General features: G+C 44.9%; 1 long non-coding RNA gene across 1 annotated transcript; it reads left to right on the top strand.

Moving 5' to 3' along the window:
• Positions 1-14,183: 14,183 nt before the first annotated feature.
• On the top strand, positions 14,184-34,745 carry LOC146349980 (uncharacterized). Its single transcript, XR_014789139.1, has 3 exons — positions 14,184-14,395; positions 27,107-27,161; positions 34,109-34,745. It is a non-coding gene; the product is annotated as an uncharacterized LOC146349980 (long non-coding RNA).
• The last annotated feature ends 37,344 nt before the right edge of the window (positions 34,746-72,089 follow it).

Genomic DNA, 72,089 nt, shown 5'->3' on the forward strand with positions numbered 1-72,089 from the left:
TCAGTCGTTAAGTCGTGTCTAACTCTTTGTGACCCCATGGACCATAGCACGCCAGGCTTTCCTGTCCTCCGCTCTCTCCCGGAGTGTGCTCAAGTTCATATTCATTGCATCGGTGATGCTATCTAGCCATCTCATCCTCTGCCATCCCCTTTTCCTTTTGCCTTCAATCTTTCCCAGCATCAGGGTCTTTTCCAGGGAGTTTTCTCTTCGCATTAGGTAGCCAAAATATTTGAGCTTCACCTTCAGTATGTGTCCTTCCAATGAGCAGTCAGGGTTGATTTCCTTTAGGATGGACTGATTTGACCTCCTTGCAGTCCAGCGGACTCGTAAGAGCCTTCTCCAGCACCTCAGTTCGAAAGCATCAATTCTTTGGCGCTCAGCCTTCCATATAGTCCAGCTCTCACAGTCATACATTACTACTGAGAAAACCATAGCTTTGATTATACGGACCTTAGTCGGCAAGGTGATGTCTCTGCTTCTTACTATGCTGTCTAGGTTTGCCATAGCTTTCCTCCCAAGGAGCAAGCGTCTTTTAATTTCATGGCTACAGTCACCGTCTGTGGTGATCTTGGAGGCCAAGAAAATAAAATCTGTCACTGCTGCCATTTCTTCCCCTTCTATATGCCAAAAAGTGATGGGGCCAGATGCCATGATCTTAGTTTTGTTAATGCTGAGTTTCAAACCAGCTTTTGCACTCTCCACTTTCACCCTCAACAAGAGGCTCTTTAGATCCTCTTCACTTTCTGCCATTAGGGTGGTATCATCTGCATATCTGAGGTTGTTGATAATTCCCCCGGCAATCTTAATTCTGACCTGTGATTCATCCAACCCGGTGTTTCTCATGATGTACTCTGCATATAAGTTAAATAAGCAGGGCAACAATATACAGCCTTGTCATACTCCTTTCCCAATTTTGAACCAATTGGTTGTTCCATGTCCAGTTCTTACTGTTGCTTCTTGACCCTCATAAAGGTTTCTCAGGAGACAGGTGTGGTGATCTGGTACTCCCATCTCTTTAAGAATTTGCCAGAGTTTGTTGTGATCCACACAGTCAAAGGCTTTAGCGTAGTCAATGAAGCAGAAATAGATCCAGCAAATGCTAGTGATTTGATCTCTAGTTCCTCTGCCTCTTCGAAACCCAGCTTGTACTTCCGGTGGTTCTCGGTTCACATACTGCTGAAGCCTAGCTTGTAGGATTTTGAGCATAACCTTGCTGGCATGTGAAATGAGTGCAATTGTATGGTAGTTTGAACACACTTTGGCACTGCCCTTCTTTGGAACCTTTTCCAGTCTTGTGGCCACTGTTGAGTGTTCCAAATTTGTTGGCATATTGAGTGCAGCACTTTAACAGCATCATCTTTTAGGATTTTAAATAGCTCAGCTGGAAGACTGTCATCTCCGCTAGCTTTGTAGTTAGTAATGCTTCCTAAGGCCCACTTCACTTCACTCTTTAGGATGTCCAGCTCAAGTTCAGTGACCGCACTATCATGGCTATCAGGCACATTCAGATCTTTCCTTTATAGTTCTTCTGTGTATTCTTTCCGCCTCTTCTTAATCTCATCTGCTTCTGTTAGGTCCCTGCCTTCTTTGTACTTTATCATGCCTGTCTTTGCACAAAACGTTCCCTTGAGATCTCCAATTTTCTTGAAAAGATCTCTCTTTTCCATAGTTTTCCTCGATTTCTTTGCATTGTTCATTTAAGAAGGCCTTCTTGTCTCTCCTTGCTATTCTCTGGAAATCTGCATTCAGTTGGATATATGTTCCCCTTTCTCCCTTGCTTTTCGCTTCCCTTCTTTCCTCAGCTACTTGTAAAGCCTCATCAGACAGCCACTTGGCTTTCTTGCATTTCTTTTTCTTTGGGATGGATTGAGTTGCTGTCTCCTGAACAATGTTACGGACCTCTGTCCATAGTTCCTCAGGCACTCTGTCTATCAAGTCTAATCCCTTAAATCTATTCCTCACCTCCACTGTATATTCATAAGATATATGATTTAGGTCATACCTGAATGGTTTAGTGGTTTTCCCTACATTCTTCAATTTAAGCCGAAATTTTGCAAGAAGCAGCTCATGATCTGAGCCACAGTCAGCTCCAGGTCTTGTTTTGACTGACTGTATAGAGCTTCTCCATCTTTGGCTGCAAAGGACATAATCAATCTGATTTCGATATTGACCATCTGGTGATGTCCATGTGTAGAGTCACCTCTTGTGCTGTTGGAAAAGAGTGTTTGCTATGAACAGCGTGTTCTCTTCGCAAAACTTTATTAGCCTTTGTCCTGCTTCATTTTGTACACCAAGGCCATGCTTGCCTGTTATCCCGGTTATTTCTTTACTTTCTGCTTTAGCATTCCAATCCCCTATGATGAAGAGGACATCTTTTTTTGGTGTTAGTTTTAGAAGGTGTTGTAGGTCTTCATAGAACTGATCAACCTCAGCTTCTTCGGCCTCAGTGGTTGGGGCATAGACTTGAATTACTGTGATGTTGAATGGTTTGCCTTGGATTCGTGCTGAGATCATTCTATCGTTTTTGAGATTGTACCCCAGTACTGCTTTTCCCACCCTTTTGTTGACTATGAGTGCTACTCCATTTCTTCTAAGGGATTCTTGCCCACAGTAGTAGATATAATGGTCACCTGAATTATATTTGCCCACGCTTGTCCATTTTAGTTCGCTGATTCCCAAGATGTCAATTTTCAATCTTGCCATCTCATGTTTGACCACTTCCAGCTTACCTTGATTCATTGATGTTACATTCCAGTTCCTAAACAATATTGTTCTTTACAGCATCGGACTTTCTTTTCACCACCAGACACATCCACAGCTGAGTGTCCTTTCGGCTTTGGCCCAGCCACTTCACTCTTTCTGGCGCTACTTGGAAATTCCCTCTGCTCTTCCCCAGTAGTATATTGGACACCTTCCGACCTGAGGGGCTCATCTTCCGGCGTCATATCTTTTAGACTTGTGATACGTTCCATGGGGTTTTCTTGGCAAGAATACTGGAGTGGGTTGCCATTTCCTTCTCCAGTGGACCACATTTTGTCGGAACTCTCCGCCACGACCTGTCCGTCTTGAGAGGCCCTGCACAGCATAGGTTATGGTTTCACTGAGTTACACAAGCCCCTTCGCCACAACAAGGCAGTGATCCATGAAGGGGTGGCATTGATTAGTAACTCTTTATATCGTTGCAGCTATATTGGTCTGGTAGAGAAAAGCTGGGTGCTAGCAAGAATCAGCCAACCACAAACAATAAAACACAGCATGAATGGATCCCTCTATTCCTCCAGTTCTTTTAGCACCAATGTCCATCATATGCAGTCAGGTTAATGCAGCGTAAATATAGACAACATGTAGGGATATTGTTGGGAAGATTCCGGAAGACTGACTAGTTTGTGTTTTTAAATTTGAACATGGTTATTTCTTTATTAAGCCAAAAAAAAAAATCTTCCTGAGCCCTAATAAAATTGTTCCTGTTTGTTCAGGTGAAAGCAATGTCTTTCATTCCTTTTGTTTAAATCTGGCTCTTTTTCTGGGTGTTGTCACTGAGGTTGTCTGGAAATGAGGTACATGGTGACTTGTGCTATAGCAACCTCCTTTATCTGAGATATTCCCAGGAAAAATCTGTTGGCAGATCACTTTGCTGCACATGACGCAGACAGGTTTGTTCTAGGCACAGCTGATGAATACCGTATGCCACCACCTTTCAATAGCCTGGCTAATCCCAGACAGATTTTCAATAAGGATGACCTGGTTTCTGGATCCTGTCAGAGAAAATAACACTGCTGTCATCCGTATGATGCATACTTTAGGTAGGTCGAAGTCAGAAAGCAACTGAAATTCCCAGGGCATAGCACATCCTTGGTTCACATCTTGGGGCTGAGCTTCCTCTTTGATTTAAATATTTGATAACAAGTAACTCAGTGAGGGTGTCGTGTTTTCTATTTCTGTGATGCACTACAGCAAAAACAGTCACAATACAGTGGTAGCGATGTAATGCAGAGGTGTAGAACCTCAGGCCTGGGGACCAAATCCAGCCCAACTGGGGTCCCAATCTGGCCCTCCAGTGTTCCCCAGAATGCCACACCCACTTCCACTGGCCCCACCCATTCCCCTGACCACTCATCATTTGGTGATTTCCTGGCTTTTGTGCAGTTTTTTCCCCATTCTAAAAGGTTGAAATGCCTCTCCTAAGACTTAGTTACTGGCAGAAAAAGCTGGGGCCAGGGGAAGGGACATGGCCACCTAGAGAACTCCAGAAGGTCAGGTTGGGAGCCCCCCCCAATTGAATGTGGCCTACATGCCTGAGGTTCATCACCTCTGGCCTACATTTACATCCATGACCGGGGAAGTTGTCAAGTCAGGCATCCGTCCAAGCTATCTAAAGTTTACACATAACATTCATAAGCAAGTTTACTCAGTTATTCACTGAGAAATGGTCAACATTAAACCAACAGCAAATCAGGTAGTTCAAGTCTCAGAAGTATGTATCAGTTCTGAATTCTGAGTTCAGTGCTATTATCACTGGAGCAACAAAATTGATAATTGGGCTGTGTTTTGCTTTATCCTTGTTGTCTCAGTGCTGTTGTTTTCTTTAAACTGTCCCTATGCTACTTCCAGACTGCTGAAGCTCAGCTTTTTCCTTTTATTTTGCAGAACAAGGATAGTTATGATATTTTTTATTATAAATTATATAATTTATTATGTTTTTGCTGGCAGGAAAATCCCGGATATGTTTTATTGCAGCCAGTCTCCTTCGGCTGTTTAAAATATCTTTGAGTTATTATTGTTTGTTATTAATATTACAGCATTGGCTAATGGCTTTATCTTGCAGCAGTCATCATGTGCAGGATGCCCCCAGATACAAGCAGTCCCTGCCCCTAAGCTGTTTACAGTTTAAATGACTTGAAATACAAAACCAAATGATAATGGGCTAAGACACTATTGGGACAAGAAATGGATGAGAAGGAGTGGGCTCAATGACAAAAAGATAGGAGGGAGGAAAAAGACAAAAGAGCAATCCTATGGTCCCAGGGAAGGTGTTTATATATATAGAAGCATATTTAGAAATAATGAGTATAATTTAAATAGAAATGCAATGTATTTCATCATCACTGAGAAGACTAACCAGGTGACCTTCTGATGGTTTTGACTTTAAACCAGACTTGGACTGGACAGTCCATCAAATAGAGGACACCTTCAAACAGAGGACTGTCCTTTGACAGCTTTCTAAAAGAGAGGACTGTCCTCTGTAAAGTAGGACATATGTCCACTCTGCCCTTGCATTATTATGTTATCTTTCTGAGACACAACTGGCCACAGTGTTACAAAAACTTTGTATATGAATTTTCATAGGTTTACTTGTAAAAAGGGTGCCTTACCTTTCACTTTTCGACCATCAAAGTCAGCATAAGGTCAGATTTACATTTACTGCTGATTCGTGTCATGTAAAATACATTGTCAGCTGCAGGCCAATACACATGAAATAAAACAGGCTAAGGTTGTGGAATCTTACCTTTGGTTTAGATCCTTCCTCCAAATATTTTACTATCTCTGTCCTATTGTGGAAGAAGGCATAAAAAGCAAATACACTGAAAAAAAGAAGAAAAAAAGAAATCTGCCATTGCTTGTTCTCTGCACTTAAGTGCCGCGTGCAATCTGTGAATAAAATTCCTAACTAGAAAAGCAAGGAGACTGTAGAGGGATTCAATCTGTTTCATTTTAGGCATACAAATTAAAACAAGAGCCACTAAATCGAAAAAGGGTCATGGGTGACAGATGAATGTAGAACATTTGGATTTGGTTAAAACTTCCCCCCAGCACAAGGTAGCATGAATCCATTTAAAACTACGTCAGAAGAATTAATACTTGCTTCTGCAGAAACATCTAGGGCTTCTTCACAGAGGGATATTACAAAACCCATTATTTCTTTGTTCCCCCCTTCTTTACTTTGAACAGAAATTTCACTCTTGGGTTCAAGACACTGGCAGAGCAATCCTATGGTCCCTGAGAGAGCATCCAAGGGACCGTAGAATATAGTGGACCCCTCCCCCCCACTCCTGAGGCCAATGACACTCCTATGACCTTGGGAAGGGGAATACGTGATTGGATCATTCCCTTCTCCTACCCACTGACTTGCTTTTATGCCAAAGCAAGCATGATATAAAATAAGGAGATTTGGGCCCTACCACCATGTTTGTCATGATTTTTCAGACCTTCTTAAAAATTCCTGTGGATGCCACAGGGCCCTCCCTACTTTTCTGTGGAGTCTGCTCCATTTTCATTTGATTCAAAGATGCTAAGGGCAAAAAGGAAAGCCACTCCATGTTCCGGAGGAGGGGTGTTTTTGTTTTAAAAAATCAAGAGTATTATTAGGAGGCACACAGCTATCAATCCAGAGGGTGACCATAGATGGCCAACTTATCACATGGTTAATACGGGGAAACCTCACAAGACCTCTACCCTTTAGAATCTGTGGCAGGAAAACCACACTATCATCAGTAGAGACAGATGAGCAAATCCTTGGTGGAACATCTTCCCACTCGTTGAGCTGGTAACCTGTATTGGGCCAGAATAATGGTCCCAAATGGGGTGATTTAAGGCACTATGGATGGCTCTCTTTTGCCTTCTCCTTGTGTTCTAACGTTGCAAGAAACTGCAGAAGTGGCTGACATTTAGTATCTCATAAACCTGTATGGCACAGACTAGATTAGTTCTGTCCCTGTAGCTGTGCAACCCTTGTGAGGATAATAATAGTAGCTCTGAGCACTTAAGTACAGCACTATACAAATATTGTTAAATATTTGTTGTGTTGGCACATACATTTTCCTCCTCCTCCTCCTCCTCCTCTTCTTCTTCTTGGTGGCAGCAATTACCCACAATTAAGATCCTCCTCTTTGAGGCAATGGCACAGTGCAAATTGTCCACGTAATTGTACACAGACAGTGCCCAACCCCCCTGGGAGAAAGCAGCAGTGTGACCATATATTCACTGACAGCAGGCAGGAGAAGAAGAAAAATGAGGCAGGAGGAGAGAGCATGCCATTACATAGTTTAGCTGATCTATTCGTTTTATTAGCTGATGACTCCAACTAACGGTGACCAATTTCAGATCTGGACATTGAGGTATGACATTTTGGAAGTCTGGAATGGTATGCACTGAGAGAGCATCAACATACAGTATGTGATCTTGATACTGCAGAGGAACAAAGCCCCTTGTCATACTTAAGCCACTGGAGGTGACTAATTACAGATGCCAATATTTCCTAGAAACCCCCAGCACATAGCCTTAGAATGCTTACTCTGAATGACCAGAGCATTGCTGTCTCTCTATTCTTCACAGGGAGTCAAAGAACGTCTTTTGGGAGAAAGTGTCACAGTCTCACTGTGAAATAATTAAGGAGAAAATCCCCTGAGTGCTCAGTTTGGATTATATTTCTGGTATTTGAAGTTTTGAGGTCTGTGTGCTTTTTTCTGGCATACACTATCATGCTGGCTAATAGGAACAGTACCCACTCCTCTCCTTCATCTGCCATATCACACACAGTTGTGCACAAAGTTAGCAGGCTCCTACATGGTTTCCAGTTTCCACTCATTCCTCTTTGCCCTTCATGGATGTGATAAATGGTGCACAAAATTGCAACCAGACAGCAGAGGGCACAAGTTTCACACACCACCATTTGTTATCAATTTACTTACCACGCAATAATGATCGTGTGACAATTAATTTTACACATTTTAATTATACTGCATTTCTTTAAAGATAATTCTGACATCAGTTTTCTAGAGATTTCACCTGGAAGGAAGGAAAAGAAGGAAGGAAGGAAGGAAGGAAGGAAGGAAGGAAGGAAACCAGTTTGGGAATATTTTTTTTCAGTCACAAAGACTCAGCAAACAGAAACAATTGTCTTTGAGCATGTCTGTATTAATGCTCCTTGTGACCTTCTTTCCACTTTCAAAAATAGAATTATTAAATTTAATTGGTTTGATCCAGACTTCATCATGCTCCAGACCCAGTGAAATGAAAGAGACTTAAATGAGTCATTAATAAATTATCCCATTGGTTTCAGTGTGTCTACTCTAAGCATGACAAAGCCTGGATTCAACCCAATACCTATATATTACATCAATTGAACCCATGCTATGTAATGGTAAGGAAATCTGCCTGTTGAATGGTCTAGAAAAGATGTGGCATTTGCACTTTATTTCACCCGATGTAATTTTCCCTTTTGGGGGCATATTAGACAAATAAATTTTATGGAGTACAATGGCAGTAACATATGCTTACTTACAAGTTGGGCCATAGCTACACGCAGTTTCTGTATCCTTTAAATATTTTTATAATACCCATAAATTGGTTGCAAACTTAATTTATAAAATAGGGCTTAATGAATTAAGGCTGCAGTCCTTACACACTTACCTGGGAGTAAGTCCCACTGAAGTCAATGAAGCTTACTTCTGAGTAGACATGCATAGGATCACCTTGCAAGATGAGCATAGAATAACACAAAGCTGGAGACAGCTCTCCTGGCACAGGGAAAGTCACTTTTAGCGAACATTCGCATGGCACCCCCAGGTCCTATACTTTGTCTTTTTCAGCTGGGAAAAAAAATCTCTAAATGTCTCAGATTTGTCCTTCACTATCTAGATGCTAGACTTCATGTGGTTCCTGTACAATGTGTACATAATGCTTTCTTTTCTCAGAATGATGACCTGCTTTTTAGTCTAAGCTGGCGTGGGGGGTGGGGAACTTGATGTACACAGAAGGAGGTACCCTGCCAGATGCTGTAAAAGGGGAAAGCAAGGCAAATCTGAGTGGAGGGGAAGCAGCAGGACAATGGCCATTTGGGATATTTGTTCAGGCTACCAGAAGGAGATCATGAAAATATTGAATTTTCATGTGGAGAAATCTAGTCAGGGAGAAGACTCAGCCAGGATATTAACTATTCACAGTGTGATCGGGGACCTTGTGTGATAAACAGCTGACATGGGCAGACATAGCCTTAGAGGAGAACTTCTGCTTCCATGATTTGCCAGGGTCTCCTTGAACACAGTATTGCTGCAACCAACCCAGCATGCTCCATGACCAGATATTCAAACATGTCCAAAGGGAATGGGAAACTGGCTGGCTGGTATAGTCTGTTCTGTGTCCTTGGGCTCCTTCACACGGAGCTTTTTTCCTGTTATTGAGATTTTTCCTTCACAGAAGTTTGCAGGCTCTTTACATGACACTGTGACCCACCAGGGCGTCTCCTGCACTAAAAGCCCTTTGTTCCGATTTTAAATAGATTGCAGATAATGAGTTATCAAATTACCCCGTTGTGTTCTGCTTCAGTTTCCTCCAGGAAAAGAGTGAAAGCGTCAAGAAGAGGAGCGAGATCAATGAAAGATGATGTAAGACTCAGCTATGGGGAGAAGGAGGGGGAAGGGGAGCGGGGAAAGGAAGCACGTGTAAAGGGAGTCAGTGGTGATCCTGCATTTAAAACAGAAGCGGAAAGCCCCGTTTTAAATGCAGAATTTTAGGCTGGTGTAGAAATGCCCCTTGTGGGGCTATTATGGCCAACTTCTGCCTGCACTGTAAATATTCCTGCAGCGTGCTTTAAAGACATTTAAAGCCCACACCTCTGGAATCAGCTTCTATCAGGGGTTCATCAGGCCCCTTTTTTGCAGGTCTTCAGGAAGGCTCTGAAGACCAACCTGTTTTCTCTGGCTTTCCCATAATCTGTGGGCTGGAGGTCTCATTGGTGCAATGTGATTTTAATAGTTTTTTAAAATAGTTTTTTGTTGTATATTTATTGGCTATATGTATATTTTTGTATGGCTTTTATCTTTTATGCTGCCTCGAGAGGGTTTTACCCTTAAATGTAGCCTAAAGATTATTAAAATTTTACATACTTTAAAAAAATGTAAAATAAAGCAGTGTAAAAGTTCAATGTGAATACAACCATGTTAGCTTTTTCTTTGGGATGTCCATCACCAGGAAATCTGCCCCTTTGGGGGATTGCTGGAGTTCCCTGGCATGCCTGACTCTGCTTGCATTTCTGAGCCGAACTGTGGGTTTTCCCTGACTTTTTGCACATATATTTTTGTCTGGGCTGTAAATTGCACAACAAATTATGGCCACAACTTGCATAATTTGCACAAATTACGGCTGAAATTTGTGCAAATTAAAAAACACCAACATTCCACTAGCTGGTCCGACTTGCTGCAGACCAAGTCTGGCCAGCTAGTGGGAGACAAACCAAAGTCCAGGGCACCGAGCTGATGAAGCTTATCGAGCTCTACCCCACAACCAGATTCCTCCGAGATCCCTAATTTTTCCTACTCTGAGCCAGTGTCCTTGCATGTTATGCTCCTTTCTGCTAGGGATGTCCGGCATGGGGAAGTCTGGCCCTCTGGGGTCTCAACAGATTTACCAGCCCCCCCCCCCCCGGCTCATCTTGTGTTCGCGAGCTGAGCTGCAGGCTCCCTGCTGGAACTCCCAGCCTGGGCGTTGGCTGTGCAGCTCCTCCCTGCCGGGTCTTGGCAGGGAGAACCAATGACTTGAGCACAACAGCCAGTGGTGGGCAATGGCCTGCCACCGCCCGCTGTGCACGGGTCTGTCTTTCTCCCTGCCTGGCCTCGGAAAGAAGGAGAGAGTTGCGCACAACAGACCGGTGGCACTGGCTACTGTGCACAAGTCTCTGGTTCTCCTTGCCAGGGCCCAGCAGAGAGAACTAGAGACCTGCATGCAGTGGTTGTTGGCAGCAGGAAGGGCAATGCCACGGCTCCTTCCCTCTCTGCCGCCACTGCTGCTATTGCCCACTGGCCACTCTGCACAACTCTCTGGAGCAAGGGAGCTGGGGTGGGGGGTGGGGAATTCTCTGGAGGAAGGGAGTTGTGCAGAGCAGTTGGCAATGGCAACGGTGGAAGTCCGTTGACACAGGTCAAGCTGGGCCAGGAAGACACAAGTCAAGCTGGGCCAGCTTGCGGACAAGTGAGCCAGAGTCTGGGGGGCTGAGCCACCAAAAGCTCGGCAGACTGGACCCTCTGGACAGATTCCTCCAACATCCCCGCTTTCAACATTTATCATTCTATGCCAGCCTTCCCCAAACTCTTGTCCTCCAGATGTTTTGGACCAACTCCCATCAGCCCCAGCAAGCATGGCAAATGGTTATAAATGCTGGGAGATTTAGTCCAAAACATCTTGAGGGTACCAGGTTGGGAAGGCTGTTCTATGCCACCCCATAGTCCATTTTATGTGGTCATGGATTACAATAATGTATTATATCTAGGGCTGTGTTAATACTAGTGGGGACAGGGCCAGCCCTTCCATGAGGAGGGGTGAATTCCCCACCTCATGCGGCAGATCCCAAAGGGTGGTGGATTCTGCCCCTGGGAGAACTATTCACCCTGCCCAGCCCGCCAGAAAGCCAGCACAGCTCTCTGGAGCACCACCCACCCAATGCCTCGCTTTAAGGACCCCTCTGAGTGCAGCATAGGGTGGGCAGATTCTCTGAAAGCCCTGCTGGCTGCTCAGAAGAGAGAGCATCCAGCATGGCTCTCCAGAGAGCCTGGCCCAAAGGCCTCGCTGTGAGGGGTCCTTCCTTAGAGCGAGGCATTGGCAGAGAGGTGGCCCTCCAGATCGCCTGTGCTGCTGTGGCACAGGCAGTCTCCAGGGACACCTCCCCACCAATGCCTCTCTCTAAAGAAGGACCCCTTAAGCGAGGCATTGAGGGAGGAGAGAGGCCTGCTGCTGCCACCATTGGAAGGAGGTTAGCGACCACCGCCCAGGAAGGTAGGAGGAGGAAGAGGGGCGGGCCCAGCTGGGCTGTCACAGCCAGGGGGAGGAGAGAAGAGAGGGCAGCAGTGGAGAGGGGGGAAAGGAAGGGGTGGATGGCTGTTGTCTCTGCCTCCATTACTGCGCACTGCCACCATCACCGCTGGCATTGGGGGGGGGAGGGGGCAAGTGGTTGCCACCACTGTCTCCATGGCCTGGCAGGGAGAGGGAATCACTGGCGGTGGGGGAAAGGAGAAGGAGGAGGGCAGGTGGCAGCTGCAGCCATCATCACCATTGTCAGAGTGGGAGCAAAAGAGTGGCCGCTGCTACCACCATCACTGTTGCCGATGCGATGAGGGTGGTGGTGGTGGGGACAGAGAAGGCAGCAGTGGGGTGGGAAGGAGAGGAGGCAGAGCAGGGTGGTGGCAGCCTCCATCATCATCATTGTTGTGGGGAGAGAGGAAGAGAGGGTGGGCAGGGAGCAACTGCTGCTGCCACCATGACTCCGGGGGTGGGGGAGGGAAGAGAAGGCAGCGGTGCAGCCTCCCACCTCAGGGGGTGGGGAGGTGTTGTGCCAGCCCTGAGCGGAGAGCATGGGTGTGTAGATATGCAGTGGAACTATATCAGACAGAGGAACAGTTGCAAATGGAAGTATTTCATCCATACCTCAGTTTGGTCTTTTAGTATTACAACTTGGACAAGTGGCAGAAATTGCAAGGCCTATATATCCATCTAAAAATGGGTGGGTTAGTTGGTTGGTTGATGGATGGATGGATAGTAGGAGACTAGAGGACAACCTCCTGTTGTTCCGAAGCTCTTTGCATCTCTGCATCCTCCCTCCCCTTTTCTCTTAGGGCACATCTAGACTATGAACCCAGCTTCCATGAGGGTACCTTGGGAGCTACAAATCTGTAATGGGAAGATAGGAGATGCCAACACTCACAGAACTACAAATACCATGGGATTCATTTGCCAGATACTCACGGACAAACATACCCATGAAGTGATAGCACGGGATCTCTGAAGTTGCCATGGGTAGCAGAATGATTTCTGCCTTCTCCCCAATGCTATGAACTCGTATTTATTGCAATACGCCTGAAGTTAGATGCTTTAAAAATGTGCCATTTTTAGGTAGTCTGAAACTATCCTTCACTTTATAACTGACACATCTATGAACAAAAATTTGCAGTCACATTCAGCATGCAAACCATTCCCGCCTCATCCCTTTTGAATAGCACAGGAAGATGTTGGATATTTGGAGTGGCTTTCGTCTTTGGATCTTTGAATGAAAGCAAAATGAGACAGACTCCACCGGAAAGTTGGGTAGGTCCTGTAGTGTCCACAGGAACTTTCGGGAGGTCTGAAAAGTCATGACAACCATGGTCGTAGGGCCCATATCTGCATATCATGCCTGGATTGGCGTAAAACATGGTCTGAAGATCCAGATCTTTCCTCTGGTTTGTAACAGCAAGTGGGACTTGCAACTAAGAGAGCAATCCTATAGTCCCTGGGTGAGCGTCCCAGGGACCATAGGATTGTTTGGATTCCCCCTTCCGAGGTCGGAGACAGTGCTCTGACCTCAGAAGGGGGAATTGGAGATCTGTCTCCTCCCCTGCCCCCTTCACAGCCAGCATGGGAAAGGACTATGCTGGTTGGCCTCCAAGGCCGGAACATTGACCTCAGAGAGGGGAAAAAGGGAGCATTCTGGTGGGCAGGGAGGGGAGGAGACCAGAGAAGCTAGGATAAAATTTATCCTGAGCTTCTTCCAGCCTTCTTTCCTCTCCCTCCAAAGTGCCCTTGCTAGATGGGCTAAAAAGCCTATCTAGTGACTTCTGCAGGGCGTGAGGGCAGGAAGGTGAAGATCGCCTCTGCTGCTCCTCCTGTGCTATGTTGGATGATCAGACACTTCCAAGTTCGGGAGCTTCCAGTTACAGAGGGCAGGTGCAATCAATAGGATTGCATCCTAAATGCTGTAGTGTATCCACACTTCCTAACAGGAGTGCCCCTGTTATGGGTTCCACCCTGCCATGCCCTGCTTCAGCCAGCCATTCCATTTCTCTTCCTTCCTCTCCAGTTTTCTATTCCCCACCCCCACCCCCCAACCAAAAGGCAACTTTCTGTGGCAACTCAACATGCTCAGTTCTCATTAGGCTGTTTGGGGGAGGGAAGGAGGTAGTTGCCCTGTTACATTTTTCTTTGAAAGATTTAAAAAAAATACTTCTGCAAACCTCGATGTTCCATTGAGCATGCTGATGCCTCCCTCTTGTTTCTCAGTGGCCGTGTTTGACTACAACCCTGCCTGCACTCACTACCTTAATTCATTATTAGAAGGAGTTATCGAAGTTTTAGCCTAGTGGTAGGCAACAATTTTTGTGCTGTGGAGGACAGGAAGGCCTGGCATGCTATGGTCCATGGGGTCACGAAGAGTCGGACACGACTTAACGACTGAACAACAACAACACTTGGAAATCTCAGAAACTGGCCTGAGCACCACCACAAAATGTTCCCATGGGAGGTGTGGCAAAGGACAAGGAACGTACCCAAAGGAATGAGTGCAAGACAGAGGTGGGGTCTGAGCCCTAACACACTAAACAACTCTGTGAACCTGCAGTTTTCACCACCTATTTCACACCAATCCCAGCTGCCGGTAAGAAAATGTGTTAATTTAAAAAAATAAGCGGGAGGGTTAGGGCACCTTGGTGGGCACCAAGATAGATTTCCAGGGGCGCATTGGTGCCCATTGCACCATACACATTGCCTACCCCTGCCATAGCCCCTTCACCTACCCAATTGTGCCTAGGTTGAAATGCTGTTTGATCCTTCCTTCTTTTGAGACAATTCACAAATATTTTGAAGCATTCTCTAGGTTTTGCTTTATACTTCTTTTCTGGTAATCTATTCCATATGACCCCCAAAACAGGTAATTATTCCATAGCATGGTAATCAGGTAAGTTATTCCATAAATAAGGCATCTTAAGAGAAGCACCATTTCTTATAAAATATTTGTATGGTGTTATTATTCTCTAGGTAACTTATTTATTCGCAGATTATTATTCTTATTTATTTTGCATGTCGAGATCCTATCGGTTAAAATTTTGTTAGCTCATTTGAACAATATGACTTGACTTTAAAATATTTCAGGACAAATGTTTTTGCATCTGAGGCCAAATAGTCAGGAAAAAGAAATACCTAGTATATGTAAGTTGAAAATTAAAAAAGAAAATAGGGGGAAAAAAGAAAAGAAAAGAAGAGGAAACTGATCATGTTGATAACTACAGACACAGTAAATGCCAAATCCCCACTTTGGCTGCAATTCATCAGTTCCTAACAAATGCTTCTTTATAAGTACTTGTAATAGGAACCGGCTAGCCCTCCAGCCATGTGAACAGAGAATGTTCTCCTCGTGATCCCTTCCTGTACTGCTGTGGACGCAAAGGCTGACATCGAGCATGCCAAGGTTAGGAAAAGGGCTGCTTCCCCTCGGCAGAGCACAGTTTCAAAGGCTTTGGAGGGGAGAGTCTGGCTCTTTGCCAAGATCCAGGATCAGCTAAAGGGCAGCAGGCGCCCCCTCCCACAAGAAGTTGCTTTGACAGGTGTGCCAGGCAGCAGACAGCTTTTGCTCTCTCAGTCTCTTGCACTAAACTGGGAAGACTGATAAGGCGAACTGTTGGCAATTGAGGTGAACTTGAAGGGGCGGATTGTTAGCAACCGCAATTTTCATCCCATAGGAAATGTCGACATTGATTTCTGAATTAGGTTTTCATTCTGAACGGTATTATGTGTGTGTTAAAAAATTACAAAGCATCAACATTTTGCAGTATCAGAATATCGCTTTTCCCAGCCACTGAATCTCCACACTGTGTGGAATCTATGGTCCTTATCCAGCTGTGTGTGTTCACTGCAGCCAGGGCTGTACACAAGTAACCCTGTTGAATAAGCTGCAGCTGAACAGATCATCTTTTTGAAGGACAGAGGGAACGAGAAGGCCTGAATCCAGGCATGGTCTCAGTGGCAGGGCTGGGCATCTGATAGGACTCAAACCCTAGCAGGAGGTTCACCAATGCAAAAGGAGCCCCCTGTTTCTCCTCCTTCTTGCCATAGTGCTGCCCACAGAGCTCACCCATCCTCTTCCTCTGAGCGCAGTCTCCACCATTGCCTAGAGGGGAAAGGTAATGAGTGTGCAAGTGGGCAGGCTGTGGCAGGTTGTTCCTCATGTACCTTCTTCCTGCTACTGCTCCCTCCTTCATTGTGGGCAGGCAGAAGGTGCTGGTGGCTGCAACAGTGAGGAGGAGCAGAAACAGCAGCCCTGTGGTAGAGCCCACCCCGCATATTTTGAGAGGGCCCATGGAGGGAATCTTACCAGAGCATCTCTCCCCACAAAACATGTCCTGGAGCTGGCACTGAAATGGCTCTACCTCCTTCTGCTCCCCTGTGAAGTGGATCAGTTACAGCAGCCTTCCCCAACCTGGTGTCCTCCAGATGAGTTGGACTACAACTCCCAGAATCCCTGGCAAGGGGATGCTGGGAGTTGTAGTCCAATATATCTACAGCAGAGTCAACCCCACCCTTAGGCAGTGTGAAGCAGTCACCTCAGGCAGCAGATGCTGGGAGGTGGCAGCAAGGTGCTGGAGGAAAGAACGGTGTGCCATGTGCTGCCTACGGGTGGAGTGGAGGATGCTGTCGCATCATTAGTGTTGAAGTCAGATTCAACTACATGTCCAACTACATGACTGAAAGAACTGGGCATGTTTAGCCTTGAGAAGAGAAGACTGAGGGGAGATATGATAGCGCTGTTCAAGTACTTGAAAGGTCTCAGAGAGGAAGGCCAGGACCTCTTCTCGATCATCCCAGAGTGCAGGACATGGAATAATGGGCTCAAGTGACAGGAAGCCAGATTCCGGCTGAACATCAGGAAAAACTTCCTGACTGTTAGAGCAATACGACAATGGAACCAATTACCTAGAGAGGTAGTGGGCTCTCCCACACTGGTGGCGTTCAAGACGAGGCCGGACAGCCATCTGTCAGGGATGCTCTGACTTGGATTCCTGCATTGAGCAGGGGGTTGGACTCGATGGCCTTGTAGGCCCCTTCCAACCCTACTATTCTATATTTCTATGATGATTCTATGTCCAGTTTGCTTTTATACATGGAAAGGGAGTGGGCGCCATTTTGCTCTTTGCCTCAGGAAGCAAAATGTCTTGGGGGAGGGCACCATGTTGGGGGAAGGCTGAATTACAGCTTCTTCTTTTTGCAGAGCCACACACACATGGTCTCAGCTGCTGGACTGGGCTGGGGAATCAAGTGCACAACACATACTTCACAAGCCATTAATTCCCTATCTAGCTGGGAATATAAAAGCAGGTACCTCTCTGTTTGTGTCTGCTCCTTGGTTGGATTAGGGCAAATGTGCAATGATCACTGGAGAGAACAGAAGTGGGAGATGGACGGGGGGGGGGGGAGAAGAAATATCCCCTCCTCAACTTGGGGTATGTGTCTGGGGTTAGGCAGGTAGTTGAGCTGCTGCATGTGTATCTGCCATTCTTCAGTGTTGTTGCTGCTGGTGGTGGTGGTGGTACTGTTGTTGTTCTTGATGACAATGCTTTTTAAAATTAGCTAGGCAGGCTGTGAGTCAGAGTGGAGGAAGGATGGACGGGGAAGGGGTGAAATACTTTCCCTCGGAGCAGTATTTTAGCTCAAAATCCTGCTTCCCAAGCTGCCTTTCACCCCTGGGAGAACAATTCAAGGCTCTCACGTCTTTCTTTCTACATGTGAAAATGCATCTTGGGGGATTGCTGGGGGGGGGGGGGAGATGATGATTTTATGATGAAAAACTGCCCAAGCAAAAGTGTTAAGCAGTGCACTCCGGCACAGCCCACCCTTTAAACTCATAGCCTGCCCAGGCTGGTTTTGCCATGGAGGAAAACTAGAGAGAAAAGTAAAACCATGTACGTTCAGCCTCAAACTAAGCAACCTCAAGTAGCAAGGCTGGGTAAGACTTCTGCACTGGAAAATGGAGTGCTGGCCTGGAGAGAACATGCCTTCCATGCCGAAGATCCCAGACTTGATCCTTAGCATCTGCAGGTAGGACTAGAAAAACTCCTGCCCAAAACCCTGCAGAGCCATGGCTGCCAGTCTGTGTCAACAGTACTGGCCCAATGGGCTGACTCAGTATAAGGCAGCTTCCTATGTTCCTATGGATCTCTGTTTCAGTTTCTACATTTTTTGAACTTTTTGGAGCACAAGTGTGTTCAGCCCTGTTTCATTATCAGTTTGCAAATTTCTTGGCAAAAACTCTGCACAAAAATTCATATGCGTTTTTGCATGCATGTCTCCCCAGATATGTCCATTTTTGTTTGCATTTTTTAAATTGGAGAATTTCATCACAACATCTGGAAAAGTGCAAAAACTGAACGATAATTGCGTTCCTGTCCATGTATTACCTTGGGAATGCATTCATGGGAATTGCTCATAAAAATGAGAAATGCATACAAAATGCATGCATTAGGAGAACTGTGTACAGAAATATATGCCATTTTGTACTCATTTCTTCTCCTGTATGCATTTCAGTGTGCAATTTCCACTAAGGGCTCACTCCTATGGAACTGCTGCCCACTAGATGGAAGCTTCCAATCTCAGAGCCTTCCGAGTATCCTATACCCTACTCTGCTGCTGCCATCAGGGTGGAAGGAGTGGCAGAGGCAATTTTTGCCTTTCTTTCTCCTATTTTTTCTTCTAGATGGGCTCTGAGCCATTCTAGAGAGGTCACAGTGCTGCGGGCAGGTCCAGGGCTAGAGAGGCCACAGGATATAGTGGATCCCTGCCTCTTCTCTCTCCTCCCTTCCCTGCCAAACAGAACTCCCCCTTTTTGACCTCTATGAGGTCATTTGAGGTCACGGTCCCAAGCTCAGGAGGTGGCTGCCACAGTTCTTTCATGGTGGCTGCAAGGGGGCTGGTGAGGATCAGAATGCAGAGTCCCCCTCCTGAAGTTGTAGGAGTGTCTGTGTCTTCGGGATCCTCTGTAAAGTATGTATTTTTATATGCATTTTTTTATCAGAGAAATAAATTACAACATTCAGAGAAGTACAGAAACTGAAGGATGATTGCATTCCAGTTCACCTCTTAGTTTGGAAAGTGTGAATTAGGTCAGTTTGTATTAAACTGCAAACCAAACACTTCCCCCGCCCCCCCGTCCCTAGGGCTGCTCCGTCCTCTGTATAAGACTACAGAGGATGTAGCAGCCCTAGGGACAGGGGAGAAGAGGTGGCACTTCCGCTGTATAAGAAGAAAAGACAGAATCATGGGGTATGTGCCAAGTCACCTTTATTTTAAAAACACAACATTGGATATTAGATCTCTTCTTGATGTATTGCCTTCTTGATATAAGACCCAGCAGCTATTTAAAGTTAGGGTAGCATCATGTGTGGCAGCCAGTTAGAGATATACTGGATGACAGCTCTGGCTGCCTGGGAAGCTTCCAGCCAAGCAGTGAGTTGTCTGACCATTTTGGGGGAAAGGATGCTAGACCACATGGGTTGTTCTTCTGATCCAGCAGAACAATATTTTTTTCCTCTGAGGGCATCTGCTGAACTGCTGATCTCCAAATTTTGAGTCCCTCCTGGGAGGCCTAGTGGCCATGAGAAAAGAAAGATACCGAAGAAAGACAACTTGGACTGGTTTAAAGTTTTTACCTAATGAACTAGTTATTGTTTTAATTGTGGTATGCTTGGTTGGCTGGGGGCCTTTCTTGTCTGACTTGTGATTTGCTGTGTGCTTGGGAGATACATTAGTTAACCCTGAGGAGAGATGGGCTCATCATTATCACCATCTCATCACTTTATTTGTATGCTGTTTTTCCAAGGCAAAACCTTGGCTTACGGCAACATCAGAAAAAATAAATAATAAAATACACAAACACTTTCCAACAGTTCACTAACAATGACAAATCATAACAAAATTCAGTACTCATACAGATAGGCTAAACATCTCACATTACTAATGTGATTTTATTTTAGTTTTATTATGTGCTGGCTTTATTATCATTGTTTTATATTTATTGTGAATTTTATGCTTTTAACCTATCTGAACATCGTACAAAGAACTTTCGTTATTGAGTGGTTTAAACAAACAAATAAACCATCAGCGCTTACTCAGTGGCAGAGCTCCTGCTTTGCATGCGGAAGGTCACAGGTTCAATACCCAGCATCTCCAAGTAGGGCAAGGAAGATTCCTGCCTGAAACCCTGGAGAGCTACTGCCAGCCCATGTCGACCAGGGGTAGAGGATCCTTGTGGGCCCATAGGCACATCTGGACATTTGAGAAACTGTCCTGAGTGCCACTACAAAATGGCTGCCATGGGAGGCATGGCTAGTCACAAAGGCTCATCACTGTGTAGCCCAGAGGCATTAATAGGAAATGAAGATGGCAGCTACAGGAGGCCCGCACTTTGCCTTGAAGTGATTCCAAGTGCAGGTAAGAAAATGTGTTATTTTTTTAAATGGGAGGGGTGGGGTACCTTGGCAGGTGGCAAGAAAGGTGTCTGGGGGTGCATTGGTGCCCAGGGGTGCCATGTTGCCTACCCTTGATGTAGATGGACCAATTGCCTAACTCAGCATAAGGCAGGTTCCTATGTTGTTTGTCAGAGAACTGCAGTGTGGTAACTTTTGAAGTGGCTAGCATGTAGTAATTGTGATCTTGCCCTTAAAAGGCAAACCAACCAATAGCCAAACACCAGTTGGTCTGACATTAAGCTGAGAGATGTTGGTGAGTGAGTGGGAGAAAGTACCCACCAGGGATTTTGGAAAGGGATGCGTGGTAGGAACAGAGAAATATGATTCTGGTACCCATAGCCACAAACATTCTTCCTGCACCCCCCCCCCCCCCAGCACCACTTGGTAGCTAGCAGAAAACTAATCTTTCTCTCTCATACACACACACACACACACTCCCATTTATCTATTTGCTAATAAACCACTTCCATTCTTTTTTGAATGCTGGATATGATTAGAATGAAATGAAAAATCTGGAGCAGCTATGTCATCAGGCAGAAATAATTAGATAGATGAAATCCTTGCAGAAATCATCCATCTTTTGGAAAGAAGTGACATTTTGAAAAATTTACAAATTTTCATTAAGATATTATGGGTCTGAATCCTAGGTGAACATTATTGCGTTTGTAGCATTCTCTGGACATGCAAGTATAATTAAAGGGTTTTGTAGCATCATATTGATATTGGGGCTGGACACTTGCAGATCTCTATAATTTCTCTGTCAATGGTCCTTTAAGGGAAAGGAAAAACAGTATAGCAATTTGAAACAAAATGGCAGCAGGTGTATAAATTGTGTCTTATATATATTTTAAAATTCCAGGCTATTAAAAAAAGAAATGAAGCTGAGGTCCCTCCCAATGCATAAAGCTTTCATGCAAACATTATAAAGTGTAGTGCTTTGCTGAATATTACAAAGCCATCTATTATTAACTCAGCATGAAAGATGAGGGTTATATGGCAGAAAAATGATTTCATTTGATCACAGGCCGTGCCTCGAAAAATAGGATGCTCACTTCCACCAACCCTGAAACATGTATTGACAAATTCCAGAGATGGGATCAATACCTTTAACGGGCCAGCCAACTTGGGTCCATGTATACAGCCCCCCCCCCCCATCACATATAGTGATTGTGAATGCACTTTGTCCTAATATGCACATGTTTTTAATTGACAAACTTGCTCACAACATTTAAAAGGTGAGGATACTGCATTTGGATTTGTGTAGAGGTTTGGGGAGTGTGAATTAGGTAAGTTTGTATCAAACTGAATGAAATTCACACCATCCTTAATTGCTGCAAGGGAAGTCATAGTTTTCCATTAAAAAACCCCCACCTCTTTGTAGAAGGCTCCATATGCATTCATGTCATAAAGTTAGTAATCACATTCCCTTTTAAAACCCCTTTTAAAGTATCCCCAAACTACTGGGGCTTGGATGGGATGACTACTTTATCATGATAGATGTCACAGACACTATTTCAAAAGTACCTGAGAGCATCATGGGAAACCATGCAGACATCCATCACAAGAGCACTCGTTGTGTTTCTTGGGGTGGGAGGTACCTCTTGAGGTGATATGAAATCATCCCCAAACCTGGCTTGCCAGGGATAGTAGTGCAGCAGAGCACTTCTATGTTTCTGAAAACGGGTTATCTGTCTCAGCCTGTATGCAAAGACTTGGGCAAGTTGCCTCAGGGAGTTCTTGAGTGTTGCTTCATAAATAGGGGGTTCATCACACAGAGCTTTTATCCTGCTATTGAGATGGAAGTTTGCGGGCTCTTTAGATGATGCCGTTACCCTCCAGGGTTTCTCCCGCAGTTTGCCCCAGCCTATCCCACGTTTTCCACAAATGCAAAAAATGTAGTATTTTTCCCAGCCCACGGAACAGGAGCACCATGTCCTCCATGTGAAATTCTCCCATAGCGGAAGAAACCGCTCTGTATGCGTGCTGTGAGCATTTGTTTTCAGTGGTTGGGGTGCGGCTAGGATGACGAAGGCACTGAGGATGGGAGCGGGGAGGAGACCCAAGCAGATTCGACAGGCACAAGGGCAAGAATCACCTGCTGATTGCATCTCCTGCCTCTGCGTTTCTCAGGCAGAGGGAGAAGAGGGTAAAATGCCTCCCTGCAACCAAGGGAGACACGTCTGATTCCCCCACCCTACCAAGCTCAGAAGCAATGCCCTCTGTTGTTTCAGAGCACCCTATTAAGTTCAATGGGGCTTACTCCCAAGTAAGTGTGCCGAGGGTTGCAGACTTACAGGGTGATCTTATGTCTACTCAGAACTAAGTCCCACTGAGTTCAATGCGGCTTACTCCCAAGTAAGTGTGCCCAGGATTGCAGACTTATAGCATGGTATTATTTCTACTCAGAAGTAAGTCTGAGGTTTCCTGGGGGCCATGAGAAAACAGTACAGCAGAAGTTAAGCTACGAAAACAAGACCCCCCCCCCTCCTTAGTTTGCACACATACCAGGGAGGGAGGGAGGCACTCCCTCAGTTTAAATCACGTGGCTGCTGTGTAAAGAAGCCCTTCCTAATCCCGCAAAGAAACCAAAAGCAGGAAGCTCCAGAAAGGATGTGTTTTTTTGCTGGGGTTTTGCTTAATGTAGAAACACCTTAGGGATGGGAGAAAATTTTGCTTGGTTCATTTTTTTTTATAAGAACTTATCAACATTTGCAAATTTCTTCATAAATGGGATGGAGAGAATGGGGTTAGAAAAAGAATGTGGGAGAAAGCAAAACAGGCAGATTCATCCATCCTTATAATCCTGTTCATAACCTTCAGTCTCTTCAAAAATCCCACCTTCTAAATTAGCCAGCTCTCAACTTCTTATTACTTTTTAATCAAGCCCCATCTTTACTATATCATCACTGAAATGGCTAAGAAAGAACCAACAAATCACTCTATTCTGACCACTTTAATAGTAGTGAATTACATAATTCCATTCAGATCTATGATTGGTAAGTAATTAGATGTTTTCAGGATGAATAATGTAAATGCATTGATTTAAATCTCAACAAGCTTGATCAAAAATATTCCCCTAGTTAAAATGATATTGGGTATTTTAAAGCCAAAAGCAGGCAAAGTATTTGGATGTTGAGCTGCAGTTGATTGCATATGACGCAGTGCAAAATGAGAGCCAAACTGAAGAATACAAGCCAGATGCTGTTTACATGTCTCATGCGTTTGGAAATCTTTTGCTGAAAAGTTCTCTGTTTCCAGCAATCCAAATCTGGGATGAAGATTTCCTAATTTGGGTTTGCCGCAAACTCCAACCACTGAAAAAAAGATCTTCAGCATGACAATGGGATTACAAGGTTTTCAGCTTCCAGTTCCTACAGAGATTTCAAGAAGAATTGGATGCCATTGTCAAGTATCTATTTGTACTGCAAGTGGAGAAGTGCCTTCAGTGTGCGCGCACGTGTGTGCAGTCATCCTTTGTGTGCACACGACTGCCCTATTTTCACCTGCAAAATTTTAGAGGCCATGGAAAGGTTTTATCAACGTTTCACAGCTGTAAACAGAAGCTATTGTGCACTTATAACTCTTCTATACTTACAACAAGAATTACTGTCGGAGTGTGCTTATGTACATGCACACACTGGGTTGGATTTCATGCTTAGAGTAGACCCATTCAAGGCAACTTAATTCCCATATATTTCAATGCATCTATTCTAGTGTGACTAAGTCTGGATCCCAAGGGGGGAAAACGGAAATCAAATGCAAGAACAAAAACAAGGAATCATCAATCAAGTTGAGTTGCGTAATACCACAGATAAATTAATAAATAAATGAAATCATGGCATTTACAAACACTTTATAAATTCATATAACAAATGTTATAACCACAATGTTAAAAACAAGCAATGTTTTGCATCTCTAGTGTAGATAAATATGAAATCCCTTGCATATGACAAATAGCACGCATGTTTTGACCATCAATTGCTCTTCTTCAGTGGTCCAGTAATGTCACACAAACATAATTTCTCACATAAGCATATGGAAAATAATAACCTACCTCTCAGCCCAATCTGCAAAATACAGTGAAACAACAGCAATGTAACAGTGGTGTTATCTGTAAATAAACAAATTGATTTTAAAAAATTACATTCAACTGGGGGTTGTAGCTAATAGTCTCTGTCTGCTAGCAAAATCGAATCCATCACCCCCTGCAGGCTCCCATGTTCCCCCAGAATATGCTTCAAAGTGCTGAGGGGCCCTCTGGAGCATATTTGGGGGTGGTGGGGGGAGGGGAAAGTAAAGTCCCACTGTGGAAGACTGCTTGCATGATGTTGGATGTAGCCCTTGATTGGTAATTCCTAAGTATGGATCCAACCCATTATAACTTGCTGAAGGCTGTATACTGTATTCCTTGTGGGGGATGTTCAGATTTCTGTCATTCTAACTGGACTCTTCTTCTTACCTGCACATAAAGGAGAAGGTCAAGCACTTTAACCCCATGGTCCAAATCTGGGGGGAAAGGATATATTTACAGATTTCTATTTTAGAGGAAATGGTGTTGATGCAGCAAATTTAGCCCTTAAAAATGCAAATCTTTGGGCTATAAACCTAATACTCTGCCCAAGGAAGATCTTTAATTATGATATTTTATTTATGATTCATTGCACTTTTGCTTGTTTATATGCCTTCAGTGTTAAGGTTTAACATTAACTGAGTGAAAGTCATAGTATCCTCAGCTGTATTCATGTGGTTTTCATTAACTACATTAGAATCTAAGGAAGACCCTTGTTAACCCAAAATAAAGAATGTTTGTTAGTGTTAATTAAGAGCTAACCATAAAATTACACAATGATAATTGAAGCCATCCCGTCCACAAATGCATTTTTTTTAATGAATCATAGGGTTTGGCCTTGGCTTATGGACTGGATTGTAGTCTATAAATACAGTTCTGTTCTTCTCTGCATTTGTATATGAGAGATGTTATCAGCTCATTAGTGCTAGGTCCAACAACTATTTTCTGCACCAAGACACAGCCTTGGTACTTCTGAAATGATAAAGAGTGCCTCTGAGCATGTTCATAGTACATTACCATTGCCATTTAATACTACATGTATTATTATTATTATTATTTGTAAAATACTTTAAAAACTACCTATATTTCTCCACCCACTTTGCAGGGCAAGCAACAGTCTGAGGGGCATGTTTGATCAGGAAAACAGCTTGGGAAAAGCACTAAACACCCATTCCCTTGTGTCACCTGCTCTGATCAAACTGACAGACCCTCATGGCCACATTTAATTAAAAAAAGGAAAAAAAAGAACACTGTCCGGGTCAGTGCTTACACAGGATGTATTTGACTTGCTGTGATAGCACACCTCATTTCTCCTGGAATGACCAGCCTGAAGATAAGCAAACACATGGTGGCAGCACAGGCCTGCACAGAATGGGGAGCATGTTTGTGGGATGGATATCACCTCCAGGCCTCAGGTGGCCAACCCATGACTTAAAGCCTAATATCCAGTTTAACTTATGGTGAATCAAGCTGTTGGTGGCTGAAGTGTGAGAGGTCTAAGCAGCAATGCCTGGAAGTTGATTCCACCATTTTGGTTTGGCTTAACCTCAGCTGCAGCAGTATGTACATAAGAGCCATGCTGGATCAGACCAAGGGTCCATCTAGTCCAGCATTCTATTCACACAGTGGACAACCACTGGAAACCCACAAGCAGGCCACCAATGCAACTGCACCTTCCTGCCCATGTTCTCCAGCAACTGGTGTAGACAGGCATACTTCCTCTGACACTGGAGGAAGCATATAGGTATCAGGAGTAGCAGCCGTTGATAGCCTTCTCCTCCATGAATTTGTGTAACTCCCTTTTAAAGCCATCCAGGTTGGTGGCCATCAATTCACTACATCCTGTGGTAGCGAATTCCACAGTTTGGCTATGCACTGTGTGAAGAAGTACATCCTTTTATCTGTCCAGAATCTCCCACCAATCAACTTCATGGGATGACACCGGGCTCTAGTATTAGGAGATGGGGAGAAAAATGTCTCCCTAGCTACTTTCTCCACACCATGCACGTACACCAGGCAGGCCTAAAATTATGAGTCTAGTCCAGCCTTTCCCAAACCTGTTGTCCCCCAGATATTTTGGAGTACCTTTCCAGCATTCCTTGCAATTGGCCATGCTGCCTGGGGCAGATGGGAGTTGAAGTCCAAAACATCTAGAGACACCAGGCTGAGAAAAGGTGGACTGTTCTAGGTCTGAAGGTTGTGTTTGCTGTGCACTGAATCCAAGCTTCTGAAGGAGCTGGCTGCGGTGTTTGGATTGCAAAACCGGCTTCAAACAACAGTCTTGTTTACTCTGTGGTATGTTATGGTATGGTATGGTATGGTATGGTATGGTATGGTATACAGTTTGGAAGCTCCAAACTGAAGCAATATATCTTCTCTAGTAAAGAAGGGAATGGTGTGTTTCCCTTCCCCCTTCTTGCATCTAGATACTGACAGCAGGATGAGAAATAAAGAATCTGCATAGTTAAGACTTGCTGGTTCCATTTTGAGAATTCAATCTTTTGGACTGATTGTTGAGTTATGGGCCATAATTATGATTTCTATTCTTTCCTGCTTTCCAGCTGATGAAGACCTGTCAGGTCAAAACATGTTTGGGTTTGGATATCTTGTATCAATATAGCCTTTTTGGAAACCAGTGTTGTCACTATGTTTGTATGTAAAATGTTGGACTGTTAATTTATTGCTCTTTTATAATTTTATATGGTGTATCAGTTATTTTTTTAAAAAATGCCTTTTAAACTTTGTATGTTATATTAGTTATATTCTCCCTCCTTTCTTATAGTTCTTTATCGTGACATCGGATTTGGACTGGACAGCCCTTCAAAGAGAGCATGCCTGTAAATAGAAGACAGTTTTCTGACAGCCTTTGCAATAGAGGATGGTCCTCTGTACAGTATGACACATGGCCACTCTAGTTCCCAACCTCCTCCATTTCACTGGGGAAAAAAAACCCTGGGAGAATCAATCACTGATCTCCTGCTAGGGATGTATAGATTTTGTTAAATCCATTCTGTCTGTGTTTCACAGATTGTCAGGCGTCTTTCATTCTGGTGTCTGCTCATTGATGGAATTGGATTTTTCTTAATTTCCTGAACTTGTGTTCTCATTGGAAAGTGTGCACATGCACAAATGTGCACTTCCAAAAATGCGAGAATCCCTCTAACTCCCCCCAAAATGAGCACTTGTATGCTTTAGCCGGGGGGGGGGGGGGGATGCAAAGTTTTGGTCAGTGTTTTTTTCCCCTCTTTTTCTTCTCTTCACATTTTTGTATGGCTAAATTTGCCTACAATTCCTGAAAGTAAAAAAATGGTACGCAAGTCCGCAGAATCTATGCAACTCCAATAAGGCCGGTCTGCTGCAGATGCGTTTGAATCTGTTGCAGATTTCTCTGACATCCCCGTCTCCTGCATAACATGTCAACTAGCCCTAAGATCCTTTTGCTTGGTTGTGGTTTGTTTTTAGATCCATCTCATTTCCCACTGAACACACACACACACACACACACACACTCCTCCTGAAGAGGAGGGAAAGTTCAAAATATCACAGGGAAGTAGCTTTGGGTGAGATCTGTCAGCCCAGTTTGCTCTTGTGGTACGAATTGCTTTTCCTTGGCAGCGCTTTCAGTCCAGTGACAAGGCATTCTTGGGCAAGGACTGCAGGCCAATCAAATCAGGTGTGCTCTGGAAAGCCTAATGAACAACTGCAATACTTTCAGTTGCCGTTGTTGATTTCATGTTGGTTATTTGGAGGACAGTGAATTAGGCTTCCCTATCTTTCCTGGCACTTTTCAGTATCTGAGTCAGCTTGGCAAACATAGCCTGTCTTTGAGGGGAATCATCTTGAGAAAAGGAATTCTATTGCCCTGATTGACTTTATCATTTATTTTCACAGTCCTCTGTTTTTCTGTTGCTTCACTTCCTTGAGTTTTTCCTTCTCATCTTTTACACACACACACACACACACACACACACACATGTTCCTTATCCTTTAACGCCTCTCACCTATTTTTCTTCTTTCTCACTCTCTTCCCCTCCTCCTCCTCCTCCTCCTCCTCTCTGTGCCGTATCCTTATTGGATGTTAGCAATCACTCTGGCCTACATAAACTTATTTCAAACTCTGCTGAAGTAGATATCATTCCTGTCCGCTGAAGTAGATATCATTCCTGTCCACTGGAATTCCTCAGCCATGATGTCTTATGTCACCCAGGTCCTCTTTTTCCCCTCCACTTTGCCTTGCATTATGAGCCTTTATTTCTCATGATGCATGATATGAACAAAATATGATCGCTTCTTTTCCTTTACACAATTCTGAATTTCTTTGATCTTTCCCATTCTCTGCATTATGGTGTCATTTGTTACATAATGTGTCCAAGATATTCTAAGCATGTGATGGTAGCACCATAGCTCAAATGCTTCCAGGCATTTGCAGGCAGCTTCTGTGAGAGTCCAGGCCTCCACTCTGTACGTGAGAGCCAAGAAAATGTAGCACCTTAGCACGAGAGTTCAAATGTGAAGGTTTAGGGTCATAGAATCATAGAATAGTAGGGTTGGAAGGGGCCTACAAGGCCATCGAGTCCAACCCCCTGCTCAATGCAGGAATCCAAGTCAGAGCATCCCTGACAAATGGCTGTCCAGCCTCGTCTTAAAGGCCTCCAGTGTGGGAGAGCCCACCACCTCCCCAGGTAATTGGTTCCATTGCCGTATTGCTCTGACACTCAGGAAGTTTTTCCTGATGTTCAGCCGGAATCTGGCTTCCTGTAACTTGAGCCCATTATTCCGTGTCCTGCACTCTGGGATGATCAAGAAGAGATCCTGGCCTTCTTCTCTGTGACAACCTTTCAAGTACTTGAAGAGTGCTATCATATCTCCCCTCAGTCTTCTCTTCTCAAGGCTAAACATGCCCAGTTCTTTCAGTCTCTCTTCATAGGGCTTTGTTTCCAGTCCCCTGATCATCTTTGTTGCCCTCCTTTGAACCCTCTCCAGCTTGTCTGCATCCTTCTTAAAGTGTGGTGCCCAGAACTGGACACAGTACTCCAGATGAGGCCTAACCAGTGCTGAGTAGAGGGGAACTAGTACTTCCCGGGATTTGGAAGCGATGCTTCTATTAATGCAGCCCAAAATAGCATTTGCCTTTTTTGCAGCCACATCACATTGTTGGCTCATATTCAGCTTGTGATTGACGACAATTCCAAGATCCTTCTCGCTCGTAGTGTGGTTGAGCCACGTATCCCCCATCTTGTAACTGTGCATTTGGTTTCTTTTTCCTAGGTGCAGAACTTGGCATTTGTCCCTATTAAATGCCATTCTGTTGTTTTCTGCCCAGCACTCCAGTCTATCCAGATCACTTTGAATTTTGTTTCTGTCTTCCAAAGTATTAGCTATCCCTCCCAATTTTGTGTCATCTGCAAATTTGATTAGCATTCCCTGCACCTCCTCCTCCAAGTCATTAATAAAAATGTTGAAGAGCACTGGGCCCAGGACTGAGCCCTGCGGTACCCCACTCGTTACCTCTCCCCAGCTTGAGAAGGTCCCATTGATAAGCACTCTTTGAGTCCGATTCTGTAGCCAACTGTGGATCCACATGATCGTTGTTTCATCTAGCCCACTTCGAGCAAGTTTGCTCATCAGGATATCATGGGGCACTTTGTCGAAAGCTTTGCTGAAGTCGAGGTATATGATGTCTACAGCATTCCCACGGTCTACAAGGGAGGTGACTTGATCAAAAAATGAGATCAGATTTGTCTGGCAGGACTTGTTTTTGACAAATCCATGTTGGCTTCGAGTAATCACGGCATTGTTGTCAAGGTGCTTCCAGATGGATTGCTTTATGATCTGCTCCAGAATTTTCCCAGGGATTGATGTCAGACTGACTGGTCTGTAGTTCCCAGGTTCCTCCTTTTTACCCTTTTTGAAGATAGGGACAACGTTAGCCCTCCTCCAGTCATCTGGCACTTCCCCGGTCCTCCATGATTTCTCAAAGAGAATAGACAGTGGTTCTGAGAGTTCTTCTGCCAGTTCCTTTATGACTCTAGGATGCAGTTCATCTGGCCCTGGAGATTTGAACTCATTCAAAGTAATGAGGTGTTCCTTGACCATATGCCTGTCGATCTCAAGCTGCAATCCTGCCCCTTCAGCTTGTACTTCGCCTTTGCCAGGGGGGTCATAGACCCTCTTTTGGGAGAAGACTGAGCCAAAGTAGGAATTGAGCACTTCTGCCTTTTCTTTGTCATCTGTTATCATTTTGCCATCCTTATTTAATAGCTGAACAACCATTTCTTTCCTCTGCCTTTTACTATGCACGTAGCTGAAGAAAGCCTTTTTGTTGTTTTTAGCATCCCTCGCTAACCTCACCTCGTTCTCCGCTTTAGCCTTCCTGACGCCATCCCTGCAATTCTGTGCTACCTGCCTGTACTCTTCCTTTGTTACTTGGCCTTCTTTCCACTTCTTATATGTGTCCTTTTTTGTTTTCAGGTCATCCCTAAGCTTTTTGTGAAGCCACATTGGCTTCTTCTGTTGTCTTCCACCTTTTCTTCTTGTTGGAATTGTTTGTGATTGTGCCTTGAGAATTTCCTTTTTTAAAAGTTCCCACCCATCTTGGACTCCTTTTCTCGCTAGCATTGTTTGCCATGGGACCTTACTGATCATTGTTCTGAGTTTATTAAAATCAGCTTTCCTAAAATCCAGGGTACGCGTTTGAGTACACTCGGCTTTTGCTTCCCTTAGAACCAAGAACTCAAGTACAACATGGTCGCTTTCCCCCAGAGTTCCTGTAACTGCTACTTTATCCACTAAGTCATCTCTGTTGGTTAGGATCAAGTCAAGGATAGCCGATCCTCTAGTTCCTTCCTCTACTTTCTGTAGGAGGAAGTTATCCGCCACACAAGTCAGGAATTTCCTGGAGGGGCCATGTTTTGCAGAATTTGTCTCCCAACAAATATCGGGGAAATTGAAGTCCCCCATTACTACTACATCATGCTTCCTTAAAACATTGGCTATTTGCTTTTCAAAAGTTTCATCCTTGTCTTCTCCTTGATTGGGTGGCCGGTAGTAGACTCCGACCACCAGGTTCCTTTTATTCTTTGCTCCATTTATTTCAACCCAGATGCTCTCGATGGGGCTACCAAGCTCCTCCTCCTGTATTTCTGTGCAGAGATATGTATTTTTCACATACAGTGCAACCCCGCCTCCCTTTCTGTTCCTCCTGTTCTTTTTGAACAAGTTATATCCTTCAACTGCTGTATTCCAGTCATGAGAGTCATCCCACCAAGTCTCAGTTATACCTATCAAGTCATAATTTCCCTCCTGTATTAAGAGTTCAAGTTCATTCTGTTTGTTTCCCATACTCTGGGCATTAGTATATAGACATCGAAGACCATGTGCTTCATAGTCTGGCTTTCTTCCTACATGTGTCTGAAGACTATTATTGGGCGCTATCAGCGCTGTTCTCTCCATTGCAGTGCATGCGCCTACGTCCATTGTTACCCCCAACATTACATCTCCCTTCCCCGTAGGATTCAGTTTAAAGCCCTCCTGATGAAGTTCTTCATGCTGTGGCCAAACACATTCTTCCCAGCCTTTGTGAGGTGCAACCCATCCCTAGCCAACAGCCCATCTTCCAGGAAGTATAGCCCGTGGTCCCAGAATCCAAATCTCTCTCGTCGGCACCACCTTCGTAGCCAGTCATTCACCCGGAGTATTTTTCGTTCCCTTTCTATCCCTCTTCTAACTACTGGAAGGATGGATGAGAAAACTATCTGGGCCCCAAAGTTCTTGAGTTTCCTTCCCAAAGCTTCAAAGTCTGACGTGATCTCTTCGTAGCTCCGCTTGGCGGTATCATTTGTTCCCACATGGATGAGAAGAAAGGGATACCTGTCAGTGGGCTTTATGAGTGCAGGCAACCTTTCAGTCACGTCTCTAATCTGTCCTCCCGGGAGACAACATACCTGGCGAGTCCACGGGTCTTCGCGACATACTTGGGTCTCGATCCCACGCAGCAAGGAGTCTCCCACTACTACCACTCTTCTCTTCTTCTTCTTGTAGGCCTGGGTTTCATCGCCTCTGTTTGACTGACCTTTAGCCTCTTGCTCACTCTCATGCAGGTTCCCCTGTGATTCTTCCTCTGCAGGCTGTCCTCCAGTCTCATCTGCAAGTGCCTGGAATCGGTTCCACAGCTCCACCGCTTCCACTGGTGCAGAGTGGCGTCTAGTTCTTCTTCTCCTAACTGTCACCGTTTTCCAAGGAGTATCCTCTACTCCATTTTTCTTCTCCTCAGCATTTCCCACTTCTGCCTCATCTTGCTGTTGCTCTTCAAGCTTCTGGTCTGCCCTTTGCTGCTGTAGTTCCCCCATTCTGTCCAAGAACTCTTCGTGTTCTCTTATTCCCCGGAGGGTTGACAGTCGCCGCTCCAGTCCACTTACTTTTTCCTCCAGCAGCGTGATCAACTTGCACTTGTTGCAGGTGTAGGCCATGTTGTTCTCAGGCAAGAAAACAAACATTGCACACACCTTGCAGGTCACCACCACTGGAGAGTCTTGTCCTTCCATAGCCCCTTTTCCCTTTTTGTGTCTAGCTTTGTGATTGTTCTAGACTAGCCTGTGCCTGCTCCTCTACTCAGTAGAGGTTAAAAGCAGAGTCCCACTGGTGTGGAAGTGTGTGTTACAAGACAAATAAATGGGAAAAAGTTAGTTAAAAAAAAATGTTAGGGGCCTCCCCCTTGACCTCCCCTGCCGAACTCCCCTGGCCAACTGCTGTTTGCTCCCCCTGTTCGCTCGCTCTCTGGGAGCTTGCCTGCTTCTGTAGTCCCTGGACCAGCTGGAGCAGCTTGCTCTGCTCTGCTCTGCTCAGCTGGGAGGCGGGAAACAGACTGAAGCTTCCCGCCCAGTCAGCTGCTGGGAGTACTCAGGCCACACCCCTCCAATTCAGTTGGAGCTCTCAGAAGCTCCTGGTGAGCTCACAGCCAGTCAGAAGGATAAAGGGCAGCGCCCTGGGCTTCCTGCAACCCACTTACCTCTTAGCCTCTGTCTCCTTTGTCTCCTTTGTCTCTTCAACCACTGCAACTCCCCTGGCCAACTCCTGTTTGCTCCCCCTGTTCGCTCGCTCTGTTCGCTCGCTCTCTGGGAGCTTGCCTGCTTCTGTAGTCCCTGGACCAGCTGGAGCAGCTTGCTCTGCTCTGCTCTGCTCAGCTGGGAGGCGGGAAACAGACTGAAGCTTCCCGCCCAGTCAGCTGCTGGGAGTACTCAGGCCACACCCCTCCAATTCAGTTGGAGCTCTCAGAAGCTCCTGGTGAGCTCACAGCCAGTCAGAAGGATAAAGGGCAGCGCCCTGGGCTTCCTGCAACCCACTTACCTCTTAGCCTCTGTCTCCTTTGTCTCCATTGTCTCTTCAACCACTGCAACTCCCCTGGCCAACTCCTGTTTGCTCCCCCTGTTCGCTCGCTCTGTTCGCTCGCTCTCTGGGAGCTTGCCTGCTTCTGTAGTCCCTGGACCAGCTGGAGCAGCTTGCTCTGCTCTGCTCTGCTCAGCTGGGAGGCGGGAAACTCAAACTCTTTGTCAAGCTACAAAGTCTTTTCTAAGGCGCTTAAAGGCACGTCTTGCTTTCTCAATGGCAATTCTGATTTCATGAGTATGGTCCCAATTCTCATTTAGGGTAACTCCCAAATTGGTTATAATGTCTACTCTTTGTAACGGTTTTCCATTTAATATAAACTGAGCATATATGTTAGAATCATCACTTTCGTTTTGGTTTGATTAAGTTTCATACCATATATTTCGCTTCTCTTTTCCAGTGCCCAGCAATGAGGAAGTTGTCCTGGATAACCTCTTAGGCGTATAGGATACTACCTCAGAGCAATGCACACCTGAGGTATGCAACTGATTATGCTCCTGAAATGTTGACATTACACCACCACCACCACCCCGGCCAAAATCTGGACTTCCAGCATGAAGTGAGTTCCGGGAGGATTTGGATTTTTCTGTAATGCAGTTGTTTTAGTGGAACAGAAACTGCACCTTGAAATCATTTGTTGTTGTTCTATTCTCTTGGGCTCATGGACCTTTCCAGATGGTTTTGTTAAGGAAAAAACGCCCATTTGTCAGGCACAGTCGAGATACGTTCCCCCAGAATTGTGCTTCTCTAGTCCAGAGTTCCTTTGTGTCCATCGGAATGTGCTCTGTATCGCCCTGCATGCGCTGTACCTTGAATCTGGGGGAAAATCCTCTCCTTTTTCCAGATCATATAGCTACTCCTTTTGCATGGTCTGTGTGGAATGTGGTTTTATGAATGTCATCATGGGTAACAATTGGATATTGGATATGATGCGATAGGTGATGAGAGAAACAGCTCTGCCTCCACATGCCCTTGCCATTTGTGAGTTTTAAAAGTCTTATTTTTCATATATTTTAAAGTCCAAGTGTTGTACTACTCAAGAGCAGGAGTACATTATTATTATTATTATTATTATTATTATTATCAGCAGCAGCAACAGCAGCAGCGGCAATAGTATGCCCTAAGATTAGGAAAAGTTTTGCTTTTATTTTATTGAATTCTGTAATGGTTGTGCTGTCCCATGTCAGTCTCTTGTCCCCCTGTTTGCCTCTAATCCCAGATGTCCCTCTGTCTTGCCCATAATTCCCTGGCTGTGCTCTGCCCTCTTCCTATACCCCCATTTCCTGGTCATGTCCCTTAACTCCTCCACCCTGGCTGAACTTGACTGCTTCTTCCTGCCCTCCCACTAGGGCAGGGGTGGGAAAGTTCCAGGGGTTGTGGGGACGCACCCCTGCCTCCCCTGCTGCACAACCAAAATTTGGTGGCATGGTGAGAAAAGATAGCCTCATTTTAAAAGATGAAAGTGGTGGTTTGCTGCTGAAATTCAGCAATTGAGTGGCAGAAAAAGGGGCCTATTTTGTTTTAAAATAGCCCCTTTTGCCACTACCCCTGGGCCACCAGATTTCAGTGGCAAGCCACTGCTTTTGCCCATTAAAACGAGGCTTCTTTTTCCTCATTGCCCTGCCACCAAATTTTGTTGCCAAATTTGGTGGCAGGGGGTAGTGGGGGACTGCAAAAAGGCCAGAGGGCTGCATGCTGCATATTGCCCATGCCTGCACTACAGGAAGGAAGAAAGGAAGGAAGGAAGGGTACAGCTGTGCTCCGAAGCTTGTACCACATGTTATGGGGCAGAAGCCCTGCACACTGTGTTTACATGAAGCTGGACCTGCAGGTAATCTGAGTCACTGTTTTCAACATGCACATAGTACAAACTTTTTTCATGTGTATATTTTTGTCCAACATACCCAAGTTTAAGGAAGATAATTTTATATGCCTTAATAATTAGGAATGAATTTATGGTGAATTCATAGCACAAAGACAGTGAGCTTGCCTCCAGTGACATCAGCACATAGACAAATCTGATTTGCTACATAGTGTGATGATGTCATCCCATTCTCTATATGATCCCTGATTGCTTGGAATCACTTCTGTAATTAATCAAGGAAGACGAAGATGCAGGAACAAGATTTTTCTTTTAAAATAATGGCTCCAGAGCAGCAACACAGAAGGAAAAACATGGCAGCAAAGAGGTTGAAAACTCCTTGTTTTCGAAAAGAAGGTGATCCTTGTCACAATTTGGGGACGGACAATGTAGTGTAATTCATGGGATGGCCCTTGCCTCCTCCCCCCATGGGGAGGATATGGTGCTGGGCAGTGGTATAGCAGAGCCAGGGCTCACAGGGTTGAAGCACCAGGACATTCTGATTAGCAGGGATGATGCCATCCCCCCAGGCTTCTCTGCTCCCTCTGAGCTTAGCTGCAATTAGGGATGCCCAGGTTTTGTGAAATCTGTCCCGTGTATATTTCATGGATTGTGTGGTGCTGTTTGTTCTGGCATCCGTTCACTGCCGGGTCTGATTTTTGTTTTTCCATTATGCGGAAAAATAAGCAAATGATTCTGTAAGAGGGTTTGCAACACTTAACATAATTTACGTTAGTACGTAACGTTTAGCAGATCATCCCCCATTCCATTTAACTTTTCCCCACATATATTTTCCAGGATGATGTATGTCTCAGCAGAAACTTGCATATTTTCCTACGAATAAATTTGCATAAATTTCGGGAAAGTTAAAAAAAAAAGAAGATCTGAAAGTCCACAGACTCCGTGCGGCCGGTCCGCAGTGGATTCTGCAAGTTGGATTCTTAGAAATCAGGACTCATTTTAGTCCATCTCAAATTTCTCCAGCATCCCTAGCTACAATCATTACAGTAGCTGTGAGGAAATGTCATGATGAGTGCCTGCCCTTCAAAATTTCCCACTACAGCACTGGTGCTGGATGGATTCTCCTCAAATGCCTTGCCCCTGTACACCCTTCCACCACCACCTTGGCTCCAAAGAAAGAGAGAGAAGGGGGGGGTAGGATTCCTATTGAAATAAGGCCTCTCTGACACAGCCTCCTTCCCCATGACAGTGGAAGCTAGTTCCTTTCTCTGTTCTTTTGTAAATAGGAGGAAATATAGAGGCCTGAACTAGACTTGAATTAACACCTCCCCCCCCCCCATTTGCTAGGTGTAGACTGAAGGAGGCAAGCGTGGCCCATTTGTCTTACTATGTATGCTGCTACACTGGTGTGTGTGTGTGGTGTGTGTGTGTGAAAGTATCCAACTTGCAGAAGCCCTCCTGTTTTTAAACGAATGGCCATGCTGTGAACAGATTGCCTGCATAAGCCCTTAGCCTGAATCCTCTTCCCACAGCTGTTCTGCAGGGAAATGCAATCCTGTCATTGCTGAGTGGTGTCAGACCAGTTTAAAATGATAAGGCAGGCAGTGGTGAATCAGGCGTTCCATTGTGAATGCAAACACTACCGCCAGCATCATACTGTCAGCCTGACAGGCAAGGGAGAGGAAAGGAGACAGCTCTTCTGAGAAGTTTCCGTCTTTCTCAGTGAGGAAAAAATGGATGTAAACAAGGAGAATCAGAGTTAATTCAAGCAACTGGATGAACCACTGGCACACACAGAGCTGTGCTCTTTGCAGTCTCAGCTTGCAGCAATAACAGATTGTTGAAGGAGGATAACATTCTGGGCTACTGCGGGAGAAGGAGACAATCCCAGTCTGTATAGACCAGCCTTCCCCAACCTGGCCAATGGCCATGCTTGCTGGGATTTATGGGAGGTGCACACATCTGGAGGGCACCAGGTTGGGGAAGCTATAGAGCAGAGTTGGGCAGAAAGCAGATCTCCAGATGTTTTGGGCTTCAACTTCCAGCATTCTTGACCATTAGCCACGCTGGCAGGAGTTTCTGGGAGTTGAAGTCCAAATATCTGGAGATCTAACTTCTGCCCATCCCTGATGTAGGGGTTTGATTTTCTCAAACTCTGCCACCAGGATTTCCACCCCTCCTCCAGCTTCTCTTGATTTAACAGCAAAGATTTATAGTTTATTCACATGACACACTGCCAAGAGTTATTTAAAATGGTTTGTATTTACCATGTTAGGAGCCCACTGAAAAGGAAGTGCTGAGTTTCGTTCCAAGTCAAGTAAACACTTTGTCCTTATGTGAACTGTGGACACTCTGGTTGACTGACTGGCACATGCAAGCAGGGAACCACAAGATACCTCTGCCCCACAACTGTAATTGCACAGTAATTACTCTGGCTACCCAGACACTTCCCACAAAACGGCTCTTCTCCTTGGCTTTTGCTTTGAAGTGCATCTCCTTCTTTGCTTTTGCATTCAAACCATATATTTGCAAGCATGGCAGAGGCCACTGGATTATTCAAAACTGAAATCTCCCTGCTTTTGTTTCTGTTTTTCAAAAATGGGCGTGTATGAAATTATGAAGGAACATACACTAACCCTGCAAAGTGGTCCTGCATGCAGCTCTCCTACTTCCTTAGAAGCTGTGGCCACCCTCCTTCTCTCTCTTACTTCTGTGAGTTTAAACTGGGAAGAGAGTCCACTGCCAGCTGACCTTCAATGTGCCACTGTGCAAGGCTCGGCCCACTTCCTTCTTGCCTCCCCTCAGATCAGGGGCTCCCAAACTTTTTGGGTCAGTGGGCACATTTGGAGTTTTGAGAGAATGTTGTGGGCGTCTCACAAAATGGCCACCAGAGGGGCAGCTAGCCCATTCATAAAATGGCTGCTATGGTGGGCTGCAAGTGATCCACATTCCTCAAGCTAGTTCCAATTTGAGTTCTGTACCTTGGGGCTTTTGAGGAAGAGACACCTATGCCAGTTCAGCTGAACTGTAGATCACAGTAAACATCTCACATTTCAAAAGACATGTGCAAGGGCTGTACACACATCCTTCTACCCACCTAAAGTTGCATTTGTACACCATGCATGTATTAGTAGTCCTCGCTTCTACTCACATGGATGGTGTATATCCAGGAAACACCCACTAAACTTACCTTTGGAGATGTGATGCAAACCTACCAAACTGGTAGGTACACCATACTTTCTATGTGGGAGAGAAGTTTGAATTATTGATATGAGTTAAGTGATGGGACTGATCTGGAAGCATTCACAAACAAATATATGATCCATTGCAAATATAGCCACCTAGATGCCTGCTTTACATCAAATAGAACTCAAGGAAAGAGCCACAGATTTGTGGGGCATTGAAGCTGGGTTACGGTGGTCAGAGCTGGCCTTAGGGGTGGGTGAGCTGAGGGGGGTGCTGAGCTGAACTCAGTGGCTGTGTTTTTTGAATGTATTGTCTATAGTGAGCTAGGGTGGCGAAAAGCAAGTCTCTATAACCTTTCTTTCAAAGTTCTACAGGTTATTTGGGTACTAATGACAAAAATGATCTTCCTTCAATGAGCTTTAAAGTTTGTTTCTTTTTCAGTTTCCACTTTGATCTCATTTGCGGTAGGTAAAACGCAGTGAAACACAGCTTTACTCTGAGGCAATGCTATGGAGCACCCTAAGCACTATCTAAATAATAACAAAATAAAGCCATACGCTGTAAGAGATCAGCTGGATACCTTTTTTATTTATAACTTTTCTTTATTATTTTTAAAGATAAAAATAATGGATATTCTAAAATAAAGAATGCTTACCAAAAGAGAGGAACAGCTATAATACAAGAAAATATTATAAGCAAAACCTGTGATAGTTCTGCTGTGTTCCATAGTGCACTGCCACTCCTCAGAATGTGGCTTTTCAAACTTTGGCTTATGCAAACTGTAGCACAGTGGCTGAGAGATCAAGGTTTTGAGCAATGTCATTCTCGATGGACATCACACCTGTGCCAGGCCACATAAATCCTCTGGTTGGTCTTGCAAAACTGACTACCCGGGGCCGGGGGTGGGGGGGATCAAGGGCACTCCTCACCCAGAGCACTATTTATCCTAGTGCTGGTCATGAGCGTGGTATTCTGTTATGCTGGGCTCCCCATCATCATCATCATCAAATTAAGAGACTGGCGTGTTGCAAAGCGAAGTCCTACCCTCCAAAACCATCTTCATTTGGGTTCAAAAGAGCAGCTTTGTGTTTTGGAACTCAGACCCCCACCTCTGCCTTGTAAAAGTAACTTCTTGGGCAAGTTACCTTTCTTTTAGTCTCACCGGTGTGCCTTTTTGGAAATGAGTGTTTTGTTACTAGCCATGCCCACCATTTCATGAATGGGCATGGTACCCCTTGGCAGCCATTTTGTGAGAGTGCGCATAATATGCTTTCAAAATTCCAAATGTGCCCACTGACCCCAAAAGATTAGGGGCCCTCGATCTAAGGGGATGCAAGGAGGATGCAGGCTGAGCCTTGAACAGCGGTGTCTGTGAAGGTCAGCTGGCAGTGGACTCTCTTCCCGGTTTCTCTTCCACTTTTTGCCCACTGCCAAATGCTGTTTGGATGGAAATTCTATGAATCTGACACGTTAGGTCATCCTATTTTGCCTAATCCAAAAGGAGTAGTGAGAAGGTGTTTCCTTTATCACCACAGAATCCTAAGCATGTTTACACAGAAGGAAGCCCCACTGAGCTAAGGCTGTAATCCTAAAACCACCTACTAGCAAGTCAGCCCCACTGGATACCATGGGACTTATGACTGAGCACACATGCATACGATGGTGCAGGCGCTGCACATTTCTGCAGTTGCCTAAATTCTCTCCCAGTGACAAGAAATGTAACCCTGAGGAAGAAGCAGATTCAAATGCAGCTCTCACTGTGCTTCTCTCTGATGAACGTTCCTTTGCTTACAACTGCATGCTATCCTCTCTTTGATGAGAAAGAACACAGGCGAAAAGCAGGAGGAATGGGCAGGTGCACAATTATTACTAAAGATGCTAATAAATTATAGGAAAAGATGGGGGAAGCTTGAAACCCGAGTCACTAGGGACCCCTATTTGACGTATTTATTTGGAACATGTATGCACTGCCCTCCATCACATTAGATTTCAGGACACTTTACAAGCATAAAAGAAAACAATACAGTAAAACACGCTCACACACATCCCAAAATAAAAGCACCAGATAAAATCTAATAACCCTTTGAGCAATTAAAATGCTTTAATCAGGCATGCAGAACCCCTGGGCCACATTTGCTTCTGTGCAAATGGCCACCCATGACTCCTGAACGAGGCTGTGGCTGCCACCAAACTCAAACCAATTTGCTGCTGGGATCACTGCTTTACTGCCTCCTCCCTGCCCCAGTGACCCTAAAGCTATGTGGAGGCTGTGTGTATGCATGTGTGTGCATGCATGCCCTGCATGCACATGTGTGGTCCCTGGGCCCTCAGTTGACACCTGATACAGCCCTTTGCACCAAAAAGGTTGTGCATTCCTGGGCTATGTAAATATATATGTTTTAGCTTGGTGCCTAAGGGCACTGTTGTTGTCTGCTGAATCTCTTTGGGGTGTGCATTCCACAGCTGGTACACCATGGCCAAAAAAAGCTCTCTGGAGGTCCTGGAGACTGATGAGGTATCCCAAAACAACGTAGCTGCTTGTGCACATCACATGCAATTGCATTTAGGACTTGCCCATGCCAGTGACAGTGGCCACTATCCCCATGTGGGGAAGTCCCAATGCTTCTTATCCCTGCCACTATCGATGATCTGAGTTCAGAGATAGCAGTAGAGATGTGGGGCAGCCTGGGTGGCAGGACTTGCCCTGTGGATGCAGGGGGAGAGCAAACACTCTTCCCCATGTGCAAACGGGTCCCAACCCCCATCACCCCTGCTAACTCAGATCTGAGAATAAGATAGCAGTGGGGGTGGGAGTGGTGCTGTGCGGTGGGACTTACCTGTGCTGGGGACTTACTCTTCCCTGCATGGGTAAATCCCAACACCCATGTCACTCCATTTCCTTGCTGCTATCTGATCTCAGATCAGAGATAGCAGTGGACTTGTGGGGTGACCTGGGCTTTCTCCATGTTGGGAGGAGGCACAGTTCCATGCCTCCTTCAAGCATGAAGAAAAAAGAAGAAAAGGGGGTGATGTCAGGGGTGGGGCCATTCCCCCTGATATCATCCAGCCTGTGGGGTATGGGGTGTGGGAAATTTGCCCCCTACCCCAAAACAGTTCTGCTCTACAGTCTAGATCTACTGGACTACAACTCCCACAATTCCCCAGACAAAGGAGCTGGCTAGGGGATCATGGGACTTGTAGTCCAGCACATCTGGAATGTGCCAGGTTGGGGAAGGCTGCTCTAGAGACTAGAGAAGCATGACCTTTCGGGGTCAACCCTTCTTTCTAACAGACCTGTTTGTAGATATGAATACTCAGCTCATAGCTGTTTTGGAGCAACAGGGACAGATATTGGGAACCTGGGATACAGTAAAGGTCAACAGAGGGCACTCCCAGGCAGCGCTAATCTGGGGTCTGGAGTCATCATTTAATAATATGTTGACCACAGTGCTGACAAGGACCCCAAGAGACTAGTACAGGGATGATGTCTGCATGGCTGAACATAGAGGGGTCCCAGGAAAATAACTAACAAACAATTTGCTGCTCTTTCATGACCCTCCAAATCAGCTGCCTGTGGTTTCCGTCTCACCTTGCCTAATAGCAGCCCTGGCCCTACCCGGCATAGAGGTGGGAAAGAAATCCATTCAGTTTGCATTTTAATGCAACTTACCTAATGTTAGGTAATGTTAACTTACCTAATTTTGCACATTTCAACCAATATGTGAACCCAACTCTATTATCTTTCAAAATTTGCACTTCTCCGACTTTAACAGTGGGCTTCTCTGTTTGAAAAATGCACGCAACAATGTGTATATTAAAGGAAAGTGGACACAAAAATGCGTATATGAGTAACATTTTAAATAACATTTAAAATGCATTAGATTAGGAAAACTGCTCATAAAATTACGCAAAACTGCATACACAAATGCACATATGAGGAAGAATGTCCCCCGAAAAATGTGTGTCTCAATGAAAAAACATTTCTGAAAGTTGGGGCTGAACCAAACTTACAATTGGAAAAATTCTCAAAATTTAAGATTAGACCACATTTAAGGTTAGAAAAAAAGAGAAACTAAGGGTGTGATCCTATTGGGATAGGCGGCCACCTCCGAACTCGTAGGCAAGCGCCTATCCAATGCAGGGCAGGAGCAGTGTGGAGGGGATTGTCCCTGCCACACTTCAGCTGCCCTGCATTTGTGGCTAAACAGCTGATTTCAGCTGATTTCAGCTGTCTAGCCGCAGGAAGGCGGAGTGGGGGTGGTGGATGCTGGCCCATGCATAGGAAGTGTCAGAACAGCACTTCTGCCCTCCTCACCCCGGCATGCCCCCCAGAATGCCCCGTTTTTGCTGCTCCGTGCTCCTCTTCCAAGTGCAGAGTGCAGGGCCGTTCCGTGCTGCCTACAAGGGACACGGGAGGGGGTGGAGGTCGGTTCTCAGGGAACCGACTTATCCTATGGCTGTCTAGCTGCTGACTAGCAGCCATAGGATTGCACCCTAAGATAAAATGAAACTGACAGATTCAGCCATCCCTACCTACCAGGACAGAATCTGACCCAGCACCCAGGTAAAATTCACCTTTAAGCAAGGTCCCTTTGCTCCATAGTGGAAGGCACATTGCTGTGGGGTTTATAAGCACCGGGGTGCACGGGAGTGAGAGAAAGGACCATAGAGGGCAATGGAAAACCAGCACTTCAGTCCAGCCCTCAAAGGATCGCATCCCTTTCATCATACGCAAGCATCCCAAATAATAAAAAAAACCATTTCATTTAATCTTTAAATAATTACAAGTGGTGTCTCCTCATTCTGTTGTAAAAGGCCGGAATACCTTGCCAGAGAAGTAACATCCCAGCAGTGGTCTTTGCTCTTGAAAGCATCTTGCCATTGGCCTCCTGTCTCCTGTGTCTCCTTTGCCAAAACAAACATGGGGCCTTCATCAGTGCTAGAAGGGGAGGTGGAAGAAATGTGCTTTTCATGGTCCACAATTTCTATTTGAATTCTTCAACTTTCAGAGAGGTTGTGATGGCCTTCCCAGGAATTTACAAGGCCGTCACACCTCCTCTGGATAAGTATGCCTGTGCACAAAGTGGCAGGTGGGGGATAAGAACAAAATATCCCCAGGTCTTTTTCTTGAGCTGCTGTGGGCTCTCAGGCATTTTCATCCAGGATGAGCTTGTTAGCTGAAAGACCTCTAGTCTCCAAAGGCCAAGCAGATCGCTCTGGGGGAGCTGAAAGCTGTCAATGAACTTGGCACCCTTCACACTTTTCGGTCATGAAATGGAGATCAACTTCCCTACCTAGGAGTTATTGGCTCTGATGGCTACATCGGCATAGGCAAGTGTGTGTGTGTGTTTTTAAAGCCCTGCTGCTTCTGAAATTACTCATGAAGTCACCTATTCTCCCCCTAAAGATGCTAACACATACAAAATCTGTGCAACTACTGATTCCAACAGACCATATGCTGCTATGGCTGCCGGCCCAGTCCTCAGGGATGGATTTTTCCCCTTCAGCAAGCCTAAAGAAATGTCGTAGAAATTTATATGCTTATTCACAGAGCCGATAAAGCAGAAAACTGGTGTTTCAGCTATTGGGTGGGGGGAGGTGTTTTGCTTTGCAGATGGTCAGTAAAAGACATAAATCTTCCCTCCATTGCTTTGATGGCCTTCCCAACTGCCTCATTTGCATCAGATAACTGCCAATGTGGTCTTGCGGTCTGTAGCCTCCCATCTTCCTGCTTCCCATCTGCAGAGGAATTATTAAGAATCACTCCCCACATCAACTATGTCTTGCCTATCAAGCCCCAAATCTAATTGTCTAGATTGTCATGAAGTTTTCTTTGAACACTTAAGATAGAGGGGTGGGGGTGAGGTGGGGATGCAATATGAAAGCAAACCAACTCCCCTCCCATGTTATAACATGCATCACTTCTGTTGACAAACTGCATGCTTTTCCCTATTTTTGTTGTCTCCATCTGATATATGTCCTGATTTATTGTCCTGGGCATCAGGCATCCATAAATCAGCAAAGGAATTTCACAACAGGTGCTAGATTGGCCACCTATCAAAGTGCTTGCAAGTAATATATCTTGGTTATATTTTAGGAGAATTTGACGTATAACCTCTGCTAGGCAACGGGGTGGCTGAAGCCGTGACTAAATCTTTGTTCAAGGTGTATTTATAATTATTAAATCATCCGATGAAGTATCAGCTTGCGCCATCTTAAGATCTGGCCTCGGAAGGCGATAGCTGTCTTTCCTGGAAAAGTTGTATATACATATTTTAATAAGTGCATATGAATAATAAACAGCTGCAGAGTAAATGCCAGATTGGTGGCTGCTGTCCATGTCCGTCCAATTGTCCAAGACGAGTACAGCAGTCTTGAGAGAATTCATGACCTGCTAGTTGCCACTGCTGCCACTGTTGTTTATATAGCGCTGCAATTTACAGAGTGCTGTCCCGCCCCTCCAGCCCCCTGACAATCCTACACAGAGGGTCAGGTGATTTTGCTGACTGGGGTGAGATGTGGTATATGCCGAAAATCAAGCAGAGGCACCTTCTGTGAGTGGAGCCCTTCTGTCAATGGAAGGCAGATCCTGGACTGAACCCACACACAACTATCATCTGGGCTGGTCACTATGACCCCATTTTACAAATTGGAAACAGAAACTGGGCCCATTTTCACACATGAGAGTTGAATCACCTTTGAACTTCTAACATATCTTGATTTGGTTTTTGCTCCAAGTTGTGAGCTGGGTAGTCTGAAAATTGGGGAGGCCCAAGTGACCCCATTGTCATGCTCAGACCATTTCCTGGTGAGATTTTAACTCACAGCTACTACTTCCCTCCTGCAGGGGTGTGGGACTCATTCGATTGGTCCGTCCCAAGAGACTAATGGAATCCAATGGATTTCTGAATGCTCTTGGGGATTTTCCAGTAGAGAGAGCTGGTGATCCACCTGGTCTCACTATGGAACAGTGAGATGCACAGGGCCATTGATCTGATCGCACCTGAGTGCCCTCTCTGGCACTGTAGAGCCTGCTCTGCTCCTTGGCCAATGAAACAGGCTGGACGTCGGCTAGAGTGCAAATGGTGTAAGGCTCAAATTATGACCAGGCATGCTCTAGAGCACATAATCGTGCCTATTGCATGGCAGCGCGGGCAGCAAAGGAAGCTTAATTTGCTGCCTCCATTGTGTCCTCAAGTAGCTGAAAAATCTCCAAAAGCACACAGACATCCACTGGATTCCATCAGTCTCCTGGGGCAGACCATTCACATGGATCCCCCATCCCTGCAGGAGGGAAGTAGCACTGTGAGTTGAAATCTCTAGTGGAACTCTTCCAGGTGGTCTGGGGCTGTTAACATCATCCCCAGCAGATGGGGCCCTGGCCCCCTCAAGGGCCTGCTGTGACCTTTTTGCATTGCACGTTGAGGGCAAAATTGCTTGTCTCTGCAGCGAACTTGACACTGCTGTTAACGCAGTTCCAGTTGAGGTGTCTGATGCCACCATCTGCCCAATTTTGTGGGATCAGTTTCAGTTGCTGCGGCCTGATGATGTGGACAAGGTGCTTGCAGCAATGTGACCAATTACATCCCCTCTCAATCCCTGCTCCTTCCTGGCTAATAAAAGCTAGCAGAGGGGGTATGATTGGGAGGGTCCAAGGAGTAGTAAATGCTTCCTTGTGGGAAGGGAAGAAGAAGCCCACTCTGGACCCAACAGTACTAGACAACTACTGCCCAGTCGCAAATACCCCTTTCCTAGGGAAAGTACTTGAAAGGGCTGTGGCAGAGCAATTGCAGGCACTCTTGAAGGATAGTGATTATCACACCCATTCCAGTCTTCATTTCAATCTGGTTATGGGACTGAATCAGCCTTGGTCGCCCTGATGGATTATCTTTATCGAGAGAGGGACAGGGGGAGTGCAACCCTGTTAATTCTAATGGTGTGCCGAATCCTGCCCCCTATTTTCAGGAACCTTTTCTCTCCCTGTGAAAGAGGCATAATTTTTTTCTGCCTCTTTTGCAGGGAGAGGGAGAATTTTGGTGAATTTTCCCCTTGGGGATGGGGACAGGGTTTCCGCATACCTTTTTTTTAAAGTGTAGGCGATTCTTGAGGGATCGTCTTTCTATTTTTTATTTTAAAAACAACAACACCCCCTGCACTTGCAGGAGCCCAGGACTCTTCTCCAGCTGGAAGTTCTTCCTGAATGCCTATTGGAGATGGAAAGATCACATGGTCTCCTGGGAGTTCAGAAAAAACTGCCAGGCTCAAGAATTGCCTACACTTAAAAAGGTATGTGGAAACCCTGTCCCCCTCCTCAGGAGAAAATTCTCCAAAATTCTCATCTCTCCCAGCCTCTTTCACCAGAGTTTTCATCCCGTCCCCTGACGAAATGCTGAAAATGGAAGAATTGAAATTTTTGGCACAGCACTAGGGCTGAATCTACACATAGCAGTTATACCATTATCATACCGTTATCATAACTATTGGTGCCCATTGGTGTCATGTGTACCAATAGTTATGATAACGGTATAACTGCTAAGTGTACCCATAGTTATGATAACAGTATAACTGATGTGTGTAGATTCAGCCTAGTTAATTCTGCTTGACCTTTTGATACATTGACCATGGTATCCTCCTGAATTGACTCCATGGGATGGGTATTGGAGGCACTGTGTTACAGTGGTTCCAGTCCTACCTACAGGGCCAATTTCAGACAGTAACATTGGTTGACCATTCCTCGGCCCCTTGGCAATTGAGCTATGGGGTCCCACAGGGTACCATCTTGTCCCCAATGTTGTTTAATGTCTATATAAAGCCACTGGGAGTGGTCATTAGGGGATTTGGAGCCAAGTGCCATCAGTATGATGATGACACACATCTCTAACTCCCTGTGACATCTGAATCAGGTGAGGCTGTGCAAATCCTGGATCAGTGCCTAGACACAGTAATGGGCGGGATGAGGGCCAATAAATTGAAACTGAATTCTGGCAAGACAGAAGCCTAGTGGGTGACTGGTTCCAAGTATGGGAGATGGGTTCATTGCCTATCTGGACAAGGTTTCACTCCCTCTGAAAGATCAGGTCCATAGTTTGGGGGTACTCCTAGAACCATAATTGTTGCTGGAGGCCCAAGTGGCTGTGGTGGCTTGGAGTGCCTTTTACCAGCTTCCGTTGGTTCGCCTATGGCCTCTCCTGGATAGGGATAGTTTGGCCACAGTGGCCCAGGTGCTAGTAACCACAAGACTGTATTACTGCGATGTGCTCTATGTGAGGCTGCCATTAAGGCTGCTCCGGAAGTTGGAGCTAGGGCAGAACACAGCAGCTCAGCTGTTGCTGGGAGCTACCCCTTTTCAGCATGTAACTCCTTTGCTGAAGGAACAGCACTGGCTGCTCATTTGCTACCAGGCCAGGTTTAAAGTTTTGGTATGAGTGTACAAAGCCCTAAACAACTTGGGGCTAGGATACCTGACAGAGTGCCTTCTCCCTTACCAACCTGCCTGGTCACTGAGGTCATCAGAGGGCTTGCTCCTGGTGGTTCCACATGGACCCACGGCCCGGTTGGAGTCTACCCAGAGAACAGCCTTCAGTGTGGTGGCCCCCTTTCATTGTTACTCCCTGCTCCTGGAGGTCAGGTAGGCAACAACACCATGTTGCTTCCGATGCCTCCTGAAAACAGTTCTGTTCCTGGAAGCATTCCTCAAATGACCAACCAGCATTTTTATTGGCATTCTGTTTTCAGTAATGTTAATATGATATTGTAAACTTTTATCTTTTTTACTATTGTACCTCTTATGTTCACTGCTGCAGAATCTGTGTAGATGGGGAGCAGTATACAAATGTTGTAAATACATTCATACATATATACATACATACATACATACATAAAAGTAATAAATATCTTATTCACATCAAAGAAAAAAACAGGAGAAGAGGCATTTGTAATATGAATGAACATCCTGACCAATATAGCCTTTACATCAGCATTACAAATATGACTCAAGGAAAAGCTGCTTTAAGCTTCATTGTGTGTGAAAATGCTCCAGTGTTGCTTCTATGCAAGAGCTCGTTAGCACTACTGAGGCACTGCTGTACACTATCAGCTGGAAGTGGACATAAAATGGTGGTTCCACATGGCAATTAATATAGCCCTGTATTATTCCCCACAATCAAGATCCTTCTATAATTTTTACTCAGAAGAAACTCCTAGTTCACAAGCATGAGAAGGAGGGCTGAAACCTATTACCATGAGGAAAATGTTGAGGGTAAAATCTATCTATCATCTACCAATCTGTCTATCACTATCTAAAATTATTTCTAGGCTGCCTTTAAGGATGGGACTCTCTCAAGCCGGCGTACAAGTAAAAACCACACAAAGTGGATAGAATAAAAATAAATAGAAACATATTCAATAAAAATCCATAGAAGAGAGATTTCCAATTAAAATAAATAAAAACAGATATTACCAATTAAAATAAATAAAAATAGATACTACCAATGAAAACCAGCAGCCCAAGACACTATGGAAAGGCCAGTGAGAATAGGTGGGTCTTTCCTGGAGACCTGCAAAGAAGGGGCCTCATGAACCCCTGGTGGAAGATGATTCCAGAGATGTGGGGCCACCACTAAGAAGGCCCTCTCTTTTGTACTCACCCTTGTACCTGGTGGTTGGCAAGTGACAATGCAGAACATGCTTGAGGATGCGTATGCAAACTTCTTTCCTTGTATTGATGTGGGGTGCCCTAACCTTGTGAAAGCTTATAAGATTTGCTGGAGCCAATAGCCTGCTTTACACATTATGCATGAACTTCCAGGGCAGGAGGGGTGCACTGCTGGTCCAACCTGATTCCGTATGTTCCCTGCCCCCATCCATTGAGAGTAGGGAAGTACAGAGTGTGTAAATTCCATTCTGTGTTTCGTGGATTGCCAGGTGCCTTTTGTTCTGTTGTCCACTCACGAATTGAGTGGATGCGATTTCTTTTCATCATGCAGAAAAATACGCAAATAATTACATAAGAGGTTTTATAACAACTTACATAATTTACCTTAGTTGTTGTTGTTGTTCAGTCATTAAGTCGTGTCCGACTCTTTGTGACCCCATGGACCATAGCATGCCAGGCCTTCCTGTCCTGCGCTCTCTCCCGAAGTGTGCTCAAGTCCATATTCATTGCATCGGTGATGCTATCTAGCCATCTCATCCTCTGCCATCCCCTTCTCCTTTTGCCTTCAATCTTTCCCAGCATCAGGGTCTTTTCCAGTGACTTTTCTCTTCGCATTAGGTGGCCAAAATATTTGAGCTTCAGCTTCACTATGTGTCCTTCCAATGAGCAGTCAGGGTTGATTTCCTTCAGGATTGACTGATTTGACCTCCTTACAGTCCAGGGGACTCGTAAGAGTCTTCTCCAGCACCACAGTTCGAAAGCATCAATTCTTCGGTGCTCAGCCTCCTTTATAGTCCAGCTCTCACAGCCATACACTACTACTGGGAAAAACATAGCTTTGATTATACAGACCTTTGTTGGCAAGGTGATGTCTCTGCTTCTTACTATGCTGTCTAGGTGTGCCATAGCTTTCCTCCCAAGGAGCAAGCGTCTTTTAATTTCATGGCTACAGTCACCGTCTGCGGTGATCTTGGAGCCCAAGAAAATAAAATCTGTCACTGCTTCCATTTCTTCCCCTTCTATATGCCAGGACGTGATGGGGCCAGATGCCATGATCTTCGTTTTGTTAATGTTGAGTTTCAAACCAGCTTTTGCACTCTCCACTTTCATCCTCAGCAAGAGGCTATTTAGATCCTCTTCGCTTTCTGCCATTAGGGTGGTATCATCTGCGTATCTGAGGTTGCTGATAATTCTCCCAGCAATCTTAATTCCGACCTGTGATTCATCCAACCTGGCGTTTCTCATGATGTACTCTGCATATAAATTAAATAAGCAGGGCGACAATATACAGCCTTGTTGTACTCCTTTCTCAATTCTGAACCAATCAGTTGTTCCATGTCCAGTTCTTACTGTTGCTTCTTGACCCTCATACAGTTTTCTCAGGAGAGAGGTAAGGTGGTCTGGTACTCCCATCTCTTTCAGAATTTGCCACAGTTTGTTGTGCTCCACACAATCAAAGGCTTTAGCATAGTCAATGAAGCAGAAATAGATATTTTTCTGGAATTCTCTTGCTTTCTCCATGATGCAGCGAATGTTGGCGATTTGATCTCTAGTTCCTCTGCCTCTTCGAAACCCCGCTTATACTTCCGGTAGTTCTCAGTTCACATGCTGCTGAAGCCTAGCTTGTAGAATTTGAGCATAACCTTTCTGGCATGTGAAATGAGCACAATTGTACGGTAGTTTGAACACTCTTTGACGTTGCCTTTCTTTGGAATTGGAATGTAAACTTTTCATTCCTTTTCCAGTCTTGTGGCCATTGTTGGGTGTTCCAAATTTGTTGGCATATTGAATGCAGCACTTTAACAGCATCATCTTTTAGGATTTTAAATAGCTCAGCTGGAAGACTGTCATCTCCGCTAGCTTTGTTGTTAGTAATGCTTCCTAAGGCCCACTTGACTTCACTCTCTAGGATGTCTGGCTCAAGTTCAGTGACCGCACTATCATGGCTATCAGGGACATTAAGATCTTTCCTGTTCTTCTGTGTATTCTTTCCACCTCTTCTTAATCTCATCTGCTTCTGTTAGGTCCCTGACTTCTTTGTCCTTTATCATGCCAGTCTTTGCACAAAACGTTCCCTTGATATATCTGATTTTCTTGAAAAGATCTCTAGTCTTTCCCATTCTATTGTTTTCCTCAATTTCTTTGCATTGTTCATTTAAGAAGGCCTTCTTGTCTCTCCTTGCTATTCTCTGGAACTCTGCATTCAGTTGTATAGATCTTCCCCTTTCTCCCTTGCTTTTGACTTCCCTTCTTTCCTCAACTACTTGTAAAACCTCATCAGACAGCCACTTTGCTTTCTTGCATTTCTTTTCCTTTGGGATGGATTGAGTTGCTGCCTCCTGAATAGTGTTATGGACCTCCGTCCATAGTTCCTCAGGCACTCTGTCTATCAGGTTTAATCCCTTAAATCTATTCCTCACCTCCACTGTATATTCATAAGGGATATGATTTAGGTCATACCTGAATGGTTTAGTGGTTTTCCCTATGTTCTTCAATTTAAGCCGAAATTTTGCAAGAAGCAGCTCATGATCTGAGCCACAGTCAGCTCCAGGTCTTGTTTTGACTGACTGTATAGAGCTTCTCCATCTTTGGCTGCAAAGGACATAATCAATCTGATTTCGATATTGACCATCTGGTGATGTCCATGTGTAGAGTCGCCTCTTGTGCTGTGTTTGCTATGATAAGCGTGTTCTCTTGGCAAAACTCTATTAGCCTTTGTCCTGCTTCATTTTGTACACCAAGGCCATGCTTGCCTGTTATCCCGGTGATTTCTTGACTTCCTACTTTAGCATTCCAATCCCCTATGATGAAGAGGACATCTTTTTTTGGTGTTAGTTCTAGAAGGTGTTGTAGGTCTTCATAGAACTGATCAACCTCAGCTTCTTCGGCCTCAGTGATTGGGGCATAGACTTGAATTACTGTGATGTTGAATGGTTTGCCTTGGATTCGTACTGAGATCATTCTATCATTTTTGAGATTGTACCCCAGTACTGCTTTTCCCACCCTTTTGTTGACTATGAGTGCTACGCCATTTCTTCTAAGGGATTCTTGCCCACAGTAGTAGATATAATGGTCACCTGAATTAAATTCATGCCTGTCCATTTTAGTTCGCTGATTCCCAAGATGTCGATGTTCAATCTTGCCATCTCATGTTTGACCACCTCCAGCTTACCTTGATTCATTGATCTTACATTCCAGGTTCCTAAACAATATTGTTCTTTACAGCATCAGACTTTCTTTTCACCACCAGGCACATCCACAGCTGAGTGTCCTTTCGGCTTTGGCCCAGCCACTTCACTCTTTCTGGCGCTACTTGGAAATTCCCTGCGCTCTTCCCCAGTAGTATATTGGACACCTTCCGACCTGAGGGGCTCATCTTCCGGCATCATAGCTTTTAGCCTTGTGATACGTTCCATGAGGTTTTCTTGGCAAGAATAGTGGAGTGGGTTGCCATTTCCTTCTCCAGTGGACCACATTTTGTCAGAACTCTCCACCATGACCTGTCCGTCTTGGATGGCCCTGCACGGCATAGCTTATGGCTTCACTGAGTTACACAAGCCCCTTCGTCACAACAAGGCAGTGATCTATGAAGGGGAATTTACCTTAGTACATAACATTTAACGTATTGTCCCCCATTTCATTCAACTTTTCCTCCGCATAAATATGTGTATTTTCCTATGAATAAATATGTGTAAATTTTGGGAAAGTAAAAAAAAAATCCAAAAGACCATGGACTCCATGCAGCCTGTGGGGGTCATTCCACAGCAGATTCTGCAGGTCGGATGCTCAGAAATCTGAGTTCATTTTAATCCCTCTTTAGTTTCCCCAGCATCCCTAATTGATAGTGGGTGCCTTAGCAGGAAAGGCTAGGCCACCAGGGTGGGCCCTTCTACCCATGGAGCCCTTTTCACACAAGTAATACATCTTATATTTCTTCATGCATATCATGCATATTCAAGAGCAGTGCCAGAAGCAGCATTCTGAACAGTGAGCTGCTGAGAGAGAGAGATTGAGAGTGAGTGAGTGAGTGAGTGAGTGAGTGAGAGAGAGATTGTTGAGGGGACTTCAGTACTTGAATGAAAGACAGAGAGATGTGCGCTTCCTTATGTGACATGCTCTCTCCAGAACGAAAGGTCCCGCAGTCCCATATTTCCTGCTGGCATGCCCTGTGCACAGACAGGAAGAGCCAAAAGGATGTGTCAGATGACTGGCAGCAGGAGAGAGGGACAAGCACCATGATAAATCAGGAACTGACATCCCAGGAACTGTAGGAGCCAGGGCCATTGATAGGAATCACAGGTCCCAGAACATGAGTGAGGAAATGTTATTGTCTTCACTCCGGATGTATAGAAGAACAGATCCAAGATCCAGGGCAAGGAACAGCATTTGTCACTCAGCCTAAATGGAGACAGAGACAGAGATGCACACACATGCCCTCGAGCCATGTGAGGCTATGAATACAGATCAGGCAGCCAGAAACATAAGGAGTTGGAACAAAGGGAGCTGAAAGAAGGGAAAGGACACTAATCAATCCACAGTGGAATCCAGCAGAGCTATTTTGAGTAGTACAGGGTCTGGGGCCACAGGAGAGTCTGTCTCAGGTGTAGGCAGCCTGGTGCAGCTCCCATAATCCCTGAGCACTGGCCATGCTGCTGGGGCTTATGGGAGTTGTGGTACAAAACGTCTGGAGAGCACTAGGTTGTTTACCCCTGGTCTATCTGAGCCCTTGTATGCCAAGCACATAGATCAAATCCCTTGCATCTGTTCTGATTTAGGTGCAGTATAATCACATGACATTCCCCTCAGTCTGCTTATCACTTGGGCCTGGACACTTGCAGACCTTGAAGACTGAGAGTCAGATACTGCAGCCTGGGAGTGTTGACATGGAGCTTGAATGTGGCCTGCATCTCACATGGCCAACCCATGCCCATCTTGGCTGATAACATCTAGCTAAGAGTAACATGTACAGAGGGAGGGGCCAGTTAGGTCCAGGGGATCATGAATGTCTCATGGGGGGCAGTCCTGGCCACCTTGAAGGAGGCAGCAGTAAGATGGCTTCTGGAGAAGCCCTCCTCAGACCCAGTGATGTTACTATCAGCTGGTCACAAATGTCTCCTTTGGGTGCAAGGTGTTTGAACAGGTAGTGCTGGCCTGACTCCCAATAATCTTGGATGACACTGATTATCCAGACCCATTTCAATCTGGCGTATAATCCAGTTTTGAGACTGAAACAGCCTTGGTTTCCCAGTTAGACAATCTTTGACAGGAGACAGATGAGGAGTGTAACTGTATTGATGCTCCTGCACTGCTCAACAGCTTTCAATACCATTGACCATAGTAGTTTTTGATTTGCTACCTAGGATGGCGGGGGGGTGTAGGAAGGGGGGGGTCATGCTCTGGTGGTTTTGCTTCACCGACCTTTTGGGACAATTTCAGAAGGTGGTGCTGGAAGGCAGCTGTTCTCGTCCATGGGGGTTATACCTTAAGGGTAGGCCTGTTGGAGAAATCCCCAATGGCTTCAAATGAGTAGCAATTTCTATGAATCTGACCAGTGGATTCCACAGCAGACTGGCTTTTTCCAAGTCATGCAGATTCTGCAGACTGGCAGCTAAGCATTCTACTTTGGGGGCAGGGGACCCGTGCAAATTTGCGCTTGCACCAATGCACGTTAGCATGTGTGAATTAGTGCTGTTACACATAAGTGCAGGTGGAACGAAATCCTCATACATCCCTTAAAAAAGCCGATTCCATCAATGAGCAGATGATGGAATGAAAGACGTGATGATCTGTGAAACACAGATGGACAGCTTTAACAAAATCCGTACATCCCTACTTAGGGATTTTGTCCTTGTGCTATGTAATGTCTTCATTAAATTGTAGGGTAAGGAGAGGTCATGGGGGAATTTGGAGTGAGGTGTCATCAGGATACTGGGTGATGACACCCAGCTGAACATCACCTTCTCTTCTAATCCAGGTGTGGCTCTGAATGCTCTGAACAGAATCTTGGAGACAAAAATGGGCTGGACAATTGGCCCAGTAATAGGATTATATGTTGAAATTCAAGGCAGTGCTGTTGTTGGTGGGTGGTGCAGTTGATCAGTGTAATAGCAGCTCATGACAATGGCAGTGAAAAGGTAGAGTCACAGAGGGAGGGGCCCCAATGAAGGTGTCTTGCCCAGGGCCCCTAAAAGTCCTGGAGCCAGCACTGACCATAGATATGGTACTTGCCCTGGTCTAGACGGAACAGGTTCACAACTAGTCAGGCTCACGTGTTGTCCATGGCTTGGAGTATCATTCATTAACTTTGGTTGATACCCCAGCTGCAGCCCTACTGGAAAAAATCCAGTATCTGATTTATTTATTATTTTATTTTTACCCCACCTTTCTCCCAAGAAAATGGTATTCAAGCCTTACAACCATAGGAAATTTTTAAAAACTTTAAATAAAACTTTATTAATACAATAATAAAACAAATACATTTAAAACACAACAATAACAGAATAATAACAGCACCCAACTGAACAGACCAGCTTACATGCCAAAAGCCTGCTTGAATAAAAACCTCTTTGCCTGCCAATGGAAGGACAGCAGAGGGGTTGTGAACCTAGCCTCCTTTGACAAGTTGCTCCACAGCCTGGGAGCAGCCACCAAGAAGGCCCTCTCTTGCTTGGCCTTCTGAAGGCAGTAGTACTGAAAGAAGGGCCACTCCCAGAGATCTTAAAATCCAGGCAGGGTCATATATGGGTGAAGGTAGTCTTTCAGATAGCCCAGTCCCAAGCCATATAGGGCTGTATAGGTCATAACCAGCACTTTGAATTGACCCTGGAAACAGACCAATAGCCAGTAAAGCTGTTGAAGCAAGGGAGTCATGTGCTCCCTGTAATTGGGCAACAATCTGGCTGCAGCATTCTGGACTAGCTGAAGTTTCTGAGCAGTTTTCAAAGGCAGCCCCATATACAGCACTTTACAGTAGTCCAAATGAGATGTAACTATGACAAGTGACCGTGGCTAGATCAGGCATATCTAGGAATGGACCAAGTAGTAGCACTAGCCTCAGCTGTGCAAATGCACTCCTGGCCGCCGCCGAGACCTGGGTATCCAGGTGCATGACTGAGTCCAGGAACACACCCACAATGCAAGCCTGAGTCTTCGGGGGAGCAACCCTATCCAGCACAGGTTCAAGTCCCTATTCCCTGATCTGCCTTTCGATTGACCAGGAGCGCCTCTGTCTTGTCAGGATTAAACTTCAGTGTGTTTGCCCTCATCCAGTTCTCATCCCGTATCTTACCACAGTTATTCGTGCCTTGGTAATATCCCGGGTAGACTGCTACAATGTGAAGCTACCTATGAAAAGCATTTGTAAAGTTTTAACTGTTTCAGAATATGGCAGGAAAGTTATTAGAACTGGGTCATATGCAGGATATATTTTGCCATGCTTAACTATCTTCACTGGCTTCAACATGTTTCTGATTGCAACTCAAAGTATTTGTTTTGTAGTTGTTATGTTTTAAAGTTTATATTGTACAACGCCTTGAGAAATATATTTTATTAGGCATTTAATAAACTAAATGCACAATCCTATGCATGTTTAGAAAGAAAGAAGTCTTATAACCCCTAGCATTGTCCAAAAGTTGTAGGCCTTTTTTCTGTCTAAAGATCCATAGGATTGCACCCTTAATAAAGGAAGAATTAATATAAAGCCTCAAACAGCCCCAGACCAGAGTGTCTGAAGGGCTGTCTTCTTCCATATGAACTCTTGGTTGAACTTGCCAGTTGAGGCCTGCTCCTGATGGTCCCAACCCTCCAAAGGGTGAGTGATTTCCAGCAATAGAGTATTTTCTGTGGTGGTTCCTCATCTATTGAACGGCCTCCCCACAAATGTTTTCTTGGGCAATCTCACTGTAATATTTTAGGTGCTGGGTGAAATCTGTCCCATTTTCCCACACTTTTGGTGGTTTATAATATGGAGCTGTTATGATAGTTTATTTATTTGATGTTTTTATTTATCTGTGCCAGTGCTTTGTTTGTTTTGTATCTCCACCCCCATTTCTGCTGTTTTTTAACTGTTGTCTTTTATTTTATGCTATTTTAATATTTGTTTTTAAGCCACTTTGGAGGTCTTGCTGGAATGGTAAATAATATGCAATTACTGTAACAAGCAATTCTATGCATGTTGACTCAGGAGTAAGTCCCACTGTGTTCAATGGGGCTTACTGTCTTGTAATTGTGTTAAAGACAGCAGTCTTTTTGTTCTTTGGTCAAATAAAGCTGTATTGTACGTCCTCACCATCTCAGAATTCACCAGTGTGTGGGAATGTGTCACATTCTTGCTGCTCAATGACGTAAAAAGATAAATGTGTTGGCATATGGTTTAGAAAGATTCTAATTTGTGTGTAGGGTTGAACCGTCCAATGGATATAGAAGATTATACTAAGGAACTCAATCTCAGAGTGGAGGTGGTCATTAGGTGCAATTGCTTATGAAACGAAATAAACAAAAAGATAAACAAGGTTATAGGAGAGTCCCAGATCAAAATGATCACAACAATAATGGTCTTATCCTGAGATTAAGTTATTTGCCTTATCCTCTGACACAACAACTATGGATAGCCTTAATCCTAATAATAGAGGGCCAAGTCATATATACAAATCAATAGGCTATGAGTAAGAATACCTGGGATTACTTTGTGCTTTTTACATAGAAGGACGAGGCCATAACAGTGTTGTGAAACTACAGTGGGATGGTGTAGGAGTTCCATTTAAACAAGAACTAGAACCATGTACCTATAGATGGCTAATCATGGGTACCTCCTCTGTATCAATAATGATGGAACTTTTAGATTTGGTCCACCTTCTCCTTAAAGTGAGGTGAGGAAAGCTAATAACAAAGCCATGGTAAGTTCATGTTGTGACTCCAGCCATGAAATCCACACCTCCCACACATCTACAATCACCCTTGTCTGTCAGGAGAACAGGAGGGGAACCAAAACAGAATAAAGTCATGGTGGGATGGGTGGAGGGGGCCACATGTGGCCTAAAAGCGACACAAACTCCTAGAAGAGCCTTCCCCAATGCCCTCCAGTTGTGTTTATTTTATTTATTTATTACATTTCTATACTGCCCAATAGCCAAAGCTCTCTGGGTGGTTTACAAAGATTAAAAACATTTAAAAATACAATATACAGATTTTAAAAGCCAATTCCATAAAAAAAACACCCAAACAGACAATATACACCAGAACATATATCTAAAACAACTTCAAACAAGCAATCTGAAAGCAAGCAACCATAACCATAAGCCATTCCAGGATCAATTAAAACTTATCATATACTGCCAAATGCCTCGGAGAAGGGAAAGGTCTTATCCAGGCACCGAAAAGATAACAATGATGGTGCCAGGCGGGCCTCATCAGGAAGAACATTCCATAATTTGGGGGCCACCCCCAAGAGGGCCCTCTCCCTTGTGCCATCTTCCAAGCTTCCCTTGGAGTAGGCAGCCAGAGGAAGGCCTTAAATGTTGAGTGTAGTGTACTGGTAGGTTCATGTTGGGAGAACCTACCAGATATTGTGGTCCCATTCCGTGTAAGGCTTTATAGGTTAAAACCAGCACCTCAGAAACATACAGGCAGCCAGTGCAAGCAGGCCAGAGTCAGTCTTATATGTTCGGATCTTCTGGTCCCCGTTATCAATCTGACCACTGCATTTTGCATGAGCTGCAGCTTCTGAACCATCTTCAAAGGCAGCCCCACGTAGAGTGCATTGCAGTAATCTAACTTGGAGATTGCCAGAGCATAGACAACTGAAGCCAGGTTATCCCTGTCCAGATAGGGGCATAGCTAGGCCTCCAACCAAAGATGGTAGAAGGCACTCCATGCCACTGAGGACACCTGAGCCTCAAGTGACAAAGTTGGCTCAAGGAGAACCCCCAAGCTATGAACCTGCTCCTTCAGGGGGAGTGCAACCCCATCCAGGACAGGTTGAGCACCCTCCATCCGGTCAGAAGAACCACCCACCAACAGCATCTCAGTCTTCTCTGGACTGAGTTTCAGTTTATTAGCTCTCATCCAGTGCATTGCCGCGGCCAGGCACCACTTTAGCACATCCACAGCCTCACCTGAAGAAGATGAATAGGAGAAATAGAGCTGCGTGTCATCAGCATACTGATGACAATGCACTCCAAAACTCTGGATGACAGCACTCAACAGTTTCATGTAGATGTTAGCATGGGGGATAGAACTGACCCCTGTGGCACTCCATACCGGAGAATCCACGGGGCTGAGCAATATTCCCCAAGCACCACCTTCTGGAGCCGACCATCCAAGTAGAAGAGAAACCACTGCAGTGCGGTGCCTCCCACTCCCAGCTCAGACAATCATCCCAGAAGGATACCATGGTTGATGGTATAAAAAGCTGCTGAGAGATCAAGGGGAATCAACAAGGTCACACTCCCACTGTTTCTCTCCTGACATAGGTCATCATACAGGGCGACCAAGGCTGTTCCTGTACCAAACTGCATGTGTTGAACTGCAACGCCCAGGAGGCATGGCTACTGGCTGACCTAGGTTAGGAAAGGCTGACCTGGAGTATGTGCACCATTTGCAATCCACAAGTCCCCTCTGATTTCAGCCTGTGATGGTTCCTTCCCTTCCTGTTCACACAACACTCACTAACCATGAGGAAACCTCCATGCTGCCATGCTGTCTGAATGGCAGAGCCACATTACAAGCCCATTAAAAAAAGGGGGGGGGATATGGACTTACAATTTGGCATGCAAATGCCAAGCCAATAGTAGGAATGAGGGAGAATTTTGTTTGGTCTGCATTTTTAAGTAAACTGACCTACCTTCACTTCCCAGATGCAGATCAGGACACAGTTATCCTTTGGACTGCTCACTTTTCCAAATTTTGCAGTGCTGTTCTTGGCTCAAAAACCACATACAAAAATGCATAATTTAGGAAAAGTTGTGTACAATAATGCACATGAGTACTAAAATGTGTAAACAAAATGCATATGTTAGGGGAAATTTACAAATGAAAACCAATGCATATTTCCATGCATTTTTTAAAAAATCACAAACTAATGCAGAAATTGGATGGAACAGGTTTATGCAAAAAATTATTCATATGAAGCTGACAAGGACTGGAAACAGATTTATTTGTCCATAGTACAGGAACTGCTGTTTGGACTCTTTCTTCGCTGCATCAACAACAAAGTAAAAGAGTTCCATAAAGACCTTTCTTATATTATCTGGATCTTGAGACTTGGGAGTAACACCTAACATCTGGATCTCTAAAGTGCTCTATCTGTTTGTGGAACTGGAAGTCCATGAATTTCACATACTGCCATTTTTATGACCTGATAAGCACTTTGGGGGTCATGGAGCCATTAGGAGTGACCAGTTTAGTTAGCCCCGGACAAAGGCAGCACGTTGCACATTGCATTCGTTCCAGTGAGTGGACAACTTTGCACAGAAGTGGCACAGGAACAAACACTTATTCTGTCTTGTTTAATTAATAAGGACAGGACAGGAAACAAGTGAATACTGCTGTCTGGGTGACATGTTTTAGAAAATGAAAATCTTTTAGAAAAACAAAATTCAGGATTTAACAATTTCATGGGCACTGCACTGTTCCTTCCAAATGAGCCATTTGGAGTAAGTAATTAACCAAGTCTGACTGTTTGAGGAACACCCACAGGCTACTTCAGAATGAATGGTCTGGTATTCTAGGGGCTATTTTTCCTCTGAGCACTCTTTTTCATGAGTGGGGCTTTACTTTCTCCCATCATCAGCAGAACCTTTGCATAATCATGTTCCCATCCAGCTGGTACAGACTGCAAAATGATTTTAAGGAAGCATTTCTTATTTTTGCCAACTTGTGTCTTCATCTAAAACAGAAAATACATTTTGGTTTTGTATTGGGGGCTGAACCGTAGAGCTGTCACTTCCAGTAGTGCACACATTAATGTTTGATGTTCTTTTGTGCTCTCTGATCAAACCCAATTTCCACTTGTCAAGTTTCTCCTTATGACCTGGACTCCTTGAGCAACTTCTTAAGGATCTCCTTAAGTGTGCCCCTTTCTTCTTTTACCTTCCCCTTTCCAGTAACATGGGGCTTAGGCTGCAGACGTGGGGTTAAACCTCTAGACTCAGGGTTTAACCACAACAGTTGACTAGTAGATTTAAAGCAAACAAATTACAACTAAAGATATTTACACAATAGAGCTGAGTGATACAAAAGGCCTTAAAAGAAAATACTTGTGTTGCAAAACACAAGTTCCTTTACCCTAGCTGTCCTTAGGCTCACTCTTCAGACTCTGTTCTCACTTCAGGCTCTGGCTGTCTCTGCTCTTATTGCTGCTGCTCTTACTGGCTCTCTCTTTTTATACCCTCCTCTCTCGAAACCGAAAGTACTGCTTCAAACCTGAAGAAATTAAACTTGAGTGGCGAAATGAAACTGACACTTAACCAGAGAAAGGAAACTACTCTTCTCAGGGATACCCCCTCCCAACAGAAAATGCCAGGCCTCTAAGCCTGACCATTTTTCCTTTTGCTTCTGTAGGCCACAAACCTTCATACCACTTTTTTGCACACTCTACAGCTTGAAACTGTACCCTGAAAAAGCCAAAAAAAAAAAAGTCCCCAGAATTGTAACCGGCAGTACCTTAATAGTTATGTGTCCATTTTGGTGTAACTACTGTGGGATAGTACCCATGATGAATGGTAACATAATCCACCCCCATGTACCCTAATGCCTGGACCACAATTTAAATGTTTTGTCACCATAATAATTATCATAAGTACAAAGCTCATTAGTCTAGGTAAAATATAGTTTGAAATGGGAAAAAGTGTAACAGAAGCATTTGAAAGTCTTTTCCACTCAGAAATAGCAGCTGCTTAAATTGAAGCACAGGAACACCCTCAAATTAGCATTTCAAAATGGTGGCCATGTACTAATCTACTGGTAAATGTAATTGCTCTTTACATTTATATTTTTCAATTTTGTAATGTTCCAATGACCACTAATTACTTGTAAAATATTCTAAGAAATATGGAGGCCCAAGAACATGGTATTGCATTGATTATACATAATAACCATATTATCTATAATAATAAAAGAAGGCGTGTGTCTGTCAGCACCATAGTGAAAATGATTAGGTCTGGCTGCGTAACAGTGTTCATTGTTGTGCTGTGGACACAAAGAGAATGGCTTTCCTTGTTCGACCACTTTGCTAACTGCCAAGTGACAATAGTTTGTTCGACCACTTTGCTAACTGCCAAGTGACAATAGTTTGACAATGGAGTATAAAGACAGTGATTGTGATAAATAAATTGCCTCAAAGAAATGTCCTTATTTAAGTTAGTTGTATTTGTTTAGTATTAGTTACTAGTGAACAGGCCGAGCTCCACAGAGGTTGGAATAGACCTTGGCTTGATTCAGCGAAGCCCTCAAACAAACTCACACAGCTTTCAGATTTGGATGCATCATGCCCACCCTGTCTGAGTGAAGCCACACCCACTGGCACTCTTAGGCATGGGCCCCTGCATTAGTGTACCCCAATAGCCCCTGAGGGAGAAGTCTGTCGATTCCATTCTCCTGAGGGTGGAGGGGGGGCTCCACAGTAGGAGGGAGGGGCCAGGCATATAAGTCTGTCCTTTAGCATACTAATCTCCTCTGGCATCAAAATGCAGCAACTGCAAGTCTGTGTGCTGGTCAGAGAAATTGCCACCTAGTGACTGAAGTTGTAACTGCAGGCTTCAAACACAGAGACACTTTGAATTAATTAAAATTAATTAGTGCATTTTAAAAACCAAATAACCCTGAGTGCATACCCCTAGAATCCCATTAGTGTGCATGCCAAGTTCCAAGTGTCTAAATTCCATGGTGTTGGCACTACAGTGCTGAAAGACAGTCAGACACCACCCCCTCTTTTATTATTACAGATAATATGGTTATAATATATTATAAATGCAATACCTTGTTCCTGGGCCTCCATATTTTTGAGAATATTTTATGTATTTTACAATTAATTAGTAGTCACTGGGATATTACAAAATTGAAAAATAAAAGTTCAAGGAGAAATTACACTTACCAGCAGATTAGCACGTGGCCACCATTTTGAAATGCAAATTTGAGGCTGTTCCTGTGCTTTGATTTTGGCACATTATAGATATGTTAATCAGCTATAATTTCTGAGTGGAAACACTTTCAAATGCTTCTGTTAAAATTTTGCCCATGTTCAGTGCTTTTTCCCCTAGAAAAGCACATATCTTTCCTAGATTATATGTGATCCTTTTAAAGAAGGAAAAGGATGCAATTTTCTGTTGGGAGTGAAATAAACCAGACCAGAAGCTGCTAGTCTAGTTTCTTTCAATACTATTGTCTAGTCAATTTCACTACTTGGCTGACTGAAGTAGAACATGGGTTAGTTATAAAAATGGAGCAAACAGGATAGTGCCAGGGTAGTGGTAAGGGAGAAGGCACTCCTGTTGCTACACAGAAATAATCATCGCTATACTCATTTGGCCTAAGGGCCAAACTCACCATGTTGTTTCACACTCGTGATCACAGATCTCTAGACGTGCCTAATTTCACGCTAGTGAGCATGGATCTGAGGGTTTAAAAAACGTTAATAGCATCTGTGGGGACCATCATACTAGATCAAGGCCACAGTGCTGCAGGATATATATTTGTGTGTGTGTGGAGAGAGAGAGAGAGAGAGAGAATATGCTTTCTGCCTGCAGTTTTCCCAATTAAAATCGTCCATCAAAGGTGCTATTTTCTCTGGACGGGAAAATACACAGGTAGCTGTGGGTTTGCTTCTGCAGGCCAAACAGAAGCTTCAGGGAGGAGGACCAGCTCTGATCAGGAAAGGGGGTTATAGAGAAAGGATAGAGAAAGATGCTTTACTCCAGCATCACAGCCTCAAGCTTTGTCATTTTGATCTTTAGAGAACACCTGCAGGATGTCTGTTTGTGAAGGCAAGGTATCTCCCAACAAAACCAGCTTCCCCCAACCTGGCACCCTCCAGATGTGTTGGACTAAAAGTCTATCAGCCCTAGCTAGCATGCCCAATAACCAGCCTGGCAGGGGTGATGGGACTTGAAGTCCAACACATCTGGAGAGTGCCAGGGTGGGGGAGGCTGATGGAAACACTGCCACTGGTTCCTTGGAGGGTCACATGGGGGGGAGTGTTGAACCTCTTTCAGCCTGAGGGTTGAGTGGCATTTCGAAGAAGCTCTTGGGGGCAACATTTCAGGGGTGGGTGGGGCTGAACGCAAAAGGGGCAGGACCAAAAATACCAGCATATTTAGGTTGAAACCCTTCCTGCCCGTGACAAAGCCTTAGGGAAGACATTTCAACCATTTAGAATGAGGAGAAAACTACACAAAATCTGGGAAACCACCAAATTATCAGTGGCTGAGGCCAGGGAAAAGGGGTGGGCTCAAAGGAAGGGGCATGGCCATCTGGAGAACTCTGGAGGGCCACCCTGGGACATCATGTGGGCTGGATTTGGCCCCTGGTCCTGGGGTTCTACACCCCTGACATAAACACTGACATGGCCTTTATTGTCCAATAGCCCTTCCTCACAGGCAAAATTTTACAGGGATCCAGCTGCTAATGTCTCCCATTTGTAACCCTCCGATGATTTCCCAGTATTTCTTCCACCTTTTTTCTTACTACAAAAATCATGTTAAGGACGGGAAGACAGAATAGCTGCACGATGCTAAGAGCCATCCATCTGGAAGCACCCAAGGGGACTTCTCAATCATGCCCTTATTTGCCTTGCGTGGGCTCCTTTCCGAAATCTGTGTTGCCTGTGCAAATTTGGCAGGCCCGACAACCATTTACTGGGGGACCTCTGCTACGTCTCCCAGAGAAAGATATTTCTCTGCTGGAGGAGAAAAAAACAACCCTTCCCACTTCAGCAGATGAGGCCATTTTTCACAAATACTCAAGAGCCGAGCGAGATTGACAAATAGGTCTTAAGAGTGAGATGCTGTGCTAAAAAAAAGTCGCAGAAGGATTTTGCAGGTAGATTTAATATCAGAGCAAGTGTGAGGTCGCTAACTCTTTTCTGCAGATTCCCAACCATATTCTCAAAAGGAGATTGTTCATTAGCTCAAATGGAAGGACATTAGCCTGGTTGCTGCTGGAGTTTTCAATAAAAACCTATCCTGAAAGAGACGCCATTCAGGACTGAAGAGGGGAGCATTTTTCAAAGAACCTGTAATGCAAATGTTTCCAAAATTTGGGAAGGGATATTCTTGTTTGTGACCACTTCTCCTGAACATGAATGATACAGCAAATTTATTTTTCAATCATGCAAGTTTTAAAATAAACTTCCACCTCAAAGGTGCTGGCACATGGGAGAGATATTGATTGTATTACTGAGCACTACTGAGGTTACAGATACTGTCCAATAAGAGCCTGATTCTACACAGCACTCATCCTTGAAAATAACACACTAGCTGAGAAACCAATCACAAAAGAAAATTTTGCAGTCTGAGTAATGGGGAAATGTTATGTCCCTGTAACAGAGGCCATATCTACCCTACAGACTTAATCCACCACTTTAGCGTACCTTCCGTTTCCAGATTCTTTGCAGGATTAAGATTGGCTCCTTTACATGTGTGTTTTCCCTGGGGTTTTCATTCTCTTGCTTTCCTTATGTTCCATTACACAAGCACTAGGTGATGCCGTGGTATAGTGGAATCGCACAATTGCACTAGACTTTATCCCACCATTCACAAATAATACCAGACTTTCCTCATTAGAAAAAAAAAAAACCCACTAAAATGGTTGCAAAGCATGGGAAAGGTCCTGGAGGAGGAGGATTTCATGTAAAGGATCCACAAACTACCGTAAGTGAGGGCTCAAGAGCACGCAATAAATGCCTCGTGTAGAAAGGCCCAGAGTTGCTACCATCAAGGAATATGTCTGGATTCTTCCCCCACAACCCTGTTTGGGCATTCTCCACTCACAGGATCAGTGGTGTGGTAGAGCCAGGGTTTGCAGGGATGCAGCACTAGCACTGTTTTTATTAGCAGGATGCTGACATCATCTGCCCCCCCCCCCCGAATTCCCTGGTCCCTCTGAGCTTGCCCTTCAAAACTGACTACTACATCACTGGTGGGGATGTGTCCTCTATCCGCACTCCCTGGGAGAGGGTGTCTGAAGTGGGGACTCTGCTCCACATGACTCTCTGCATGATTTAGACCCTTGCATGTTCAGGGTTCTGAATAACATGGGAAAAGCCTCACGTGTAGAGCGGGATCCCACTTCAGATGTTCCCTGGACAGTGGAGGTGGAGCTAGAGATGACGTGATGGTAGGGGCTGGACCAGCAAGTATGATTCCCTGCCCATTGCATGATTGTGGTCACACAAGGGGAGGACACTGGGCACACACAACTTCCAAAACTGTTGGTCTGGAAAAGCCCCTGGAAGTCCAGGAAAATGTTGATTTCACCACGTTTCCCATTGCAATTAACATGGGATTGCCTGTGTTTTGCCAAACACCACAGAACCACTGGGAGTGCATCTGCTCTTCCTGCTATAATAGGTCCACAAAATATGCAATATCAGCCAGCAGCCAGCAATGAAATCATGGTGGCTGATGATATAACCACTTTCCCAGGGGCATGTGCAATCCCACTGGTTACCCTGCCTGGGGCCATCACGTCTAGGGGACTTCAGGGTAAAAGAAAGTGTAGGCAAGCTGGTGCCTGCCAGATATTTTGGACAATGATTGCCCAACACTCTGACCAGTGGCTGGGGCTTATGGGCATTGTAGTCTGAAATGCACCAGCTTGCTTACCTTACAGTGGCATTACAAATCCAAAAACCATAACCAATAATTTAAAGTACCCAATACTAGCCCTTAGAGCTGAGGGGCAAGACTCAGAGATAGGATCTTGATTCCCCTGTGGCCAAGACGAGCCGTTATGTCAGAGCAACCTAAGAAGGGCCCTGCTGGATCAGACCAAAAGTCCATCTGGTCCATCATCCTGTTTCCCTGTGTGGCCAACTAGGTGCCTCTGGGAAGCCCACAAGTAGTGCAGGAGGGCAATATCCCCCTCCCCTACTCTTGCTTCTTCCCCAGCCTCTGAATTCATACATCCTCAGAATTCAGGGGTTCCATGTGGCCATCTAGGCTCATAGCCACGGGAAGATCCTTCATCCTCCATGAATTCATCTCATCCCCTAAGCCAGTGACCATTGCCACCTCTTGCGGCAGTAAATTCCATAATTTAATGTAATTTAATTATGCACTGTGTGAAGAAGTCCTGTATTTTGTTCGTCATGAATCTACTGTCGATCAATTTCACTGGATGATTTTGCATTCTAGTATTATGAGAGGAACAAATCCTCCCCATTCATTTTTGCCGCACTATGCACAATTTCATAAAGCATGTCCACACACACATGCACACACACCAGCTCTCTTTTTCCTAAACGAAAAAGCTGCAAATACTTCAGCTCCATTCCCTTGATTGCACCTTTTCCAGCTTCACAATATTCCTAGCCCACGAAGACATTTAGGGCGCAGTCCTATGCACACTTACTAGGGAGCAAGATCCATTGAATTCAGTGGAGTGTACTTCAGAGTAAACATGTCTATGATTGTGCTGTTAATGTCCTTTCTATCTGACAGGGACTGACAATCCAGTAACTCAGATCCACTCCACTCCCCAGTCCTAGCACTGCTGAAGCCTCTACTCCAACCTTCTCCAGCCTTGTGCCCTCCATATACTTTGAACTACAACTCCCATAATCCACAGAAGGCATGGTCATGCTGACAGGGAATGATGGGCATTGTAGCCCAAAGAATATGAAGGGCACCAGGTGGGAAAAGGCTGCTCCACTGGGTGTTCTGCCTTTCTCTTGGCGGGCAGCATCAAGAGCAAGGACTTTTTTAGTGGTGACCCTCCAGGTCTGGAATGCTTTGCTATTATCCTAGTGCCAGGCTAAGACTTTTCTGTCTTCCCAGGCTTTTAAAGTATTTTAGTATAGTGGTTAAGATTTTTAGTGGCATTTTAGTCCCTGCAATCTGGTTTGTACAAGACGGTCAGTTTAATTTTTGTATTTGTATTATATTTTCTGCTGTGTTGACATGTTCGATAGTCTTATATTGTTCATTGATTGATTGGGATTTTATTTGAAATTTTTGGTGCCATTAGTATTATGCTTTAAATTGTACAATGTCTAGAGAAAATTATGTTATGAGGAGTTTAATAAATTAAATAAATAAATAAATAAACAGAATGCTGATCGGGAAGAAATTATCCACAGTGCGTGTGCCTGAGCTTGCAACACCCACGGCAATCACAAAATGTACTTCATGCTGCTTATTATGTAAACAATGGATCTGAACAATGTCATTATCATACCAGAGTAAATCCAACAACTAGGGATTTAAATGCCTCTTTTGCTAGAGGAAATAAAGAGAAGAATCAGCATAATACCTTAACCCCAGAGGAAATTCTCTGCAAAGCCCTAGGCCTACCATTAAGGCCTACCTAGGCCTACCTCTCAGTGGCTTTTGATACCGTTGACCACAGTATCCTCCTGGACCGCCTGGAGGGGTTGGGCATTGGGGACACCGTATTGCGGTGGTTCCGGTCCTTCCTCTCTGGAAGCATTCTAAGGCCTCCTGTGAGGCCTTGGCAAGGCACTTTGCAGATAAAATTGATCAGATTAGGTGTGTTACTCTGCACGCTGTGGATACAGTTAGTGAGCAAGAGGTGGCCTGTGGCAAACCGGTTTTGTGGGATCGGTTCCAGCTTCTTCCTCCTGATGAAGTGGACAAGGTGCTTTCATCGGTACGGCTGACCACCTGCTTACTTGATCCTTGCCCATCTTGGCTCATTATGAGCTGCAGAGAGAGACTGGGTGAGGGGATCAAGGCGGTGGTGAACGCCTCCCTTGAGGAGGGAGTGATGCCATCAGCCCTCAAGGAGGCAGTGATAAGACCGCTCTTAAAGAAGCCCTCCTTGGATCCTCAAGTTTTGAACAACTTTCGCCCAGTCTCAAATCTGCCATTTTGGGGCAAGGTGATTGAGCGGGTGGTGGCGGTGCAGTTGAAGGCACACTTGGAAGAAACTGATTATCTAGACCCATTTCAGTCGGGCTTCAGGCCTGGGCATGGGACAGAAACGGCCTTGGTCGCCTTGGTAGATGATATGAGGAGGGCTCTGGATAGGGGTGAATGCTCCTTCCTTGTTCTCCTCGACCTCTCAGCGGCTTTCGATACTGTTGACCACGGTATCCTCCTGGACCGCCTGGAGGGGTTGGGCATTGGGGACACCGTATTGCAGTGGTTCCGGTCCTTCCTCTCCGGCAGGTACCAGAGGGTAGCACTGGGAGAGGAGGTTTCGGACCCGTGGCCACTTACTTGTGGGGTGCCACAGGGTTCCATCCTCTCCCCGATGCTATTTAACATCTATGTGAAGCCGCTGGGGGCTATCATCAGGAGGTTTGGGGTGCAGTGTCATCAATATGCGGATGACACGCAGCTCTTCCTCTCATTCAAATCTTCACCAAGGTTGGCCGTAGAATCCCTGTCCAAATGTCTGGAGACGGTGAGTGGCTGGATGGGGAGGAATAGGCTGAAGCTGAACCCTGACAAGACCGAGGTACTTTTGGTGGGAGACAAGACGAGGCTGGGGGATGTTGACCTGGTGTTGAATGGGGTACGGCTACCCTTGAAAGACCAGGTCTGCAGCCTGGGGGTCATTTTGGACTCCCAGCTGTCCATGGAGGCTCAGGTGTCAGCTGTGAGCCGGACAGCGCTGCATCAACTCCATCTGATACGGCGGCTGCGCCCCTTCCTTCCCGACCATCTGCTCCCATCGGTAGTACATGCCCTGGTCTCCTCTCGTTTAGACTACTGTAATGCGCTCTACGTGGGGTTACCCTTGAAGACGGTTCGGAAACTGCAGCTGGTACAGAACGCGGCGGCTCGCCTGATTAAAGGCAGCCGCCAGCGAGATCACATCACTCCAGTGCTGAAGGAGTTGCACTGGTTACCAGTTGTTTTCCGGGCCAAATTCAAGGTGTTGGTTTTGACCTTTAAAACCCTATATGGTTGCGGCCCAGCCTGTCTTAAGGAGCGCCTCCAGCAGCACCAGACAGGCCGCTTGACAAGATCAGCCTCGGATGGCCTTCTCTCTGTCCCATCAGCCAGGACAGCTAGACTGGTGGGGACGAGGGAGAGGGCCTTTTCTGTGGTGGCCCCCACTCTGTGGAACTCCCTCCCTAGGGAACTCCGTCATGCCCCTTCTTTAATGAGCTTCCGTCGTGCATTAAAAACGCTGTTGTTCAGGCAGGCATTTGGGGTGGGTTAGGGTATTTTAGAAAATGTTTTTATTGTAGAATTTTATTGTTTTAAACTGTTTTTATTGTATGTTGTACATCGCCCAGAGTGGCTGGGTGACTAGCCAGATGGGCGATTAATAAATTTAATAATAAAATAAAAATAAAATAAATAAATTAACGTTGTCTAATGAATTGTGAGGCCAGGGACCTCTGAGAATGGTTCCCTATTTTAGCTGCCATTTCCCAACATACTCCAAGCATCAGGAGTCCTTCATAAGTTCACACGGTCAGTCTCTGAGAGAGAGGAAATGGTACCATCAGTATACATTGTCTAATAGCTTGAGCTCAACTTTGACAAAAAGAACAACACACACTTCTCTCAAAAGAAAAAAGAAAAACTCTAAGAAATAGGCATGTAGAAAACCAAGTGAAAACGATAATGAAAAGTATAATTTCCCTTAGAAAATTATCATCATTTTCATGATATTTTATTTATAAAGTACCGAAAATTACTAGGCACTGTAGCATGCATATATATATATATATATATATATATATAAAAGATTAATATCTGTTGGCAGACTCGCAAAGCACCTGACCCAATAGGAAGGCCGAGGAAGGCTAGAGAAATGGAGGGGTAGGAAAGAGACAAAAGGAAACACAGAAGAGTGGATTCTGAACCCCAAATCACAGCACTTTAAGCATTTAGAGAGGGAAATGCAGTAGAGGATAAGTATGTTGTCAGAAGCTTTTGGGAGGCAGAGATTTCTGAACACAGGCAGAAGTCAGAGCAAATAAGCAACAATGAGGAACTTGCCAAGAGGACAGAGGCCTAACCAGAAGATTAGATAGAACAGAGTGTAAAGAAGGATTGGGGAAACTAGGGGCATACAGATATTATTGGACTGCAACTCCCATCAGCCCAGCCAGCATAGCCAATGATCATGGATGATGGGAGCTGTAGTTCAACAACATCTGGAAGGTAGGGTGGCCAAAATCACCAAAAAAGAAGACAAAAGAGGACACAGATTGGCATAAAATATGGTATGGATGCAAATTTAGAAATAATAATGATAATTTAAATAGAAATACAGTACATCTCACCATACTGTGCAGGACTGTGGTTAGGTGACTTGTGTACCTGCCCAGTCTGCTATCCAGGTGCTGTTGATGGGCAATTTCAAGGCCCGGCGCATCCTTCTGATGATTCTTGATCTTTAAACTGGACTTGGAGCAGTTGTTGTTGTTGTTCAGTCGTTCAGTCGTGTCCGACTCTTCGTGACCCCATGGACCATAGCACGCCAGGCCTTCCTGTCCTGCGCTCTCTCCCGGAGCGTGCTCAAGTCCATATTCATTGCATCAGTGATGCTATCTAGCCATCTCATCCTCTGCCGTCCCCTTCT

This window comes from Heloderma suspectum, chromosome 3 (assembly GCF_057233095.1).
Source record: "Heloderma suspectum isolate Gila_16-S chromosome 3, 16-S_ref, whole genome shotgun sequence".
In the NCBI taxonomy this organism is placed as follows: Eukaryota; Metazoa; Chordata; class Lepidosauria; order Squamata; family Helodermatidae; genus Heloderma; species Heloderma suspectum.